At 42.7% G+C, this 72,089-nt stretch overlaps 1 protein-coding gene across 4 annotated transcripts; it reads left to right on the top strand.

Annotated features, from left to right (window-relative positions):
* Positions 1-25,274: 25,274 nt before the first annotated feature.
* Positions 25,275-59,599, top strand: LOC106560637 (basic immunoglobulin-like variable motif-containing protein). Of its 4 annotated transcripts, XM_014123705.3 has the most exons (12): positions 25,385-25,672; positions 27,215-27,813; positions 35,423-35,549; positions 38,584-38,679; positions 38,902-39,006; positions 39,112-39,206; positions 39,519-39,651; positions 40,589-40,672; positions 40,783-40,879; positions 41,707-41,920; positions 47,839-47,922; positions 49,196-59,599. In XM_014123705.3, the coding sequence occupies exons 2-12, from the start codon at positions 27,300-27,302 to the stop codon at positions 49,213-49,215; spliced, it is 1,569 nt and encodes a 522-aa protein (XP_013979180.1). In that variant the 5' UTR covers positions 25,385-25,672; positions 27,215-27,299; the 3' UTR covers positions 49,216-59,599. The 4 variants fall into 4 exon arrangements, with proteins under 4 accessions (XP_013979178.1, XP_013979180.1, XP_013979175.1 ...); XM_014123703.2 differs by lacking the exons at positions 47,839-47,922; positions 49,196-59,599 and having other exon boundaries at positions 25,275-25,385; positions 25,608-25,672; positions 41,707-44,514; XM_014123700.2 differs by lacking the exons at positions 47,839-47,922; positions 49,196-59,599 and having other exon boundaries at positions 41,707-44,514.
* Positions 59,600-72,089: the final 12,490 nt, after the last annotated feature.

Raw genomic sequence — 72,089 nt, 5'->3', positions numbered from 1 at the left:
AGGTTTGTAGGCCTCCTTGCACGCACATGCTTTTTCAGTTCTGCCCACAAATGTTCTATAGGCTTGAGGTCAGGGCTTTGTGATGGCCACTCCAATACCTTGACTTTGTTGTCCTTAAAACATTTTGCCACAACTTTGGAAGTATGCTTGAGGTCATCGTCCATTTGGAAGACCCATTTGCGACCAAGCTTTAACTTCCTGACTGAGATGTCTTGAGATGTTGCTTCAATATATCCACGTAACTTTCCTCCCTCATGATGCCATCTATTTTGTGATGTGCACCAGTCCCTCCTAAAGCAAAGCACCCCCACAACATGATGCTGCTACCCCCATGCTTCACCCCCCATGCTTCACCTGATCTGTGGTGTGGAGACCACTACTGTTAACACATGTACCCGATCTGATCTGTGGTGTGGAGACCACTACTGTTAACAGATCTGATCTGTGGTGTGGAGACCACTACTGTTAACAGATCTGATCTGTGGTGTGGAGACTACTACTGTTAACACGTGTACCTGATCTGATCTGTGGTGTGGAGACCACTACTGTTAACAGATCTGATCTGTGTTGTGGAGACCACTACTGTTAACAGATCTGATCTGTGGTGTGGAGAACACTACTTTTAACAGATCTGATCTGTGGTGTGGAGACCACTACTTTTAACAGATATGATCTGTGTCGTGCCGACCACTACTGTTAACAGATATTATCTGTGTTGTGGAGACCACTACTGTTAACAGATCTGATCTGTGGTGTGGAGATCACTACTGTTAACAGATCTGATCTGTGGTGTGGAGACCTCTACTTTTAACAGATCTGATCTGTGTTGTGGAGACTACTATTGTTAACCGATCTGATCTGTGTTGTGGAGACCACTACTGTTAACAGATCTGATCTGTGGTGTGGAGACCACTACTGTTAACAGATCTGATCTGTGGTGTGGAGACCACTACTGTTCATAGATCTGATCTGTGGTGTGGAGACCACTACTGTTAACAGATCTGATCTGTGGTGTGGAGACCACTACCATTAACAGATCTGATCTGTGGTGTGGAGACCACTACTGTTCACAGTTCTGATCTGTGGTGTGGAGACCACTACCGTTAACAGATCTGATCTGTGTTGTGGTGACCACTACTGTTAACACATGTACCTGATCTGATCTGTGTTGTGGAGACCACTACTGTTCACAGATCTGATCTGTGGTGTGGAGACCACTACCGTTAACAGATCTGATCTGTGGTGTGGAGAACCACTACTGTTATTAACATGTCTACCTGTGGATTAGTGACAGATAGTTTTAGTATTATCTATCCTACGGAGACCACTAAAGCAACTGTACCCACCTGAATGTAGCCTATTGTTTTCTCTCCTCACACTGCGACAGCAGAAGTCATTCCGTTCAAGTTGACATTGGATAATTCCTTTTTTTTTTTTTGAAAATAATTGTAATCCTACGTCATTTGGTTTCTTTCTTCTTTGACCCCCCCCCCCCAACAAAAAAAATCATAATCCCAATTGTAATACAAATAGTAGAGAATTTGTGAGTGACTTTTGGAAGCCCCTTTCTGTGGTATCTTCAGCACCATAGACAGACGGCGCGCGGTAACAGGAGATTATCAACCGTGCTGTCTGCCAGGAGGCGGAGCCACACGGTGCTCAACTTATGAATATTCAACAGGCAAAGAAACTGTATTTTTCTATCAAGGATGCTCTGCCATTTATGTGTCATTTTAAGTCATACGAAAGGTTAAACAAAAAGGGTTAGGGTTTCGTTTCATATTTTTGTTTCCTGTCATCTATTGAGTACAAATAGTGAACAAAAACAATGCACCCAGATCAACGGTGGACTTATTTAATTTCCAAATCATTTCATAAGTTAATACTGAGCATTACAGGCCCTAAAGCTTCATTTAAATGTCAAGATAACATTTCAAGTCGTTTTAATTTGGAGATTTGATTTTGAGAAATCAAAATTCTCACTGATCACCAAATACCAAATTTAAGCTTTATAAAAACAGATTCAAATTAAGTTATTGTCAATGTATGATGTCTGTCACTACATCAACTGAAGAGGCTGATCACACATAAATATATTAATATCCGTGTTAACGTGGTACCTCTCCCCCTACTCATGGTACCTCTCCTCCTGCTCATGGTTCCTCTCCTCCTGCTCATGGTACCTCTCCTCCTACTCATGACACCTCTCCCCCTACTCATGGTACCTCTCCCCTACTCATTGTACCTCTCCTCCTACTCATGGTACCTCTCCTCCTACTCATGGTACCTCTCCCCCTACTCATGATACCTCTCCCCCTACTCATGGTACCTCTCCCCCTACTCATGGTACCTCTCCCCCTACTCATGATACCTCTCCCCCTACTCATGGTACCTCTCCCCCTACTCATGATACCTCTCCTCCTACTCATGGTACCTCTCCCCCTACTCATTGTACCTCTCCCCCTACTCATGGTACCTCTCCTCCTACTCATGGTACCTCTCCCCCTACTCATGGTACCTCTCCTCCTGCTCATGGTACCTCTCCTCCTGCTCATGGTACCTCTCCTTCTGCTCATGGTACCTCTCCTCCTGCTCATGGTACCTCTCCTCCTGCTCATGGTACCTCTCCTCCTGCTCATGGTACCTCTCCTTCTGCTCATGGTACCTCTCCTCCTGCTCATGGTACCTCTCCTCCCGCTCATGGTACCTCTCCTCCCGTTCATGGTACCTCTCCTCCCGCTCATGGTACCTCTCCTCCTACTCATGGTACCTCTCCTCCTGCTCATGGTACCTCTCCTCCTGCTCATGGTACCTCTCCTCCTGCTCATGGTACCTCTCCTCCTGCTCATGGTACCGCTCCTCCTACTCATGGTACCTCTCCTCCTACTCATGATACCTCTCCTCCTACTCATGGTACCTCTCCTCCTACTCATGGTACCTCTCCTCCTACTCATGATACCTCTCCTCCTACTCATGGTACCTCTCCTCCTACTCATGGTACCTCTCCTCCTACTCAGGATACCTCTCCTCCTACTCAGGATACCTCTCCTCCTACTCATGATACCTCTCCTCCTACTCATGATACCTCTCCTCCTACTCATGATACCTCTACTCCTAAAATGTTCGTGTCGAGCCCTGCTCCTAATGCTGCTGCTTGGACCCTGTCACTTAGAGAGGCGTACCAATTACTAACCTCAGAGATGGACTGGAGAGCTCTTCTCCTATCTTTGTAATTGCCGTTTCTGTGATCCTTACTCTAACCCATAGCAAGTCCCGCCCAGTTGACTACTTGTGTATGTCTCACCTAGCTACCTTAAGATGAATGCACTAACTGTAAGTCACTCTGGATAAGACCATCTGCTAAATGACTAAAATGTAAATGTACTTGAAAATAGTGACACCCAATGGTGAATGGTGCTGCCCATGGTAAAACAAAAAAGGTTTTGGGACAATTGTGCCCTCTATCCAACTCTATGTGTAACCTCAGGTAGGTATCATAGTGGTCAGTCCTGAATAGACAGCAAACAGACTTTGTAACATAGACAGTGTAAAAAAAACAGATCAGAATATAGCCTTGGGTTGTTTCCAAAGGAAGTGGGTTGATTCAACAGGTCTACTGTCCAGAGTCTATAGGAGGTGGATTCAACAGGTCTACTGTCCAGAGTCTATAGGGGGTGGGTTCAACAGGTCTACTGTCCAGAGTGTATAGGGGGTGGGTTCAACAGGTCTACTGTCCAGAGTCTATAGGGGGTGGGTTCAACAGGTCTACTGTCCAGAGTCTATAGGGGGTGGGTTCAACAGGTCTACTGTCCAGAGTGTATAGGGGGTGGGTTCAACAGGTCTACTGTCTAGAGTCTATAGGGGGTGGGTTCAACAGGTCTACTGTCCAGAGTCTATAGGGGGTGGGTTCAACAGGTCTACTGTCCAGAGTCTATAGGGGGTGGGTTCAACAGGTCTACTGTCCAGAGTGTATAGGGGGTGGGTTCAACAGGTCTACTGTCTAGAGTCTATAGGGGGTGGGTTCAACAGGTCTACTGTCCAGAGTCTATAGGGGTTGAGTTCAACAGGTCTACTGTCCAGAGTCTATAGGGGGTGGGTTCAACAGGTCTACTGTCTAGAGTCTATAGGAGGTGGGTTCAACAGGTCTACTGTCCAGAGTCTATAGGGGGTGGGTTCAACAGGTCTACTGTCCAGAGTCATGACCGCTGACATGACCACCGCTGACATGACCACTACTGGGAAACCAGGGGAGACTGAAGTACTAACACTAATTTCCTAGTAGAAGGGAAGAGCACACCTCTCTGAACTAATTACTGATTGTCTAGGAGAGGAGAAACCACACCCCCTTCAATACAGCAACTGATTACCATTACAAGTCACAAATTGCCCTGCCCCTTGATCCTGGTTGATGTGTCAGTAATCATCTACAAGTTATGAGCAGGCAGCAGTTCCCACACCAACTAGACTACAGGGAAGACAGGAAGCAGTTCACACACCAACTAGACTACAGGGAAGACAGGAAGCAGTTCACACACCAACTAGACTACAGGGAAGACAGGAAGCAGTTCACACACCAACTAGACTACAGGGAAGACAGGAAGCAGTTCACACACCAACTAGACTACAGGGAAGACAGGAAGTAGTTCACACACCAACTAGACTACAGGGAAGACAGGAAGTAGTTCACACACCAACTAGACTACAGGGAAGACAGGAAGCAGTTCACACACCAACTAGACTACAGGGAAGACAGGAAGCAGTTCACACACCAACTAGGCTACAGGGAAGACAGGAAGTAGTTCACACACCAACTAGACTACAGGGAAGACAGGAAGCAGTTCACACACCAACTAGGCTACAGGGAAGACAGGAAGTAGTTCACACACCAACTAGACTACAGGGAAGACAGGAAGCAGTTCACACACCAACTAGACTACAGGGAAGACAGGAAGTAGTTCACACACCAACTAGACTACAGGGAAGACAGTCAGCAGTTCACACACCAACTAGACTACAGGGAAGACAGGAAGTAGTTCACACACCAACTAGACTACAGGGAAGACAGGAAGTAGTTCACACACCAACTAGACTACAGGGAAGACAGGAAGCAGTTCACACACCAACTAGACTACAGGGAAGACAGGAAGCAGTTCACACACCAACTAGGCTACAGGGAAGACAGGAAGTAGTTCACACACCAACTAGACTACAGGGAAGACAGGAAGCAGTTCACACACCAACTAGGCTACAGGGAAGACAGGAAGTAGTTCACACACCAACTAGACTACAGGGAAGACAGGAAGCAGTTCACACACCAACTAGACTACAGGGAAGACAGGAAGTAGTTCACACACCAACTAGACTACAGGGAAGACAGTCAGCAGTTCACACACCAACTAGACTACAGAGAAGACAGGAAGTAGTTCACGCACCAACTAGGCTACAGGGAAGACAGGAAGCACTTAAAGTAGATGGCCCTAGCTAGCAAAAAGACAGTACTAGACCACAACAGATAAAGGCAAAATTGTGTATGTGTGCCATTCAGAGGGTGAATTGGCAAAACAAAAGATTAAAGTGCCTTTGAATGGGGTATGGTAGTAGGTGCCATGCGAACCGGTGTCCAAGAACTGCAACGCTGCTGGTCTTATACCACAAGTAACAATTCAATGAGTTGAATTCATTAATTCAATGAGTTAACTAAATTACATAATTGCACTTGAGCAGTCGTTCCCAATCACCAGCTGATTACAACTGTGTGTGTGTGTGTGTGTGTGTCTATATAATAGAGGCTTGTGATACTCTGCTTGATTACACTGCTGAGGAGTGATTGGCTTTCCAACCTCTTCACCAATAGAAAGCTTTCCATGTCAGCAGCCAAAGGAGAGCAGAGTAATTATTACACAGCAGTCTATGAACCACTCATTAATCCGAATCCCTACAACAATAACTGCAATCACATTTGAGCAGCTTCATAGTTAATGTCATCACCTAATCCATAAAAAAAAAAAATAATAATAACATTTTGCCATTTTAAAATAAACACACAGTGACACTAATTCCATCGCAATTTTGGGAAAATGGCAGAGGTGGAAAGAGTACTGAAATATATTACTCAAGAAGAATTACAAGTTACTGGTGTAAAAAAAAAAACAACTCAAGTAAAAGTACCTAATTTAAAATGTACATCAGAGTAAAAGTAATTGACTTACTTTAAAAATTAAAAACAATCTTGATAATTAACAGATTTCACTAACATTACCTGAACGTTGTTAACCATGATCTTATTAATGGTTTATGATTGTTTTCTCCCATGAACGTACTGTAGGAACTAAGTCCATTTATTTTATGAGATGCTACAAGGCTACAATCTCAACGCAAAAAAATATACTATTTAATATAAAATTTATATTCGAAAATAAATTAAAGCAATTCATTAATAGAGTACTGAAATATTTTACTCAAGTACAAGTACTGAAAAATACTAGATTCTACTCAAGTAGAAGTACAATTACTGACTTAGAAAAATACTAGATTCTACTGAAGTAGAAGTACAAGTACTGACTTAGAAAAATACTAGATTCTACTCAAGTACAAGTACAATTACTGACTTAGAAAAATATTCAAACAAGTATGAGCACTTGGAAATGTTACTCAATTACAGTAACGAGAGTACAACAGCGAGTCCACAACATCGAGTCCACAACATGGAGGCTGCTAGACACCACACTTCTCACTGTGTAGCGGTTCAGCCTGTTGAAGGAAGGTGTTGTCCCGTGGTAATCTGGTCCTCCAGGAGAGCCAGGTCTTCCTGGTCTACAGGCCAGCTTAGAGAATCCAGAACATGGGTCAGGGAGGCATGATGATCCCCGAAAAACATGGGCTCACCTCCAAACCTCCGGCGGACAAGAGCCAGACAGGCAGGCAGACATTTTCTGTTTACCGTAATCCACCAAAGAATCAGGAATTGGGCAACTCAAGAGTGTATAATCAACAGTCTTTGGGTGCAGAGTTAAAAATACATATTCCAAACCTTATTCCACTAAACAGAACTATTTTAGCCTGGTTGACATCTTTATTGAAAAAGACTGTGATGCTGTCTATCTCCTCCTGTCATAGGCGTCGTAAGGATTGGACCAAAGCGCAGCGGGTAAAGTGCTCATCTTCTTAATTTATTAGAAATAAGACTTAAACAAAAGAAACAAACGACGAAACAGTCCCATAAGGTGCACAGACTATACAGGAAATAACCACCCACAAAACAAAAGTGAAACAAACCTCAACTAAATATGGCCTCCATTTAGAGACAACGACAACCAGCTGACTCTAATTGGAGGTCCTACCAAAAACCCAACATAGAAATAGAAAACTAGATTTAAACATAGAAATAGAAAACATAGAACCTAAACCAAAAACACACAAAACAAACACCCCCTGCCACACCCTGACCAAACTACAATGACAAATAACCCCTTTTACTGGTCAGGACGTGACAGTACCACCCCCCCCCGGGTGCAGAACCCGAATTTATTGAAAAAGATTGTAATGCTGTCTATCACCTCCAGAGTCAACGCTCTCCATACAATACTATGCTGACGTCTGGGGAATAGTCAAAGTACACAGTTATTCTGTTAGGTATTCTGCAAAGCTAGGGATAGTACAGTCATCTGGTATATAATACTGTGGTGGAGGTGGACATACAACGACAGCAGTACTAAACATCTATTTAGCCTGTGACCTTTCATAGGTTACACAGAGAGACTGTGACCTTTCATAGGTTACACAGAGAGACTGTGACCTTTTCATAAATTACACAGAGAGACTGTGACCTTTTCATAGGCTACACAGAGAGACTGTGACCTTTTCATAGGTTACACAGAGCGACTGTGACCTTTCATAGGTTACACAGAGAGACTGTGACCTTTCATAGGTTACACAGAGAGACTGTGACCTTTTCATAAATTACACAGAGAGACTGTGACCTTTTCATAAATTACACAGAGAGACTGTGACCTTTTCATAGGTTACACAGAGAGACTGTGACCTTTACATAAATTACACAGAGAGACTGTGACCTTTTCATAGGTTACACAGAGAGACTGTGACCTTTCATAGGTTACACAGAGAGACTATGACCTTTCATAGGTTACATAGAGAGACTGTGACTTTTCATAGGTTAGCAGAATCTCCTATAGTCTGCTTTTGTTGTCCTCAAGGTTGACTGATCAGAGGACTGACCAGAGGACTGACCAGAGGACTGACCAGAGAATTGATCAGAGGACTGACCAGAGGACTGACCAGAGAATTGATCAGAGGACTGACCAGAGAATTGACCAGAGGACTGACGAGAGAATTCATCAGAGGACTGACCAGAGGACTGACCAGAGAACTGACCAGAGGACTGACCAGAGAATTCATCAGAGGACTGATCAGATGACTGACCAGAGAATTGATCAGAGGACTGACCAGAGGACTGACCAGAGAATTGATCAGAGGACTGATCAGAGGACTGACCAGAGAATTGATCAGAGAATTGATCAGAGGACTGACCAGAGGACTGACCAGAGAATTGATCAGAGGACTGACCAGAGGACTGACCAGAGGACTGACCAGAGAATTGATCAGAGGACTGACCAGAGAATTGATCAGAGGACTGACCAGAGGACTGACCAGAGAATTGACCAGAGGACTGACGAGAGAATTCATCAGAGGACTGACCAGAGGACTGACCTGGTGTGACTGTAAAGTGTTCTGCTACTGATGTGGACCAGGAGAAGAACCTGGGTATGGAAACAAACACATGCATCCAGTAATCACATTACCCATGAACACCTGGAGGTGCGCGTGCTTTTACCTTCTCCTGTTGTGTTCTCAGCAGAACAACAGAAATGAACTCAATGCGTACTCCGGCTGAGTTACCATGGCAGCATCTTTTGTCCTCTCTCCAACCCATTGAGGATAGAGTGGTGTGTTCTCGAACCCACACAATCATCAGCACTCAACATACTCATGTATTGTTTAAAAGCCTTGTTCAGACACACCTCTCGCCTCTGCTTCATTTCTGCCTGAGCTGAATGATAGGCCTGCAGTAGTTTACAATGTACACTATATATATATATATATATATATATATATATATATATATATATATATATATATATATATACTGCGTGCACAATTATTAGGCAAGTGAGTATTCTGATCTTATCATTGTTTCTATTCACATTTTCAAACTCAAAACCATATAAACTTGAATGCTTATTGGATTTAATCATTTTCAGGTGATATGTATTTGTGTAATGAGGGAGGGTGTGGCGAAAGTGAATAACACCTTATATCAAGGTGTGCATAATTATTAGGCAGCCTCATTACCTCAGGTAAAATGGGCCAAAAAAGAGATTTAACTGACACTGAAAAGCCAAAAATGTAAAATGCCTTTCAGACGGATGAGACAGTCTTTAAATAGCTAAACTATTGAGGTGTGACCACTGGACAATCAAACGTTTTGTTGCGAATAGTCAACTGGGGCGCAAAAAAAGCATGGTGAAGAAAAGGCGCAAATTAACTGCAAAAGACTTGAGAAGAATTAAACGTCAGACTACCAGGAACCCATTATCCTCCAGCGCCACCGTATTCCAGAACTGCAACCTACCTGGAGTATTCAGAAGTACAAGGTGTCAAGTGCTCAGAGACATGGCCAAGGTCAAGAAGACTGAAACAAGACCACCACTGATTAAGATTCACAAGTTGAAGCGTCAAGATTGGGCAAAGAAATACCTGAAGACAGATTTTTCAAAGGTTTTATGGACAGATGAAATGAAAGTGACTCTTGATGGACCAAATGGATGGGCACGTGGCTGGATCAGTAATGGACACAGGGCACCACTTTGAGTCAGGTGCCAGCAAGGTGAAGGAGGGGTACTGGTATGGGCTGCTATCATTGAGGATGAGGTAGTTGGACCTTTTCGGGTTGAAGATGGACTGAAACTCAACTCCCAAACCTACTGCCAGTTTCTGGAAGATTCTTTCGTCAAACAGTGGAACAGGAAGAAGTCCTCAGCATTCTAGAAGGCCAGGATCTTTATGCAGGACAATGCTCCATCACATGCATCCAAGTACAACACTGCTTGGCTAGCCAGCAAGGGCCTCAAAGATGCCTGAATAATGACCTGGCCCCCTTCGTCACCTGACTTAAATCCTATTGAGAACTTGTGGGCCCTTCTCAAACGTGAGATTTACAGTGAGGGAAGACAATACACCTCTTTGAACAGCATTTGGGAGGCTGTGGTTGCTGCTTCAGCGAAAATTGATCGTGAACAGATCAAGAAACTGACAGACTCCATGGATGGAAGGCTCATGGCAGTTCTTGAAAATAAGGGTGGCTATATTGGTCACTGAATATTTTTGAAAGGCCAAAAATGTTATATAATTGTCATTTTGTGTTACTTATCTCTTACACTTACTCTAAAAATTGAGAATCAACAAGTGAGTTGAGAGAAATTATTTTTGTAATTTAGTTGCCTAATAATTCTGCACACTAATAGTTGCCTAATAATTGTGCACACATATATTTCCCTGAGTAAGACAAAACTCACTTTTCCTTTGTTAAACATTCAGGTTTGAGGTTCAATAACATTTTGGATTGACTGAGAGCATTGTGTTTGTTCAACAGTAAAATTAATCCCGAGGAATACAATTTGCCTAACAATTGTGCACGCAGTGTGTATATATATATATATATATGTATACATACAGCACTATGTGGACCCACCTTCAAATGAGTGGTTTTCAGTTTTTTCAGCCAAACCCGTTGCTGACAGGTGTATAAAATCTAACACACTGCCATGCAATCTCCATAGACAAACATTGGCAGTAGAATGGCCCGTACTGAAGAGCTCAGTGACTTTCAATATGGCGCCGTCATAGGTTTTCAACAAGTAATTTTGTCAAATTTCTGCCCTGCTAGGAGCAACAACGGTTCAGCAGCAAAGTGGTAGGCCACACAAGCTCACAGAATGGGACCGCTGAGTGCTGATGTACGCGTAGTGCTTAAAAATCGTCTGTCCTTGGGTACAACACACACACACACACACACACACACACACTACTGAGTTCTCAACACAGAAAACAGGAGAGGACAGCCACCGTCGGTCATACTGTATGTAATCAACACAATTACACAGCGTTCAACAAGGGGTCTGCTAATTGAACACAAACACTCACAATAATCAGTACTAGGAGTCCCAACAGTGTATTTATAACCTGGACGTCACTCAGATCATCAGTAAAATCAGTATAGAAGACCACTCCCATTACTGCCAATGATTATTCCCTGATTGGTCAGGTACTGTGTAATCAGTATAGAAGACCACTCTCATTACTGCCAATGATTATTCTCTGATTGGTCAGGTACTGTGTTCTCTTTAAAAACCCTCCTCCGGGGTCTCTCTCCTTGACTCTATAAATCTCTCCCCTTGATATCAAAATTAAAGTTGTGTAAGGTTTCCAGATGAGATTAATAAAGAGTTTCACGGGATCTTAAGCACTTACATATTCGTTAACATATTGTACGAACTGGAATTGGTAACATCGTATAAAGGAGAATAAAGAAGTAGCATATCAAACGATATGGATGACGTTGTCCAACAACGAGCTCAGGAGAGGTGAAGACTGAGTTTAACATGCGTCCTCCGAAACATGCTACTTAACACCCGCCCGCTTAACCCGAAAGCCAGCCGCACCAATGTGTCAGAGGAAACACTGTTCAACTGACGACCGAAGTCAGCTTGCAGGCACCCAGCCCGACACAAGGAGTCGCTAGAGTGCGATGAGCCATGTAAACTCCTGCTGCATCAGGTTCAGGCTGGGTCTAGAGACAGGATGGAGGTCAGGCCCCTGCTGCGTCAGGTTCAGGCTGGGTCTAGAGACAGGATTGAGGTCAGGCCCCTGCTGCATCAGGGTCAGGCTGGGTCTGGAGACAGGATGGAGGTCAGGCCCCTGCTGCATCAGGTTCAGGCTGGGTCTAGAGACAGGATGCTCAGGCCCCTGCTGCCTCAGTTTCAGGCTGGGTCTGGAGACAGGATGGAGGTCAGGCCCCTGCTGCGTCACGTTCAGGCTGGGTCTGGAGACAGGATGGAGGTCAGGCCCCTGCTGCATCAGGTTCAGGCTGGGTCTAGAGACAGGATGGAGGTCAGGCCCCTGCTGCATCAGGTTCAGGCTGGGTCTGGAGACAGGATGGAGGTCAGGCTCCTGCTGCATCAGGTTCAGGCTGGGTCTAGAGACAGGATGGAGGTCAGGCCCCTGCTGCGTCAGGTTCAGGCTGGGTCTAGAGACAGGATGGAGGTCAGGCTCCTGCTGCGTCAGGTTCAGGCTGGGTCTAGAGACAGGATGGAGGTCAGGCACCTGCTGCATCAGGTTCAGGCTGGGTCTAGAGACAGGATGGAGGTCAGGCCCCTGCTGCATCAGGTTCAGGCTGGGTCTAGAGACATGACGGCTTTAACTGGGGTCTCCTGGGGCCCTGGTGGGGCCTGCTGGGCCCTGGTGGGGCCACCCTGGAAAAGCAGTCTGTCCCCCAACACTATGAGATTAACCAATGGATCATTCCTCACAGCCAGATCAATTCAACACTTATGCTTATTATATGCTTATTGGTCATAGAATGGATATAGTTTAGTATGTCAAAAGTTCAACTACATTCGCCAAAATACGAAGCATACAAGCAGTGGACAAAGGTTCGAGGCCAAGATGGCGGCTTGAACAGACGCTTTTTTAACCAAGCTCCGCACCAAACATCCGAAAGATTGTGGAAAAAAAACAAGTTTACAGTCATTACTATTACTGTTTTTATTTGTTCAAGATATAAGAACTGTCCTGTGACTGGAATAAGATCATTTATTTCGGCATGTCCATGCGAAGTCGTTACAAAAAAAGAAAGGAAGAAGCTAGTCGTTCTATTGCTAATCAACAAGAGAGAAAGGTGCTTATAGACACCTGCCATAACTACGCGAATGCTGTTGAAGATGACGAGTTCCCCTCTTTACCGATTACTCCGTGCAAAACCTCCACCCTCCGAAAAACCCAACGTGAACTCTAACATCGTGGCTACCCTCTCCTTACTCATCAACTCCAGCTCTGACGCCATTGAGAAAATGGTTATCGAAGGCTTGAAAAAGACTGTGGAATTTGCATGTGGTGAAATCAAGGATGTGAAAATGAGAGTGGCAAAAGTTGGAAAAAAAGTGTGGAAAAGGTGGAAAAGAATAACAATGTCTACCATAGACGTCTCACTGATCTGGAACAATACACAAGAAGATGGAACCTGAGACTCTACGGCTTGCCAGAGGTGGAGAATGAAGATGTGCGAGGAGAGGCTATCCGCATCTGCCAAGAAGTTATGCCTGCAGAGAAGAACAAAGTTGGTGATACCATCGATGTTGTGCATCGCCTTGGCAAGAAGCAACAGCAAAACGATTCAAGACCAATGGGTATCATCATCCTCTTCACTGCCAGATTCTACAGGGATGCTGTCTGAAAAGCTGCTAGGAAGAACGCCTTCCTTCAGAGCCATGGTCTGCGTTTCGCCGAGCATCTCAGCCCGGAGGACATAGAAAGGAGGAACAAGTTGTGGCTAACGATCAAGAAAGCACGAAATGAGAGAAAGGCTGCTTACTTCGTCGGAGGACAAAGCTTCATCAACGGTTCGGAAATCCATACTCCTCCCTAGAATCTCACCAGAAGGAACAGATTGATGGTTTCAGCCATGGTATTCTCATTTTCCTTGTATTGATTAACGTTACCTAACAAGCATCAGGTGACCTATTTTTCAGAATACTCAGGTACCTCAATGTATTCGTTTGTTCTTGTATGACCAGACCAGAAGGCCTATTTTGTTTACAAACTTACGAAGAATATTTTTTATGTATACAGTAACTAAGATACTGTGTTAAAGGGAATACAGGTCTGCTCTGACTTTACACGGTTCTATTTAACTGGATAATATGGATAATGATCAACTGGATAATATATATAGATTAAATAAACTGGATAATATATGTAAATGAAATAAACTGGATAATATATGTAAATTAAATAAACTGGATAATATATGTAAATTAAATAAACTGGAAAATATATGTAAATTAAATAAACTGTATAATATATGTAAATTAAATAAACTGGATAATATATATATAGATTAAATAAACTGGATAATATATATGGATTACATCAATTGGATAATATATACAGATTAAATCAACTGGATAATATATACAGATTAAATCAACTGGATAATATATATAGATTAAATAAACTGGATAATATATATATATATAGATTAAATAAACTGGATAATATATATAGATTAAATAAACTGGATAATATATATGGATTAAATAAACTGGATATTATATATAGATTAAATAAACTGGATAATATATACAGATTAAATAAACTGGATAATATATACAGATTAAATAAACTGGATAATATATACAGATTAAATCAACTGGATAATATATATATAGATTAAATCAACTGGATAATATATATATAGATTAAATAAACTGGATAATATATAAAGATTAAATAAACTGGATATTATATATAGATTAAATAAACTGAATAATATATATAGATTAAATAAACTGAATAATATATATAGATTAAATAAACTGGATATTATATATAGATTAAATAAACTGGATATTATATATAGATTAAAAGCAGAAGGAGCCTTTATTAGATCTAGGAAAAAAATGTCTTGAGGAGGGAGAACAGAATTCATCCTATTTCTTTAGACTTGAGAAATTTCACTCTACAAATAACACTATCCATAAGTTAAACATTGGTGTTATTACAGATGACCAAAAATGAATCGCTAAATATTGTAGCAATTTTTACAGGAAATTGTTTAGCTCTACGTACTGTGGACTCACTGAATAATGTTCACTCTATCAGTGATATATAATCTAAACAGTGTGATGAACCCATCAAAATTTAAGAGATTATAGAGTCTATCAAACATCCAAAGAACAATAAATCATCAGGTGTTGATGGAATTACTTCAGAATTTTACAAATCATTTTCTGAACAAGTAGCTCCCTTCCTATTTGAAGTCTTTTTAAAAAGAGTATTACAAACAATGTTCTCCCTCCTACAATGAGTCAGGGGTTCATAACACTGATACCTAAGCCTAAAAAAAGAAGTGCTGCTCATTGATAACCGGCGTCCAATTTGTCTTCTTAATAATGACTATAAGATATTAGCCTTACTACTTTCAAAAATAATTAAAGAAGCCCTGGATGCGATCTTTGATGAAACACAGTCTGGCTTTATGAGGAACAGACATATTTCTAACAATGTCAGACTAGTATTAGAAATACTTGACTACTCAGACCTAATAACCGAGGATAGCTTCATATTATTTTTTTATTTTTATAAAGCATTTGACACAGTAGAGCATCAGTTCCTCTTCCACTCCCTTGAGAAATGTGGCTTTGTGGATTTTTGTTCTGTAAGGCTATTAAAACCTGTTTGGGCTAGGCGGCAGTATTGAGAAATTTTGAAAAAAATATGTGCCCATTTTTAACTGCCTCCTACACCAACTCAGAAGCTAGGATATGCATATTATTAACACATTCGGATAGAAAACACTCTGAATTTTCTAAAACAGTTTGAATGGTGTCTGTAAGTATAACAAAACTCATATTGCAGGCAAAAACCTGTGAAAAATAGATAAAACAAAATGTGAATTTTGTGACTGTACTATTTAGTGTCATTGTTTTATAGATACCATAGTGAGAAAGGATTCATTTCGCAACTCCTACGGCTTCCACTAGATGTCAACGATCTTTATAAAGTTGTTTGAAGCGTCTATGATAAACAGAGAGCAAATTAGAATGCTGGGAAGTTGACATGTCGTCACTTAATTTTTTTGCGCCTGCGCATAAATCTGAGAAGCGTGAGTTTGTCATAATTGTTTATCTAGACATAGGATAGGTTGTGTGAAAATATTACTGATGTTTAACGTTAAAAATGGACCAAAAGATTAATGCTAAACAACGTTTGACATGTTTGAACGAACGTAAATAGATTATTTACTAGGTTTTTTTTGCTTTTCGGCGTGATTTTACACCCCCCCCCACCACGTTTTGTGGGAGCATAATGAACGCTAACTACTTGGTGTTATTTGGACATAAATTATGAACTTTGTCAAAAGAAACCACATTTGTTCTGGACCTGGGATTCCTGGCAGTGCCTTCTGATGGAGATAATCAAAGGTAAGGGGATATTTACAATGTTATTATCGATATTAGATGATGCTAACTGTATAGCATAGCTTATTGTTCTTAGCATAGCACCCCGTTTATTGCAAAATGTGATTTCCCAGTAAAGTTATTTTGAGATCTGGCCATTCGGTAGCAATTACGAGATGATAATATATTATTCTTTGAATGACAATATTATAATTTACCAATGTTTTCGAATAGTAATTTTGTTATGTTCACCGGAAGCATTTCAGAGAAGAAAAAAATCTGAATTTCACGCTACTGTAAAATGCTGTTTTTGGATATAAATATGAACTTGATGGAACAAAAAATGCATGTATTGTATAACATAATGTCCTAGGAGTGTCATCTGATGGAGATTGTCACAGGTTGGTGCATAATTTTAGCTGGTTTCTGCTTTTGGTGACGCCTGACCTTGAATTGAAACTGGATGTTTGTACTTTTGTGGCTATGTACTGTCCTAACATAATCTAACTTTATGCTTTTGCCGTAAAGCCTCTTTGAAAATCGAACAATGTGGTTAGATTAAGGAGATGTTTATCTTTTTAATTGTGTAAAATAGTTGATTGTTTGAGAAATTGAAATTATTAGATTTTTGATGTTTTGAATTTCCAGCCTTGTTAGCAATCCCGTCTTGGGGTTCATTGCTAACCTGTAGCCCCAACAGGTTATTAAGACTCTCTATACAAATGGTAACCGCTGTACCAAATTGAAATATGGCACCTCACCTAGATTTGAGTTAAACAGAGGAATTAGGCAAGGTTGTCCTATCTCTCCGTACCGGTTTTTATTAATCACCCAACTTCTTACAAATTCTTTAAATAATAATCCTGCACAAGGTATTCCCATAGCTGGTAAAGAAATTATTATAAGCCAGCTGGCTGACGATACTACACTTTTTCTGAAAGACGCTAACCAAAACCTCATCGATCAATGTGATACAATCCTTTTCCAAAGCATCTGGTCTATATCTTAACATTAATAAATGTGAACTAATGGCTGTCAAAAATTGTGTGGCACCTTCATATTGTGGTATTCCAGTAAAAGAAGAACTTACATATTTGGGCATATCCATTACCAAGGATCAGAAGTCTAGAGGCTTACTACATTTGAACCCTCTTATTAAAAAATCCCAGAAGAAGCTAAATCAATGGCTACAGAGGGACTTATCTTTAAAAGTAAGAGTCCTAATAACCAAGGCTGAAGGTATCTCTAGACTAACATATGGTGCTCTATTTTTATATCTTGATGGTAAAATAAGCAAGGAGATAGACCAGATGCTTTTCAACTTTCTGTGGAGAAACCGTACCCATTACATTAGGAAAACTGTTGTACTGAACACTTATGAGTATGGTGGGCTGAATATTCTGGACTTTACTGCCTTATATCATACTTTTAAGATCAATTGGATAAAACAATTCCTAAGAAGACCCACTTCTATGTGGAATTTAATTAGCAAATAAATTCATTAAAAATCCTACAATGTGATTTTCTGGATTTCTTTTTCTCATTTTGTCTGTCATAGTTGAAGTGTACCTATGATGACAATTACAGGCCTCTCTCATCTTTTTAAGTGGGAGAACTTGCACAATTGGTGGCTGACTAAATACTTTTTTGCCCCAATGTACTTGTTAACAAAATTAAGGAAGTTTCCTTTAAAATTATTCATAAATATTATCCTGCCAACCACTATATGAAGAAGTTTAAGGAAAACATAAACTCAAATTGTACCTTTTGTAATTACCACCCAGAAACAGTGTTGCATCTTTTTTGGCATTTGTATTCATGTAAGGAATCTGTGGTAAGACATCAGTAGAATTGAACACATTTATGAAGATTTTACACTATTGTGGAGAGAAGTACTGCTTGGATTCTTTACCTACGATAGAAATAATCTAAAACAATTTTATGTAATTCATTTCATTATTCTTTTGGCCAAATTTCATATTCACAAATGTAAATTGTCCTTTGTATATTATTCGTATATACTTGTGTTCCCACATGTACTTCTTGTATTGATTTGTTAATAAAAAATAAACATAAAAAAATTGAAATAAAAAAAACATACAAGCTGTGGACACTATTTCCCGGCTTTCAGGGCCCATAATGTAATTCGTGGAAAATATGCAGCTGAAGTCCGACGAAAGCGAATATAAATTCATAGCTGTAACTAATTATGACAAATTTAAGAAAATGTTAAGCAATGTAATAAAGTAATGACTTTTCAAAATAAGTTAGGTTACGCTGTCCTTATGAACCGCATAGCTTATTATTACAGCAGTATGTACCGGTATGTTAGCTAGCTACCTAATGTTAGTTGTCTACTAATACATCGGACTTGCCAGTATATTAACTAAATGCTATCTAACTACCCAACGTTTATTGATTATTCATGAAATTCTTAGCTAAGTGGTATAGTCGTTGTGAGTTCTGAATGGACATTGTTAATTCTGTTGCATTCTAAAAAAAATTGCTCTTGCTATCTACAGTCGTAGCCAAAAGTTTTGAGAATGACACAAATATAAATTTTCACAAAGTCTGCTGCCTCTGTCAGGGCTACTCTAAATAGCAGGAGACCGAGGTACGTGAAAAACACACGTTTAATAAATAAGTCCACAAAATGCCAACACAAGGCAGGGTAAACAACACTCCAAAAACAACAGAAACAAAATAATCCTGGAAGGAGTCGGGACGCAGCCCAGCAACCCTAATGCCCAAAATAACAGTGGCAGAGGACGAACAAGTCCCCAACCTACTAAATAGGACGACATGAAAATAATCCCGCACAAACCCCAACAAAAACAGACAGACTAAATACCCCACTAACGACCCCACTAACAACCCCACTAACGACCTAACACAAAGACAGACATAACCAAATGACACAGAAACAGAGATCAGTGGCAGCGAGTAGGCCGGCGACGATGACCGCCAAGCGCCGCCCGACCGGGGAGAGGCGGCACCTTCTGTGGACGTTGTGACAGCCTCAGTGTCTTTAGATATTTTTGTTAGATGTTACTATGAAATACTGAAGTATAATTACAAGCATTTCAAAAGTGTCAAAGGCTTTTGTTGTCAATTACATGAAGTTAATGCAAAGAGTCAATATTTGCAGTGTTGACCCTTCTTTTTCAAGACCTCTACAATCTGCCCTGGCATGCTGTCAATTAACTTCTGGGCCACATCCTGACTGATGGCTGCCCATTCTTGCATAATCAATGCTTGGAGTTTGTCAGAATTTGTGGTTTTGTTTGTCCACCCGCCTCTTTAGGATTGACCACAAGTTCTCAATGGGATTAAGGTCTGGGGAGTTTCCTGGCCATGGACCCAAAATATCGATGTTTTGTTCCCCGAGCCACTTAGTTATCACTTTTGCCTTATGGCAAGGTGCTCCATCATGCTGGAAAAGGCATTGTTCGTCACCAAACTGTTCCTGGATGGTTGGGAGAAGTTGCTCTTGGAGGATGTGTTGGTACCATTCTTTATTCATGGCTGTGTTCTTAGTGTTGGGTTATATTTTCTTAAACTAGTTGTGGTGCATAACTTATGAATACTAATGCTAAACATAAGAGGTTTATATTTTATTAACATAGATTGAGCAACATATAATAGACATGACTAACTGGAGGGTTGCTGGCTAGTAGTGTAGGCTGAGTAGACTCGTGACACACACACACAATGCCTGGTTGTGGGGCCTCTCAAGGACAGGTGTATGTGAGGAACTGATAGAGGGGAGAATGGCTGTGGCATAAGAACAGACACTGTCCTTGAGTGTCTGACACTCGGGTACACACACGAAGATAAGCTAGAAGACAACTGGGACCAGCCTGCACGCCAACGATAGGCTGGAGTAAGTCTAAACCACACCCAATTCTCTACTATGACAGGCCCTCAGGGAGAGGGAACTAAGTCTGTCAAGAAGTATTTAAAGAAAAACTTGTGATGTCATTCCAGTTCTCTGTCTGCCCTGCGTGGTGTTTCAGTGAGCCCGTATATACGAACATCATATTTACCATTCAAGTGTTTACATTAATTAAAGTACAAAGAAATCGGAAGGTACTCTGTGCTGACTATTTTTGTTCTGATACCAGATTCGAATTGACGCGACCCAACATTAGGCAAAATTGTGAGTGAGCCCACTCCCATGGCTGAGAAGCAACCCCACACATGAATGGTCTCAGGATGCCTTACTGTTGGCATGACACAGGACTGATGGTAGCGCTCACCTTTTCTTCTCCAGACAAGCTTTATTCCGGATGCCAGTTGTGGCCAAAAGGTTTTGAGAATGACACAAATATTAATTTTCACAGTCTGCTGCCTCAGTTTGTATTGTAATGACCTGACTAGATCATAAAGGAACAATTGTTCAGACTGAGGCTTGAGTTTACGAATTGACAGTTTATTAACCCAACTTCGCACAGTCTACTGTTTGGCTGTAGCCCATGCCAAAATAAATGAAAGATACCCCACAAACCAACCGTGACCTTCTCTTGTGAAGGCCAGACATAAGAGAGAGAGAACAATGGCTAAACCTGGTCTTAACTTCCAGTGCTCCATCCCCCTGCCCAACCCCCCTCCACGCCACTCCACCAACCACCAGGCTGCCCGGCATCCGAACATTCCAGGCATTCCCGTGATTGGCAGATAGCAGGTTGATTGGCATGTCGGACCCCGCGAACACTGGTAAGTACAACACAACCCACTAATAGCCTAACACATAGATAGTAATTTGTTATGCTAACAAGCTAGCAAGAGGTTGCGTAGCAACAGTATCAACTTCCGGTAAACAGGCGAAGCGCTAGTACGCTAAAACAGATAGGATACCAATACTAAAATGAACTCAGAGTATATTAGTATGGGTATTCAAACACAGCATTTATCCTTGGTCCCTAACTGGCCGCCACACCCAGCATATGGGTCAAATGCTTGTCAAAAAAAAATAAAAAAATACTTCAAATAATTATTTTTACATGTCAAATAACACGATTCTATGTTGTGTGTGTGTGCAAGCCAAAGAGCCACCACTACGATAGCACTGTCAAAAGATGTACAAAATAAACAAGCGCCCACACCGGCCACAATGTGTTGACAATACCACGTTGGTAATAACGCATTATTTGTTCGACCGAATGGGAAAACGTCTGTGTGAGCATTTTAAATAAGATCCGGATCAAAACTGTTTGGGAAATGTGTTTGATACAGATGTTATTAGCAACCTCTGGGGTAGCTAGTTAGATTTAGCTTGGTACCTAGCTAGCAGCAATACAACCAGCCTGAAAGCAATGACCAATAGAAACTGTCGGGTTGCGTCAATTCGAAGCTGGTGTCAGAACAAAGAGAAACTCTGGTCTCTAGTACTGTTTCACAGCTGTTTATTAAGCTAAGTAAATAGTGATAAATGCAATGTTCGTATATACGGGCTCACTGTAACACCTCGCAGGGCAGACAGAGAACTGAGTGACACATCCTTTGCTTTTCATTAAATACTCTGACAGAGATAGTTCCCGCTCACTGCTGGCCTGTCAGAGGGAGGATGAGTGTGGTTTAAACTTACTCATCCTATCGTTGGCGTGCAGGCTGGTCCCAGCCTCTAGACGCATCTTTGTTGCCAAGCATAGTTGTCTTCTAGCTTATCTTCATGTGTGTACCCGAGAGTCAGACACCCAAGGACAGTGCCTGTTCTTGTGCCACAGCCATTCTCCCCTCTATCAGTTCCTTACATACACCTGTCCTTGAGCGGCCCCACGACCAGGCAGTGTGTGTGTGTGTGTCACGAGTCTACTCAGCCTACACTACTAGCCAGCAACCCTCCAGTTAGTCATGTCTATTATATGTCGCTCAATCTATGTTAATACAATATTAACCTCTTATGTTTAGCATTAGTAATCATAAGTTATGCACCACAACTAATTTTATTATATAGGTTTAAATAGTTGTATTATATTGGTTATGCAAACAAATAATTGGTTAAACCCTAACAAAACTGCAGTCATTTTCAGTATTTTTTTTGCAATGATTTAGGAATCCATGTGAGTAAGTACTAGCTAGGTAGCCACTTGTTGTTGCCCTATTGAAATCGAACTTCAATTCATGAAAAATAACTAGCTAGCCAGCTACTTAACCCTGTTGACCAAAACTAACATTATAATAAACCAGCTGGCTTCATCTGGATATGGATGGATTATCCACAATAGTGGAATTTGCAGTTTGCCTTCAAAAGTGACACAGAAGGTTACACAATTGGTGGAATCATGCCGTATTTAGACTAGATAATATTTAACAAGGTAAGAGGGCTGGAATTTATGGAGCAATAAAATAGTGTATCAGTCTGCTCGGTAACACCCACAGAACGCAAATATGAGAGTCGTAGCTCTCATTGTGGGACTTTGACTGTAGGAAAGTCCTCAGAGTTATCAGACTCCAAAACGTACACTTAGTATTGTTTTTTTCCTCTGGAATAGTGTTCAATACACATAGTAGGTACAATAACAGGTACAATAAATGTGGCTCAATTCACAGTGGTTTCAGAGTCCTGCTGTCACATCTGTCGTCATGGAGAGAAGTGGACCAAGGTGCAGCGGAGTTAGTGTTCATAATTTTAATTCAAAAACGATCACTGGAACACTACAAAAACAAGAAAATACCGACAGCTAAACAGTACTGACAGCATATCACACTGAACAGAAACAATTACCCACAACCCCAAAGAAAAACACACACTACTATATAGGACTCCCAATCAAAGGCAACTCAACACACCTGCCTTCAATTGGGAGTCCAATCCCAATTAACTAACACATAACACAAAACTTCTGCCACGTCCTGACCAAAACTAATACAATTACGCCCTCTGCTGGTCAGGATGTGACAGTACCCCCCTCGAGGTGTAGACCCCGGAATGCACCTTAAAAAGGAAAACACAAAAAAATCCCCAATACCCCAACAAAACCAATAAACAATACCCCCTAAACAATAAGGGAGGGAAGGGAGGGTGGCTGCCGTCAACGACGGCACTGTGCTACACCCTCCCTCCCCAACCCACCTATCCTGGAGGTGGCTCAGGTGCGGGACGTGGACCTCTCTCCACCTTCGGCGTCGCCCACTTCGGTGGCGCCGATAGCTGCGCCGGGCAGACGGACCACTCGGGCTGACCCTGGCAGACGGACCACTTGGGCTGGGCCGGAGGACAGGCAGGCCACTCGGGCTGGGCCGGAGGACAGGCGGGCCACTCGGGCTGGGCCGGAGGACAGGCGGGCCACTCGGGCTGGGCCGGAGGACAGGAGGGCCACTCTGGCAGACCCGGGCAGTCGGGCCACTCTGGCAGACCCGGGCAGTCGGGCCACTCTGGCAGACCCGGGCAGTCGGGCCACTCTGGCAGCTCCTGACTGGCGAGGCTGGGCTGACGCACTAGACGCCTGATGTGTGGGGCTGGTACTGGACGTGCCAGCCTGGAGACACGCACCTCCATGCTAGTGCGTATAGCGGGAAACACTGGACTGTAGAGGCGCACTGGCGGTCTTGAGCGCAGGGTTGGCATCACCCTTCAGGCATCGATGCTTACTTCGCCCTGGCACATGCGGGGCGCTGGTACTGTGCCTACCGGCCTGAAAATCCCAGGCCTCACCACAGCCCCAACCCCAAAGCACGGGACCTGTCCAGTCTGTCTCTGCCCTACAAGGGTACGGGGAGCTGGCCTGGGGCTCCAATCTTGCCCCGCAAAACTGCTCTTGTGCCCCCCCCAAAAAAATTATTGGGGCTGCCTCTCGAATTTACTTAACTCTTCCATAGCCCTGGAAACGCTCATCCTCATCTCCGCCCACGTCCATCCTTCTTCCTCGTTCCTCTGCTGCTTGGTCCTTTGGTGGTGGGTAATTCTTTCTGTTCAGTGTGATATGCTGTCAGTACTGTTTAGCTGTCGGTATTTTCTTGTTTTTGTAGTGTTCCAGTGATCGTTTTTGAATTAAAATTATGAACACTAACTCCGCTGCACCTTGGTCCACTTCTCTCCATGACGACAGATGTGACACCTGCAATAAGAGCTACGAAGCTAATGTTCTGTGGGTGTCGCTGGGTAGACTGATACCCCATGTCATTGATCCACCATCCATAGGTAAGGCTGTACAGTGAAATAAGTATGCCCTCGATGCAATTCTAAACTCTAATATATCCACAGTGTGATTTCAACTGATTTTTTTGGTTAAATTAACAAACTATTGTCTTTTGTTGAATTTATATAACAACATTCCAACCTCGTTTAGCATGATCTATTCCATTAAGGCATGATTCCACTATTCGTATTCATTTGTAACACTTTCAATTAGACATAAAAGGGGGCGCACAATTGGTCCAGCGTCGTACGGGTTAGGGTTTGACCGGGGGTAGGTCGTTATTGTAAATACTAATTTGTTCTTAACTGACTTGCCTAGTCAAATAAAGGTTCAATAGAATATATACATTTTTTTTTTTTTTTAACAATTTTTTTTGAAGGCGAACAGCAAATTCCACTATTTAGGCTAATTCTTATTGTGGCTAGCTTCACAAAGGTGGGGTCTGACCATTAATCAAATGTAGAACTGTTTTATGAATAAGGGGTATTTTAGATGATGACACCGAGCTAGATAGTTAGCTAGCTAACTATAGCTACTGAAACAGATCATGTCGTTTTGCTATGTTTCTGGGGAAGAACATTGTTTGTGTCCCATCAACTAGCTAGCCTTTTTGTTTTATAACCACCACCGTCCATAGCTTGGGAAAGTGTGTCTGCGGTCGTGCGGCAGAGCGAGACAAAACTTTACCGGTATCATCATAACACACGTATCAATGAATCGTTGTGACATATGAAATACAAGTGATAGTGTGAAATCAATGTGTAATAATTACATAAACAATGAATGGTCATATTCAGGTCCTGGTTGGTCAACAAGCTTTATTTGACGCTTCAAATAGTGTTAAAACGGCGTTCCGTACCAGCGAGGTAAATCAAGTGCACCCCACCACCACAGACGACTTCTGATTGGTTAAAGAAACCCGGATGGCTGGATAGGGGTTGATGACCCTTCGTGAACGCCGAATATTTTGTGTATATGATGAACAAATAGGGTCAGTAATGTTAAATCTCTATAAGGAACGATTTTTAACTTCCAATTTAAAAAATAAATGAATAATTATATAGCAAAGCGTTAATTTAGAACTGTCTGTGAGAAAATCTTGTGGAAGATTACGGTTGAGCACCCCTAGTTACGTAATGGGTTAGCTTATCATTACTGTACAGCGGAAGGAGGAGGACGTCAATATACAACATCGTATTTATTATCCCAACAGGAGAAATACATACTATGTGGTTACCGAGCTAACTACCAAGTTAAAAATCCACGACACAATGCAAGGTATGTGTACCAACATTTTACAGGTTTATTGCGTGTATATTTTAGAGTATCCGATGCTACTGCATGTTTTGCTGCCATCTTCTGAGATGACAGGTGGTGATGGTTATGGCAGTCTAGCCTAGTGGGCGCAAAATAAATAAATATTCTTATCTTTGGCTCTATGATTGAACGGCCGGGTAATGTAAAAACATTTACATTTACACCACTCCTAAGTGTGTTTTGTAGTCAATGTCCAATACATTATCCTTATCAAGTGTTCATGCTACTGTAGATCAGGTTGTGGTTGAATTAATATCACGGCTTGCCCTAAAGTTAGCCAAAAGGCTGGCAGATGACGATATTGTTGTCGTTTCATCTTACCATTCATTCAATGGGAACGCACCTATCACTCCTGAACCGGGTTGTACATAAAACATTTTCCATTGAGGCTGCAAAGGTGTCGTTTTTCTCCTTAACTAGATTTAATGGTGATAAGGCGTAAAAAATAAAAAACTTTTGTGATATCCAATTGGTAGTTAAGATCTTGTCTCATCGCTGCAACTCTCCAACGGGCTCGGGAGTGGCGAAGGACGCGTCATGCGTCCTCCGAAACATCATCCGCTGAGCCACACTGCTTCTTAACCAGGAAGACAGGCGCACCAATGTGTCGGAGGAAACACTGTTCAACTGATGACGGAAGTCAGCTTGCACGTTCCTGGCCCGCCACAAGGAATCGCTAGAGCGCGATGAGCCAAGGAAAGCCCCCCCGGCAAACCCTCCCCTAACCCAGACGACGCTGGGCCAATTGTGCGCCACCCTATGGGACTCCCGGTCACGGCCGGCTGTGACACAGCCTGGGGTCGAACTCCAGGTTGTAGTGAAGCCTAAACACTGACATGTAGTGGCTTAGACCGCTGCGCCACTCAGGAGACCCCATACTTTCTTTATGAAGAACCAGTTTCCACCACCATGCTAGAGTAGCTAATGTTAGTCCCGGATGTTGCATATCACATTTAGCCAATCAGGTTGTAGCAGTCTGTTTTTTTTTTTCACCCATGGTCTGATTGGCTGAACACGATACGCAACATCAGGAAGTAGCACTAGCCACTTTAGCATGGTGGTGGAAAATAGTGTTTCATAAAAAACTATGCAAATTCCCCGGTTTTTTTTTTTCTTTTTTTTCCCTCAACCTTCTCGCCATTCAATTGAGTTAAGGAGGAAAATTACACATTTACAGCCTGAATGGAGAATGTTTAATGTACAAACCAGTCCATGGGGGATACGAGTGCATAGCCAGCTGCATAGCCAGCTGCATAGCCAGCTGCATAGCCAGCCGCATAGCCAGCCGCATAGCCAGCTGCATAGATTCCATCTGGACGGTAAGATTAAATTACTCAACATCGCCATCTGCCAGCCTTTGGGATACCTTAAACTCTATGTTAGCTACTGACTATGAATTACCTTTCAACATTTTACCTTTATAGGCCAAAAAAACACAATTCCTGGTTGATATCTTTTAACCCAATTTGTAGTTTTAATAAATATTTGTAATCCTTTCTGCAGCATAGATGACAACCCACCCCTCTAAACAGACCAACCACTTCAACTTTAAACAATTCTCTCATCCAACATCCCAGTCGTCTCTTCAATGCCTAACAGTGGGGATAGTTCAGGACCTAATGTATCTGGGAGTCAGCCAGGCGACCAGGCTACGCCCTTGTCCCAGCGACCCCCACCCCCTGACAGAGAGGATGACCAACGCGGCCTGCTGACCACTCACACCCGGGACTCCCTGAGGACCCGGAGAGCCTCCAGCGCTGAGCTCCAGCTCCCATGGACCTGTCCTGTCACTCACTCCAGAGAGAAGTTCTACACGGTCTGCTCAGACTACGCCCTCCTCAACCAGGCTACCTCTCTCTACCGGCTCCCCAGTACCCCCAGAGAGGTGGCCCACAGCAAGCAGGATGGCAGCGGGGCCCCATTAGTGAAGTCCAATACTGTGGACCTGTCTCAGGGTCAGGGGCAGCATGCAGGTGTAGAGGAGGCATCAGACGAAGACTTTGATATGGAGGGGGTGTCCTGCAGCAACACCAAGCCTATCCTGGCTTGGGAGATTGATACCACTAACTTTGACGCTGTGCTAACTCGAAAGCCCAGGACAAGTAAGCAAGATCAATAACCTAAATCATATACAGTGTAAAACAGGGGTTCTGCTTGCTTTTGGAGACATCATTTACAGTATGTTTTAGTCTCATGGATATGCTATGAGTTACTTTAGTATTATTCTCATGCTGATTCATCTGTTACTAAGCAGTATGTGCCAGTAACTGGTGTTCAGACCATCTGTTGTTGGTACAGTGGGTATAGGAAGTATTCACCCCCCTTGGATTTCTTCACATTTTATTGTGTTACAAAGTGGGATTAAACTGTCATTTTGTTGTCAGTGAGCTACACAAAATACTCTGCAATGTCAAAGTAGAAGTAAAATCCTAACATTATTTTAAGATGAATGAAAAATAAAATATTAATATACCTTAATTAGGTAAGTATTCACCCCCCTGAGTAAATACATGTTAGAAACACCTTTGGCAGGGATTACATCTGTGAGTGTTCTTTGGTAAGTCTCTTAAGAGCTTTGCACACCTGGATTGTGCAATATTTACCCAGTATTCTTTTCAAAATACTTCAAGCTCTGTCAAGGTGTTGGGGATCATGACTAGAAAGCAATGTTCAAGTCTTGCCATAGATTTCAAGGAGATTTAAGTCAAAACTGTAACTAGGCCACTCAGGAACATTCACTGTCTTGGTAAGCAACTCCAGTGTAGATTTGGCCTTGTGTTGTAGGTTATTGACCTGCTGAAAGGTGAATTCCTCTCCCATTGTCTGATGTAAAGCATACTGAAGCAGATTTTCCTCTAGGATTTTGTATTTGCTTAGCTCCATCCCATTTATTTTTATCCTGAAAAACACCCCAGTCTTTGCCAATGTCAAGCATACCCATACCATGATGCAGCCAACATCATGCTTGAAAATAAGGAGGCATTTACTCAGTGACATATTGGAATTGCCCCAAACGTTAGGCTTTACATTTACTTTAGGCTTTGCAAAGTGTATTCCTTCGTTTTTTTGTTTGTTGTTGCAGTATTACTTTAGTGCCTTGTTTCATACAGGATGCATGTCTTGGAATATTTTTATTCTGCTTTTCACTCATTTAGGTCGTTCATTATGGAAGACACAATAATGTTGCTGATCCACTCTCAGTTTTCTCCTATCGCAACTTCGTAGCAGTTTAAAAATCACCAGTGGCCTCATTGTGACATCACTGAGCAGTTTCCTTCCTGTTCTGTAGCTGGGTTCAGAAGGACGGCCATCTTTGATGTGTCTGTGTGGTTAAATACATCATCCACAGCATAATTATTAACTTGACCATACGTTAAAAAGATATTCAATATCAGATTTTTGTTATTGTTACTCATCTACCAATCGCCGCCGCCCTTTATGAGGCTTTTGGAAAAAAAAGCTCCCTGGTCTTTGTAGTTGAATCTGTGCTTGAAATTCAATACCTGACTGATGGACATTACAGATGTTGTATGTATGGGGGACAGAAGAAGGGGTTTGTCATAAAAAAATCATATCAACCCCTTGTTATTTCACACAGAGTGAGTCCATGTAACTTATTATGCGATTTGTTAAGCCAAATTGTACTCCTGAACTGATTTTAGGCTTTCCTAAATGAAGAGGGTGAATACTTATGCAACAAACAACTTTTAGTTATTACATTTTTATTAATTTGTAAACATTTCTAGAATAAAATTTTTACTTTGGCATTATGGAGTATTTTATGTAGTAGATTAATGACAACAACAACAAAAAATCACAATTAAATCTATTTCATTCCCACTTTGTAACACAGCAATATTAGAAAAAATCCAAGCGGGGTGAATACTTATGATTAGGGTTGCAAAATTCCAAGAACTTTCAATAAATTCCCTGTTTTACCCGAAATCCCAGTTTGAATATTCCCGGAAACAGGAGGGAATAAGAAGTAGATCTGTAATCCTCCAACCAGGAATTCTGGAAAACCAGGAAATTTGAATGTTCCCCAGAATTTTTCAACCCTACTTATGATAGTCTTTTTCAACACAGGCAGTGAAACCACAGATAGGCATTTGATTACTTTTTTTTTTAAGGATCCGACGGCTAGTCTTACTGGGGTCCGACAAATAATGAACAAGACAATACATCTATCAGTTACACATACATGTCAGTACAAACACTCAACCAGTAGGCCACATGTCAGTACAAACACTCAACCAGTAGGTTACATGTCAGTACATACACTCAACCAGTAGGTCACATGTCAGAACAAACACTCAACCAGTAGGTCACATGTCAGAACAAACACTCAACCAGTAGGTTACATGTCAGTACATGCACTCAACCAGTAGGTCACATGTCAGTACAAACACTCAACCAGTAGGTCACATGTCAGTACAAACACTCAACCAGTAGGTCACATGTCAGTACATACACTCAACCAGTAGGTCACGTCAGTACAAACACTCAACCAGTAGGTTACATGTCAGTACATACACTCAACCAGTAGGTCACATGTCAGAATAAACACTCAACCAGTAGGTCACATGTCAGTACAAACACTCAACCAGTAGGTCACATTTCAGTACAAACACTCAACCAGTAGGTGACATGTCAGTACATACACTCAACCAGTAGGTCACATGTCAGTACATACACTCAACCAGTAGGTCACATGTCACTACATAAACACTCAACCAGTAGGTCACATGTCACTACATAAACACTCAACCAGTAGGTCACATGTCACTACATAAACACTCAACCAGTAGGTCACATGTCAGTACAAACACTCAACCAGTTGGTCACATGTCAGTACAAACACTCAACCAGTTGGTCACATGTCAGTACATAAACACTCAACCAGTAGGTCACATGTCAGTACATAAACACTCAACCAGTAGGTCACATGTCAGTACATAAACACACAACCAGTAGGTCAAATGGTGGGAAGCGTTGGGCCGTGAGGTGTTGCTTTATTTGTTGTTTGAAACCAGGTTTGCTGTTCACTTGCATTATATAAGATGGAAGGGTTGTTCCATGTACTCATGGCTCTGTATAATACTGTACGTTTCCTTGAATTTGTTCTGCTCCTGGGGACTGTGAAAAGACCCCTGGTGGCATGTCTGGTGGGGTAAGTGTGTGTGTGTCAGTGCTGTGTGTAAGTTGACTATGCAAACAAGTTGGAATTTCCAAAACATTAATGTTTCTTATAAAAACAAGAAGCGATGCAGTCAGTCTTTCCTCAACTCTCAGCCTAGAGAGACTGGCATGGTTAGTATTTATATCAGCCCTCTGATTACAAAGAGCAAAACGTGCCACTCTGTTCTGGGCCAGCTGCAGCTTAATTAGGTCCTTTTTTGCAGCACTTGACCATATGACTGGACGATAATCAAGGTCTGATAAAACTCAAGCCTGCAGGACTTGCTTTGTGGAGTGTGGTGTCAAAAAAGCAGAGCATCTCTTTATTATGGCCAGACCTCTCCCCATCTTTACAACCATTGAATCAATATGTTTTGACCTCGACAGTTTACAATCTAAGGTAACGCCAAGTAATTTAGTCTCCTCAACTTGTTCAACAGTCAGATTTAGCTCAGGTCTAGAATTTGGGTAATGATTTGTACCAAATACAATGCCCTTAGTTTTAGAGATGTTCAGGACCAGTTTATTACTGGCTACCCATTCTAAAACTGACTGCAACTCTTTGTTTAGGGTTGCAATGATTTCACTAGCTGTGGTTGGTGACGCGTACAGGGTTGAATCATCAGCATACATGGACACAGAGGCTTTTTATAATGCCAGTGGCAGGTCATTGGTAAAAATAGAAAAGAGTAGAGGGCCTAGAGATTTTGTAACATCATCCACGTAGGAGTCACAGCAACATATTTTGTATGATCTCTTATACACTATTTTAGGCCCAGCTTTTGGAACTTTGTCTTTCCTGGATATAGCCAATATATTGTGATCACTGCATCCAATGGGTACGGATATAGCTTTAGAACAAAGTTCTACAGTATTAGTAAAAATGTGATCAATACATGTGGATGATCTTGTCCCTGTAGTGTTTGTAAACACCCTTGGTAGGTTGATTAATGACCAGATTACAAGCACTGGTTACAGTGAGAAGCTTCCTCTTGAGCGGACAGCTTGATGAAAACCAGTCAATAATCCAGTCACCCAGAAAACAGACGTCTGTTAACATCACATACGCTGTCAAACATTTCACACATGTTATCTAGATACTGACTGTTAGCTCTTGGTGGCCTATAGCAACACCGTTAAAGAATAGGCTTTAGGTGAGGCAGGTGAACCTGTGACCACAACACTTAAATAACACTTGACATGGGATCTTCTCTATGGCTCTGAATATATATATATATTATTTTTTTGAGCAGTGTATATATCTGAAATATATATATATATATATATATATATATATATATATATTTCAGATATATACACTGCTCAAAAAAATAAAGGGAACACTAAAATAACACATCCTAGATCTGAATGAATGAAATAATCTTATTAAATACTTTTTTCTTTACATAGTTGAATGTGCTGACAACAAAATCACACAAAAATAAACAATGGAAATCCAATTTATCAACCCATGGAGGTCTGGATTTGGAGTCACAGTCAAAATTAAAGTGGAAAACCACACTACAGGCTGATCCAACTTTGATGTAATGTCCTTAAAACAAGTCAAAATGAGGCTCAGTAGTATGTGTGGCCTCCACGTGCCTGTATGACCTCCCTACAACGCCTGGGCATGCTCCTGATGAGGTGGCGGATGGTCTCCTGAGGGATCTCCTCCCAGACCTGGACTAAAGCATCCGCCAACTCCTGGACAGTCTGTGGTGCAACGTGGCGTTGGTGGATGGAGCGAGACATGATGTCCCAGATGTGCTCAATTGAATTCAGGTCTGGGGAACGGGCGGGCCAGTCCATAGCATCAATGCCTTCCTCTTGCAGGAACTGCTGACACACTCCAGCCACATGAGGTCTAGCATTGTCTTGCATTAGGAGGAACCCAGGGCCAACCGCACCAGCATATGGTCTCACAAGGGGTCTGAGGATCTCATCTCGGTACCTAATGGCAGTCAGGCTACCTCTGGCGAGCACATGGAGGTAGCCCCCCAAAGAAATGCCACCCCACACCATGACTGACCCACCGCCAAACCGGTCATGCTGGAGGATGTTGCAGGCAGCAGAACGTTCTCCACGGCGTCTCCAGACTCTGTCACGTCTGTCACATGTGCTCAGTGTGAACCTGCTTTCATCTGTGAAGAGCACAGGGCGCCAGGGTTGAATTTGCCAATCTTGGTGTTCTCTGGCAAATGCCAAACGTCCTGCACGGTGTTGGGCTGTAAGCACAACCCCCACCTGTGGACGTCGGGCCCTCATACCACCCTCATGGAGTCTGTTTCTGACCGTTTGAGCACACACATGCACATTTGTGGCCTGCTGGAGGTCATTTTGCAGGGCTCTGGCAGTGCTCCTCCTTGCACAAAGGCGGAGGTAGCGGTCCTGCTGCTGGGTTGTTGCCCTCCTACGGCCTCCTCCACATCTCCTGATGTACTGGCCTGTCTCCTGGTAGCGCCTCCATGCTCTGGACACTACGCTGACAGACACAGCAAACCTTCTTGCCACAGCTCGCATTGATGTGCCATCCTGGATGAGCTGCACTACCTGAGCCACTTGTGTGTGTTGTAGACTCCGTCTCATGCTACCACTAGAGTGAAAGCACCGCCAGCATTCAAAAGTGACCAAAACATCAGCCAGGAAGCATAGGAACTGAGAAGTGGTCTATGGTCACCACCTGCAGAACCACTCCTTTATTGGGGGTGTCTTGCTAATTGCCTATAATTTCAACCTGTTGTCTATTCCATTTGCACAACAGCATGTGAAATGTATTGTCAATCAGTGTTGCTTCCTAACTGGACAGTTTGATTTCACAGAAGTGTGATTGACTTGGAGTTACATTGTGTTGTTTAAGTGTTCCCTTTATTTTTTTGAGCAGTATATATATATATATATATAGAGCAATACCTCCCCATAAGCGTTTCTGTCTCTTCTACTGCTCTATCATCAAATGAATTATGTAAATTAGTTTTAAAAAATGGCTAATTAATAAATGTTATCTGAATTTAGCAAGTTATTGATTTCATGAACCTTATTTCTAAGGCTACATATAATATGGTCTATTTTCAGCCCTTTCCTGTGTAGCTTATCAGAGATAGACATAATATGGAAAAGAACAAACAAAACAAGAACCAAAAAAAATAACATTATTCAGCAGTCCGTCAATCAGTTGGTGTGTTTAAGTGTGTGTGTGTGTGTGTGTGTGTGCTGCGTGGTTTACGCTACGAACCCACAGGCTTTTTGGGAGGGAGGGTGGACAATGAGCCTGTCATAGCGGATGTAAGCAATGTCCCTACGCGCTCTGGCAGATTTCATGTCTGGGATCAGTTCTTTCCTCTTCTGGTGCACAGCTTCAGGATAGTTCTCGTTGATGAAGATGTACGTTCCTTTCAAGTTCTTGGCTCTTTCCAGGACAGCTACCTTTTCCTAGAAACTCTGTAACTTGTCCGCTATCGGCCTGGGCCTGTCACCTGGGCCGGTGGTGGGCTTTGCAGTACTGTGAGCGCCCTCCACCTCAATCTTCCTATGGTCAGCTTTCAGTTTCTTTAGTGATAATTTCCCGCACTTTGTTCTCAGACTCCGTCCTGGTCTCATGTGGAGAGTCCACAACAATGTTGTTTCCGCCTTGATTGTCCCTCGAGAATCTGATTTCGCCGTTAGATTGTCCATACTTTTATTAATTGACTCCACCAGTATTTGGAAACAACGCTTGAAGCTATTTTTGTTGTTGTTGTTGTAACAACTGCTTGTAGAAGTATTTTTGTTCGTTTAAAAGATTCTTCACCTGTGATAGAGAGACACCACTGTCCAGAGTGCTAGTAAGACGGGCAGAGACACCACAGACAGGCAGAGACGCCACGTAAAGAACTGGTGTGCTGTAGGGAGAGGGTGAATGAGGGGACATGTTTATTTCACAGTGACTACAAGAGAGAATACTTATCATAGTGACAAGATTATCCTGCTGAGTTTTATTGTTGTTGAAAGAAATGGAACATTTAAGTACTGTATTGTTCTCAGAAACAATTCAAATTTTTAAGAACTCAACGACAAAGGAAAGCATTAGTACACCACACTGCTTCATTACGTTCGGACCTAGCACCGATGAGCGCTTGACAGGTGCAGCCTACTCTTTGTTTCTGTCTGTATGAGCGCTTGACAGATATAGCCTACTTTTTGTTTCTGTCTGTGTGAGCGCTTGACAGATATATAGCCTACTTTTTGTTTCTGTCTGTGTGAGCGCTTGACAGATATATAGCCTACTTTTTGTTTCTGTCTGTGTGAGCGCTTGACAGATATAGCCTACTCTTTGTTTCTGTCTGTGTGAGCGCTTGACAGATATATAGCCTACTTTTTGTTTCTGTCTGTGTGAGCGCTTGACAGATATAGCCTACTCTTTGTTTCTGTCTGTGTGAACGCTTGACAGATATAGCCTACTCTTTGTTCCTGTCTGTATGAGCGCTTGACAGATATAGCCTACTCTTTGTTTCTGTCTGTATGAGCGGTTGCTTTAAATTTGTGTCCTATTTTCAGGCAACGTAAAGAGGGTCGGTACTAAGAAGATGAAGCCTTCAGGGGCCAGTAGGAACCTGCAGGACATTCCTCTCCACGCCTCGCAGGACGAGATCAAACAGAGAAAAGTCCTGGACCTCAGGAGATGGTAATATAGCACACATCTCATTATACTGTATTAACCACACAGCTCATTATACTGTATTAACTACTATCGAGGTAGAACACAGCTCATTATACTGTATTAACCACACAGCTCATTATACCGTATTAACTACTACCGAGGTAACACACAGCTCATTATACTGTATTAACTACTACCGAGGTAACACACAGCTCATTATACTGTATTAACTACTACCGAGGTAGCACACAGCTCATTATACTGTATTAACTACTACCGAGGTAGCAGACAGCTCATTATACTGTATTAACTACTACCGAGGTAACACACAGCTCATTATACTGTATTAACTACTACCGAGGTAACACACAGCTCATTATACTGTATTAACTACTACCGAGGTAACACACAGCTCATTATACTGTATTAACTACTACCGAGGTAACACACAGCTCATTATACTGTATTAACTACTACCGAGGTAACACACAGCTCATTATACTGTATTAACTACTACCGAGGTAACACACAGCTCATTATACTGTATTAACTACTACCGAGGTAACACACAGCTCATTATACTGTATTAACTACTACCGAGGTAACACACAGCTCATTATACTGTATTAACTACTACCGAGGTAACACACAGCTCATTATACTATATTAACTACTACCGAGGTAACACACAGCTCATTATACTGTATTAACTACTACCGAGGTAACACACAGCTCATTATACTGTATTAACTACTACCGAGGTAACACACAGCTCATTATACTGTATTAACTACTACTGAGGTAGCACACAGCTCATTATACTGTATTAACTACTACCGAGGTAGCACACAGCTCATTATACTGTATTAACTACTACCGAGGTAGCACACAGCTCATTATACTGTATTAACTACTACCGAGGTAGAACACAGCTCATTATACTGTATTAACTACTACCGAGGTAGCACACAGCTCATTATACTGTATTAACTACTACCGAGGTAACACACAGCACATTATACTGTATTAACTACTACCGAGGTAACACACAGCTCATTATACTGTATTAACTACTACCGAGGTAACACACAGCTCATTATACTGTATTAACTACTATCGAGGTAGCACACAGCTCATTATACTGTATTATAAACTGGGTGGTCCCTGCCCTGAATGCTGATTGGCTGACAGCCATTGTATATCAGCCCGTATACCACCGGTATGACAAAACATTATTTTTTTTACTGCTCTAATTACGTTGGTAACCAGTTTGTAATAGCAATAAGGGTTTGTGATATATGACCAATATATCACGGCTAAGGGCTGTGTCCAGGTACTCCGCGATGCGTCGTGCCTAAGAACATCCCTTAGCCGTGGTATATTTGCCATATACCACGCCCCCTCCGTGCTTTATTGCTTAACTATATACTTTATATACATAGTCTTAGCAAGCTCTTTGGCAGCAAGCTAATATCTTTTTTGCTGTAATATTTAGCAACCTAGCTAGCTATTTTAGCCAACGTTAGCCTAGCTAGCTAGTATCAAGTGTAGGAGATACAAAAATGGCCGTAAAAAAACACCTCTAGACCTATCACAGAGCTAGTTATACTGGATTAACTACTGATAGACCTATCACAGAGCTAGTTATACTGTTAACTACTGATAGACCTATCACAGAGCTAGTTATACTGTATTAACTACTGATAGACCTATCACAGAGCTAGTTATACTGGATTAACTACTGATAGACCTATCACAGAGCTAGTTATACTGGATTAACTACTGATAGACCTATCACAGAGCTAATTATACTGGATTAACTACTGATAGACCTATCACAGAGCTAGTTATACTGGATTAACTACTGATAGACCTATCACAGAGCTAGTTATACTGGATTAACTACTGATAGACCTATCACAGAGCTAGTTATACTGGATTAACTACTGATAGACCTATCACAGAGCTAGTTATACTGGATTAACTACTGATAGACCTATCACAGAGCTAGTTATACTGGATTAACTACTGATAGACCTATCACAGAGCTAGTTATACTGGATTAACTACTGATAGACCTATCACAGAGCTAGTTATACTGTATTAACTACTGATAGACCTATCACAGAGCTAGTTATACTGGATTAACTACTGATGGACCTATCACAGAGCTAGTTATACTGGATTAACTACTGATAGACCTATCACAGAGCTAGTTATACTGGATTAACTACTGATAGAACTATCACAGAGCTAGTTATACTGGATTAACTACTGATAGACCTATCACAGAGCTAGTTTTACTGGATTAACTACTGATACACCTATCACAGAGCTAGTTATACTGTATTAACTACTGAGACCTATCACAGAGCTAGTTATACTGTATTAACTACTGATATGATGACAGTGGTTTGCATCCCAAATGGCACCCTATTTCATATGTAGTGCACTGCTACCCGTAGGGCTCTGGTTAAAACAAGTGCACTATATAGGGAATGTGGTGCCATTTCGGACAGAGACAGAAACTACTGCAAGTGGAGGAGGCATTCATTAGTTTCATGCTTTTCTCCCTCTCTCTCTCTCTCTCTCTGATCTCTCTCTCTGATCTCTCTCTCCCTCTCTCTCTCCCTCCCTCTCTCTTTCTCTCCCTCTCTTTCTCTCCCTCTCTCTCTCTTTCTCTCTCTCCCTCTCTCTCTTTCTCTCTCCCTCTCTCTCTCTCGCTCTCTCTGATCTCTCTCGCTCTCTCTCTGATCTCTCTCGCTCTCTCTCTGATCTCTCTCGCTCGCTCTCTGATCTCTCTCCCTCCCTCTCTCCCTCCCTCTCTCTCTCTCCCCCTCTTTCTCTCTCTCTCTCTTTCTGTCTCCCTCTCTCTCTCTTTCTCTCCCTCTGATCTCTCCCCCTCCCTCTCCCTCTTTCTCCCTCCCTCTCTCTCTCTCCCCCTCTTTCTCTCCCTCTCTCTCTCTTTCTCTCCCTCCCTCTCTCTCTCCCTCTCTCTCTCTTTCTCTCCCTCTCTGATCTCTCTCCCTCTCTCTCTCCCCCTCCCTCTGTTCTCTAGGTACTGCATCAGCCGCCCCCAGTACAAGACGTCATGTGGGATATCTTCATTAGTTTCCTGCTGGAACTTTCTGTACAGCACACTAGGAGCAGGGAGGTAGGCAATTTATCGATGTCTGTAGCTCTGTACATGTAGCAATGGGATCATCGCTCGTTGGAGGAACAGACTCCATCTTTTATACTTGTTATTTAGGTAATACAACAGATCTGCACACACCAAGACAAATGTTTCCACCACATTATAGCATGTAGTACATTTTCATTTGCCAGAAATAAAGAGGAATAACAGCTATTTGATTTGTTTTGTGTGTATTTTTAGTCTCCCACCCATGTCCCAGGAAGGGGCTCTTCAGATCCTAGGCTTCCAGCCTCCTTTTGAGGAGATCAAGTTTGGTCCCTTTACAGGCAATGCTACTCTGATGAGGTACAGTACTCAGAAAAATACTTTTTGAGTTTTGACATTAGAAACAAGGTGCACAGCAAATGGCTACAGATTTTTTTTGTAATTTTTAAAAATCTTTGTGAACAGATGGTTCAGGCAAATAAATGACAACTTCCGTGTCCGAGGATGTTCCTATATTCTGTACAAACCCCACGGGAAACACAAGACGGCAGGAGAGACTGGTGAGTTTGTCTACTCTTCTCTCTATTCTACCCTATCTACTAACAAACTGGCTATGATGTAACAAGCTGGCCTCAGCTTGGAAATACAAAAGAGTAAAGTGTGTTCAAATGTCAGTCAATCCAGCAATTATGTCTTGGGGCTGGCCTTGACTTTAGTTCGTCATCCAGTTTGTCTGTTATATAAAGAAATAGCTTTGTTTGACAATGAAACTGAATAGATGAAAAAGCATACAGTAGTACAGACTGTCTGCATGATTCTGTTTTTTTAAAATGGAGCATATTTGAATTGAGTATTTGTTCTCCCTGTTCCAGCTGACGGGGCGTTGTTGAAGTTGACCCAGGGGTTAAGAGATGACACCATGGCCTACATTTACCACTGTCAGAACCACTACTTCTGTCCTGTGGGCTTCGAGGCCACACCTTTCAAAGCAGCCAAGGCCTACAGGTACATCTCTCTCTCATATCCCTGTGTGCATTTACTTTCTAGCAGGTCATCGATTACTAATAATTTTATCTTGCTGTCAACCACGTAACTCCCGCTGTCATCCACGTAACTCCCGCTGTCATCCACGTAACTCCCGCTGTCATCCACGTAACTCCCGCTGTCATCCACTTACCTCCCGCTGTCATCCACTTACCTCCCGCTGTCGTCCACTTACCTCCCGCTGTCGTCCACGTAACTCCCGCTGTCGTCCACCTACCTCTCGCTGTCATCCACCTACCTCCCGCTGTCATCCACTTACCTCCCGCTGTCGTCCACTTACCTCCCGCTGTCGTCCACTTACCTCCCGCTGTCGTCCACTTACCTCCCGCTGTCGTCCACGTAACCCCCGCTGTCGTCCACGTAACCCCCGCTGTCGTCCACGTAACCCCCGCTGTCGTCCACGTAACCCCCGCTGTCGTCCACGTAACCCCCGCTGTCGTCCACGTAACTCCCGCTGTCGTCCACGTAACTCCCGCTGTCGTCCACGTAACTCCCGCTGTCGTCCAGGTAACCCCCGCTGTCGTCCACGTAACCCCCGCTGTCGTCCACGTAACTCCCGCTGTCGTCCACGTAACTCCCGCTGTCGTCCACGTAACTCCCGCTGTCGTCCACGTAACTCCCGCTGTCGTCCACGTAACTCCCGCTGTCGTCCACGTAACCCCCGCTGTCGTCCACGTAACCCCCGCTGTCGTCCACGTAACCCCCGCTGTCGTCCACGTAACCCCCGCTGTCGTCCACGTAACCCCCGCTGTCGTCCACGTAACCCCCGCTGTCGTCCACGTAACCCCCGCTGTCGTCCACGTAACCCCCGCTGTCGTCCACGTAACCCCCGCTGTCAACCACGTAACTCTTGCTGTCGTCCACGTACCTTGTTAACTTGTTCTTGTTTCCTTCTAAGGGGTACATTACCAACTAATGAAATGGAACACTGGATTCTGATTGGTGAACCAAGCAGGAAACACCCTGCTATTCACTGTAAAAAGTATGATTCTTTCTGACTTTTATAATTATATACAGTATTTTTTTGTTCTTGTACCATGTTGTCTTCTTAGTTGATTACTTTTTCACTTCTGTAACTTGGGTTGTTTTTAGGTGGGCTGATATTGTTACAGATCTCAACACACAAAATCCAGAATACCTTGATATTCGTCACACGGAGAGGGGAATTCAGTGCCGCAAAACCAAAAAGGTTTTCATTTTAATTTCAGTTTTATAGTTATGTTAGTTGTTAGGGTACCAGTTATGCTAACAATGGGATGAGGATGAGTTAGAGCCCTGCACGGGCATGAATTTTAAGCCCTACCCATGCCCGTGACATTCAGGCCCTACCCTGCCCAGGCCTGATTGCTTTTGCCAAATTTAAGGCCCTGCCCGAAACCAGAAATCAGAAATAGCTTCCTCTGTAAGTAAATCCATTAGTTGCTCCTCTGTCTGTCACTCGCTTCCTGCGCCGCTGCTCACTCTGCATGCACTCTGCTCATGGTGGCTCTGAGTCTGTGAGTGACCATCGCAACGGCTACGCTTGGGCTGCTCTACTCAGTGACGAGACATGAGAGAGCTGTTTAGTTACTTTTCATCACTCTAAACTCAAACAAACTCAAGGAATTGTATTATTATTATTATTATTATTATTATTATTATTATTATTAGCTGTGAAATAATCTCTCCTGTCTTCTATTTAGTTGAAGCACATCTGGCACCATGTTATAATCTTAGTCAGATATGTCTGTACTGCAGAGCACGAGCAAATGACACAGCTTCAAACTGCTAGTGATACCCAAGCCCTGCCGTACCATACTTTTTGAGGAAAGATTTAACAGGCTCTACCCTAACCCAATGTATAATGTCCGGGGCCCATTGGGCTCAGGTCAGGTAGCAGAGCTCTGGTATTAGTACAGTATTTCTGACGTGAACCTCTCCTCTTCTCAGTTTTTATAGTTATGTTAAAATTAAAAAGAAGGTACCATTCATGGGTTTCTACCGCATTTCTGACATGAACCTCTTCTCTCCTGGCAGGTGGGAGGGAATCTTCACTGCATCATGGCCTTTCAGAGGGTCAACTGGCAGAAGCTAGGCCCCTGGGCCCTCAACCTGGAGAACCTGAGGCATGACCTCCACCACCAGGGGTCTGAGAGGGCCCAGGGGGGCTTAGCAGAGGTCCAGGAGGACAGGGAGAAGACCTCAGGAAAACACCAGGCTTTGGCCCGGCTAGGCCGCTCCAACAGCACAGGTACCAGTAACCAGAAGGACGTAGCTTGGAAACACCTGTCTAACACCACAGAGTATAGACACAGGAGCTCACCTGAGAGCGACGTCGAAGAAGATACCACAGATGACTGAGACTCAATGAGAAAGGCTGTGAAGTCAGTGCTGCTAAAATATACTGGTTAGTATATCAAACGTTCTCATAGTTTTTCACCCAGAAAAAAAGAGAGACAAAGTGTTATTTTACCCCATCTAGCATCATCCAGATTCCATCAAGGATTTTGCTTGATTATTGTAATGAAAAATTAATATAACATACAAGTTGATACACTTTTAGTGTGAAAGCTACGTTTTAATCATCTAGCAATGTATAAAGGACTGCTGCTATTAATCAGAATGTCTGATATCGTTGCATTTAAAAGCCATTTTAAGAAATAGGAGAATAATAATAAAAATCTATTCATTATGCACTTTAAAGTGAGTGTGTTAGTTTGCGAATGTGACTGAAATCCAGTGACTACTGTAAGCCAAGTTTTTCTCAACTCCGCGACGCACATCACGTCAATGGAGTTGAGCGGAGACAACTGTGGGCGGACTGCACCTCCAACTACAACGAGTCGCTGTCAGTCGATAAACCCTTACCTTGTACCTATGTTTGTCCTCTGTAGCTGCCTTTCTTAATTCCTTACCTTGTACCTATGTTTGTCCTCTGTAGCTGCCTTTCTTAATTCCTTACCTTGTACCTATGTTTGTTCTCTGTAGCCGCCTTTCTTAATTTCTTACCTTGTACCTATGTTTGTCCTCTAGCTGCATTTCTTAATTCCTTACCTTGTACCTATGTTTGTTCTCTGTAGCTGCCTTTTTAAATTTCTTACCTTGTACCTATGTTTGTCCTCTGTAGCTGCCTTTTTTAATTCCTTACCTTGTACCTATGTTTGTCCTCTCTAGCTGCCTTTTCTTAAACCCCTACTGTGTACCTATGTTTGTCCTCTGTAGCTGTTTGTATCTGCGTGCCTTTCTTTGTTTGCTGATATCCATACTTTTTAATAAAACCTTTATCCAATACAACCACAGACTGTTTCCTTGTATCGACTGACAGCGACTCCGTCCACAGTTGTCGCAAACAAACTCCACCGAGATGTACATATGGTAGAGTTGAGAAACCCAGCTACAGTAAAACTAACTACAGAAACAACCATGGTAGACTTCAGAAACCCAGCTACAGGAAAACTAACTGCAGAAACAACCATGGTAGAGTTGAGAAACCCAGCTACAGTAAAACTAACTGCAGAAACAACGATGTACATATGGTAGACTTCAGAAACCCAGCTACAGGAAAACTAACTACAGAAACAACCATGGTAGAGTTGAGAAACCCAGCTACAGGAAAACTAACTGTAGAAACAACGATGTACATATGGTAGAGTTGAGAAACCCAGCTACAGGAAAACTAACTACAGAAACAACCATGGTAGACTTCAGAAACCCAGCTACAGGAAAACTAACTACAGAAACAACCATGGTAGAGTTGAGAAACCCAGCTACAGGAAAACTAACTGTAGAAACAACCATGGTAGACTTCAGAAACCCAGCTACAGGAAAACTAACTGCAGAAACAACCATGGTAGAGTTGAGAGACCCAGCTACAGGAAAACTAACTGTAGAAACAACCATGGTAGACTTCAGAAACCCAGCTACAGGAAAACTAACTGCAGAAACAACCATGGTAGAGTTGAGAAACCCAGCTACAGTAAAACTAACTGCAGAAACAACCATGGTAGAGTTGAGAAACCCAGCTACAGGAAAACTAACTGCAGAAACAACCATGGTAGACTTCAGAAACCCAGCTACAGGAAAACTAACTACAGAAACAACCATGGTAGAGTTCAGAAACCCAGCTACAGGAAAACTAACTGTAGAAACAAATATGGTAGACTTCAGAAACCCAGCTACAGGAAAACTAACTGCAGAAACAACGATGTACATATGGTAGAGTTGAGAAACCCAGCTACAGTAAAACTAACTGTAGAAACAACGATGTACATATGGTAGACTTGAGAAACCCAGCTACAGGAAAACTAACTGTAGAAACAACCATGGTAGAGTTGAGAAACCCAGCTACAGTAAAACTAACTGTAGAAACAACGATGTACATATGGTAGAGTTGAGAAACCCAGCTACAGGAAAACTAACTACAGAAACAACCATGGTAGACTTCAGAAACCCAGCTACAGGAAAACTACCTACAGAAACATGCATCGAACAGTACAGTGGGTACAGTTGACATTGTGATGTCCTGTGAAACTATGTTAAGTGTAGACGTACTTTTCCCCAAAGAAAATACCTGAGAAATCAAGTCAAAGGATTCTAATCACCTACCAAGATGTAGAGATTTATCTTTGTGTTGTTATTGATGTCCAACGTGAGAGACAAAGGATAAGGAGTGCATGATTGCTTCCATGTTGTGTCTAAAGGCACAGTTCATTCTCTTGCTTACATCTCACAGATCTGTGGTTTCGTGTGTAGACTTATCCCAACACTACTGTAAAATGTATCATTATTTATTCATGTGAGTTAGATTTACTCCTTTTTTTCTTAATAAATAACAATTTATATCAACGCCTATCAAAAAGTGTCATAATTTTACAAATAATGAGTCCACAGTATGAGTCATAATACCCATAAAACCTAGAGGACAAACAAGGAAATGTTTCCCCCCCCCACCATTTATTTTTCACATAGGGGATTTTAGAAACACTTAAAATAAGGGCTGTGTTTCGTGTAGGCGTACCCTGGGAATCGAACCCACAACCCTGGCGTTGCACACACCATGCTGGCGTTGCAAACACCATGCTCTACCAACTGAGCCACAGGGAAGACCCAAAACACAGCCCTTATTTTAACACAGCCCTTATTTTAACACAGCCCTTATTTTAACACAACGCTTTTGTTTCGTGTACGCTTACCCTGGCGTGATGTTTTGATAACCATGTAAATGTTAATTGTTTCTGAAATTCTCTATGAGAAAAATGTAATGGTGGAAAAACGATCGGGAACCATTTCCCTGTTTGACCGCAAGGTTTTATGGGTATTAGGACACCTCCACTGTGGGGCTCTATTACATGATATTAATGTGGGCTTACAATAACAAGAGTAATAAGAGCTCATACTGAAGATCGCCTTCTCAAAGTCAACAAGACGCGTGACCGTATTTTAACTTACTCTGAGGCATCAGACCCAGGCATATTTCCATGGATCTGTCTCCTGTTGAACCACAATTTATAATAATAGGGTTTGTTCTTAGATGTGCCAACTCAGACAAATGTATTAGAGCATAACATTGACGTTGGGGACTCAGCCCCAATCAAACAAGATGCCTATCGAGTGAATCCTGAAAAGAGAAAGAAACTCCGCAGTGAGGTGGAGTTCATGCTTGAACATGGCATTACACAACATGGCAACAGTCCGATTTTTGGAAACTATGCCGTTACTAAGTCGGACTCGTACCCCTTTCCCAGGGTCGACAATTGTGTTGGCACTGCTCAGTATGTTATCAAATTTAATCTGCTGATTTAAAGAGTGTGCAAAGCTGTCATCAAGGCAAAGAGTGGCTACTTTGAAGAATCTAAAATATATATTTTTATTTGTTTAACACTTTTTTGTTTACTACGTGATTACATTTGTTATTTCATAGTTTGGATTTCTTCACTATTATTCTACAATGTAGTAAACATAAAGAAAAACCCTTGAATGAGTAGGTCCAAACTTTTGACTGGTACTGTAGGTTAGCATAATTAAGAGCCATAGTGCTTAGCTAGCATAATAATTAGCATAATTAGCAGCCATAGTGCTAAGCTAGCATAATAATTAGCATAACTAAGCATAATTAGCAGCCATAGTGCTTTCTCTCTGAAGAGAAAATAGTTGGAGGTTAGTACCAGTTCAGCCAAGTCCACAATACATATTGGTGCTGGGTTGAGCATTAGGGGGCCGCTCATTGAGGTAGAACATGAGGGCTTCTAGGCTGTCCTGGTGGGGGATGTTAGTATATAGACTGGTGACATCAAAATAAAGTCGCACACTCCATGTCGCACACTCCCATGTCCCACACCCCATGTATAAACTCCCAGCAATTTAATGGGTATTTACCAACGTTTACCTTCTTCAGGGTGGGGAACGCACAGTGATGCCGAAACGTTTGGTAAATACCCATTAAATTGCTGGGAGTTTATACATGGAGTGTGCGACATGGAGTGTGCGACTTTCTTTATTTTTATAGTTTATTCGCCGTTACTCAAGCACCTCCACACAAACTTTTTTTCTGGGTGTGCGCCAGCTCATGTTTTTTAGTATATAGACTGGTGTTAGGTATGCGTAACTGGCTGTAAGGGAGTCAGGCGCAGGAGAGCAGAATTTGGGTAGCAACCGGAGCCTTTTATTTCGGCGAACAAAACACACACAGGCACTAAGAACACTAAACACAATACGGGTTGACATAACCCAGCGCAACCAATCTAACGAAACAACAAACAATTCCACACACAGACATGGGGGGGGGTTAAATACACGTCAAATAATGAGGGAATGTAAACCAGGTGTGTGGGAAAACAAAACAAGACAAAACAAATGGAAAAATTGAATGGTGGATCGGCGATGGCTAGAAGACCGGTGACGTCGACCACCGAACGCCGCCCGAACAGGGAGAGGAACCGACTTCAGGGAAGTCGTGACAACTGGTAACATCAAAAGTATACAGAATAGAATTTTCAGGTTTTATGGTCCACAGAGTTCAAAAGATTAATAAAATCAATAGTTTTAGTATACGTGGGGAGGGAGATCGCCCAGAGTTTCACAAAATGGTCTACAAAGGCAGGGGCGGAAATTCCGGGGGGGACACGACCCCCCCATCCTGGGAAAAATATGTGTGTCCCCCAATATATCACTGAAACATAACTATGTAATTTAAATAATATTAATAATACGCAATGAAAGCAATTGTGCTGATTATAGACACTTAATAGCGCATTTTTAAGTTTCAAAAGATTGCAACCCCCCCACCCTTTGCCTCACAATGGTTTGATCCACTGCCAGTTCCTTAGCTTGCTAGGTAACAGAGAGGTCGTATCTACTGTCTGAAAGGCACTCAATGCACGTAACTGACGTGAGGTTAATCCAGTCAATCGCGCACACACACTAGCTGAATATGCAGAGCTAGCGCGCAAATATTAACTATTAAGCTAGCTAGTACCTATTCCATTTATGTGGCGTCGTCAAAGATGGAATCAGCATGCAGATGATGTAAGTTGGTGCTTCAAAGTCCCTGTGATAAGGTTAGCGATAAACTGAAATCCAAACTGAACAGAACTACACTCTCTTCTACCATTGTCTTAAATATATTTAATGGTCTCGTTGCAAAAGCTAAATTGTCGCAAGTTAACTTTTATTTATTTATTTTATTTCACCTTTATTTAACCCGGGTAGCAAAGATTATCGCAAACACCACTGAAAACTGAATTGGTGCTCGCTAGCTTTGCAAATTCAGCTATTGTTGGAAGCCAGCCAATATGAAACAAACTATTAAAATTACAAAAGGTTGCAGCATATGTTGTGTAAATGGTGAACTCATACAGCTGTCAACTCTTGTCATTTTAATCCGTTTCACATTTGCTAGCTACCTTTTAGATCGAAGCCCAAATAGAATGATTGAAGATGATAGAAGTCCATCTCCTACTGTAAATAACCTACACACTGTGTGTGTAGCCAGCCAGCCAGGCAGGTAGAAACATGGCAGAAAAATAAAAGACGGACATCAGAGTATTTTTCAATACACCAAAACGCATAGTAAGAACCCTAAGTAGCCTAATATCTCAAAGACTAGTTGATAAAATGTTCATAAGAAAGAAATGAAATTCTAATGGAAATGTTTCACAATGATGTCATTAGGCAGAGCAGGCAACAGATGGCACACAGACAGCAGAGTTGGGGACAGATATGCAGGGACAGACTGGCAGAGACAGGGAGTCTCAGGTAAGTTTGTTGAGTCTTTGTTTGGCAACATTATGAAAGGTTCTCAATTTTTTTGACTTGTAAAATAGGAACATAATTGGAAAATGCCATGGATACCCCCACTCTCAACTTAAACTGGTGACTGAACTAAGATTTGTTAAAGGCAATGGTATTGCTGTTGTGATTAGTTGTGTAGTTTTGGGTACCGGTAGTTAGGAGTACGGCAAACACCTTATTTCTTTGGTTCCTCAATATACATTTACCTTATTACAATGTAGGCTATGTGTTACAGCACTACTTTTGGTGTCCCCCTCAGGAATTGCTCTTGAGAAAATTTCATGTAATTCTCCCCTCCAAAGTTGATATCAGATTTTCGCCCCTGTACAAAGGGAGATATATTCTCTGTCAGAGATCCGTTACTTCTCACAATGGGCCTGCTTGGTATAGGTGGTGTCATGTCCTTGTGAATTTAGGGTAGAGCGTATATGACAGGTGTGGTTGGGCGGTCAACTTTCATATACTCATATTCTGTCTTTTGTAATTTCCCCTTTCATTCAAAAATTGTAGCCAATTTATCATAGATCAGAGACTTTAATTGTATTAGTAGGGTCCTTTGGGAGTCTTTTGTAAAAATTCATCATCACTAAGTTGTCTCTGAATTTCCTTTTTATAGTCTGCTGCATTTAGTAATCCATGTTGCCCCTCCTTTGTCATTAGTTTTTATAATGATACTGGAGTCATTTTTCAGTTCTATAAGAAATTCTTTCTCTGCTTTGGACATATTGTGGAATACCTTGTATACTTTTTTATTAGCCAGGAGATTATGTACATCTTTCTCAACTAGGCGGCAATATGTTTCAAGAGAGGGATTTATTCTGGGTGGTAGAAATGTGCTTTTCCTCTTTAAAATATGTATTTTCCCTTGTCATGTCCTCAGTCCGAGAGTCAGGTTCATTATCATTCAGGTTATCAATGGTGAAAAACATTAGCACTATTTCCTGTCTGGTTACTAATATCGATCAATAGATTAACATTGGCAGGTGCATAGGGAGCAACCCCATTATAAAAAAAAACTACATTTAATCTCAAACTGCAGGAAAACTTTTGAAAGTCTATAACTGTATCAAATTCATTGGCCTGTGATGTTGGGACAAATGATAGCCCCTTACCTAGGGCAGATGAACATGTATCAGATATAGACCTGTTGGACAAGTTAATTACTGTGTCTTTCTCCGTGTATGTGTCTGCTGGGCTATTAACAAAGCTGTCACCCTGTCCGTCCCTCTGTCCACAGGTGAGTCTGTTGGACTATAGAACTCTAGAGCAACACATTAACAAAGCTGTCACCCTGTCCGTCCCTCTGTCCACAGGTGAGTCTGTTGGACTATAGAACTCAAGAGCAACACATATACAAAGCTGTCACCCTGTTGTCAGCTATCTGCAGACTTTCTTTGGCCATATTATTTGGGGAATGACCAAATTCAATAAAGTTTTGTATAAACAAGTCATTATTATTTTTTTATTTTAAGATTATACAAAACAACTTTTTCACAGCATGTTTGTCATGTTGGTCATTTTTACTAGCTTCTGTCTGTGATAACTTACACATCCAAACAAATACACTTAGTCTAAAATAAATACAAGTCTAATGCCCAGAGTGAATATATTTGTATTCATGTATGTCATACAGGTGTCTCAACTAAAACATATATCACAGACAAGGTTAAAGAATGGCACAAAGTAAATACAAGTCAGTGATTGCATCCGTAGTAGTTTGTATGAATTGAAGTGGTTACATACAATGAATGTTGACAGAATGGCTGTGAGACAGACTGTTGCTGTACTCTCAGGTAAGGCCCTTGCTTCTGGATACATGTTGACAGAATGGCTGTGAGACAGAGAGACTGTTGCTGTACTCTCAGGTAAGGCCCTTGCTTCTGTATACATTTTGACAGAATGGCTGTGAGACAGAGAGACTGTTGCTGTACTCTCAGGTAAGGCCCTTGCTTCTGTATACATTTTGACAGAATGGCTGTGAGACAGACTGTTGCTGTACTCTCAGGTAAGGACCTTGCTTCTGTATACATTTTGACAGAATGGCTGTGAGACAGAGACTGTTGCTGTACTCTCAGGTAAGGCCCTTGTTTCTGGATACATGTTGACAGAATGGCTGTGAGACAGAGACTGTTGCTGTACTCTCAGGTAAGGACCTTGCTTCTGGAACCCCTGAAGACAATTTTTTTTAAATCAACTTTATCAATCAGATGGATAGCTTAGCAAATACAGCTATTTGTTTTCCCCTCGCATGTAAAGATGCCTGATACAGCTTGCCAGTAGCTAGTAAAGTAGCATGAACTAGTAAGAAACCAGCTAGAAATGACAAGTTAATGCCTTTCACCAAAACATGTACAGTGCATCCGGGAAAGTATTCAGACCTCTTGACTTTTTCCACATTTTTGTTAGGTAACAGCCTTATTCTAAAATGGATTTAATAGTTTTTCCCCCCTTCTCAATCAATATACACACAATACCCTATATTGTGTGTGATGAGGGAAAAATAATTTACAACATTTTAGAATTAAGTTGTAACGTAACAAAATGTGGAAAAAGGGAAGGGGTCTGAATACTTTCCGATTGCACTGTACATGTATAAAAGAGGCAATTACATTCAAGCAGATCATTTGTTTTATTCAAGGACTTCAGGCCAAGGAGTAATAGCTATTTGTTCGTAGAACCTGCGTCTTCACCAGAGTCTTCTGCCTCGTTCACAAAAAACTGGACTCTCGGAAGAAAAAAAATCTATTTGAATGGTCGTTCACATCGGAATCCGAACTCGGGCAGAGCTTGAGTTTCAGAGCTCCGACCTGTAGATCACTGACGTCATGACGTCGTAATATTCCGCGTTCCCAGTTGTTTGAAACGCGGCATTAACCAGCTACAAAAAAAGACACTTCCGGTTGTAGCTGTACTCCAGTCTAGTCACAACTAGAGAGGAAGAGGAGGAAGACAGAGAGGAACCAACTCGGCGGAAAATATGTCTCCGTCCAGCAGGTGGCGTTTTTTTCCTTGTTTCGCCTTCCCAGGCAAGGAGTTTTTGTAATGGAGGTCCATGAGAAAGTGTCGAATTTGGTCAACAACAAAACAATTAATGTCTCATTTTTGCTACGTGAGGTTTATTTGATCTAATAGAAGGTTCGTAATGCTTAAGTTGTAACGAGAGTGTACTGATTTAAGAAAAAAACACTTTATATTGGTTGTTTCGAGATGACTGCATATTCATCACATGAGGCTAGTAAGCATATTATCTTACTAACTGCTTTGCTTTATCTTGGCCAGGTCGCAGTTGTAAATGAGAACTTGTTCTCAACTTGCCTACCTGGTTAAATAAAGGTGAAATCAAAAATAAAACATTTAAAAAAAATCTCTATCCTTTGAATACAGGCGGGTGACCTCAACTACCCTCATTGAATATTCAAATAAGGATTACAATAATGAGAATAATGAGATGTATCCAACAATTCAAAGAAAGGAAAAGGCTGAAGCTAGATTGCCCGCTATGTTGCTTTGTGGACTTCCATTGTTAGGGCGGAGATAAATGTATCTTGTCAGTATATCAATATATCTATATATATATTTCTACTTTACACACTCGTCTACTGTCAAATCTACCATTAGCGAAGTGAACTGCTATAGACTGACATTCACTCTTGACTCTCAATTGTGTGGTTGAGGAAGATACAGACGGGGTGTAATTTGGTTGTTATTGTGACATCCAACAACCTAGAGAAAGTAGCTTAGTCAGTTGACATAGTTGGCTAGCTACGTTAGACTAAATTGCTTGATATCATTGGTTCCCCTACCGACAGATGGTGTGTTTCCCCCACAATGCGCTTGCCCAGGATGTATGATGGTCAGAAATAAAAAAGAGTGGAGGCATGTTTGTTTTATTAATTAGATTGTCTATTTCTAACTAAAGTCGAACAATATTCATCCTCTATAACCACCATGAAGGCATCTGTGAGGAGAGGATGGTTTCAGGGCAATTCCATGTTAACAGAATGATGCAGATTACAGATTTTTCACTTTTTAAAATGTATGCCAAACCAAAAAATTATCATTGCAAAGTTAAATCAACCATTCAACTCTGTTCACAAGGATGACTTTTAACATACATTTTAAAGTGAAACATCTGAGTCTCAGCAGCATTCTGTTACCATGGAATTTTGTCTTTCATATTATTTTCCATGGCTGGCCTCATCCTTCCATGTCCAACTGGGAGATCAGTACAGTAAGTACGACACAGTTTGAGATAAACTGAATTAAAATTAGGCTTGCCTGTGTGATAACGCACTGACTGTATCAAATACAACAGGTGTGTTTAGTGTGAAATCCTTACTAACGAGCTCTTCCCAACAATGCAGTTAAACAAAATAAATAATAATAAGACATTACTAAAATACACAGAAATCTAGATATATACAGGGAGTACCAGATCAATGTGCTGAGGTATGAGCTATATACAGTTGAAGTTGGAAGTTTACTTACACCTTAGCCAAATACATTTAAACTCAGTTTTTCACAATTCCTGACATTTAATCCTAGTAAAAATTCCCTGTTTTAGGTCAGTTAGGATCACCACTTTATTTTAAGAATGTGAAATGTCAGAATAATAGTAGAGAGAATGATTTATTTCAGCTTTTATTTCTTTCATTACATTCCCAGTGGGTCAGAAGTTTACATACACTCAAGTAGTATTTGGTAGCATTGCCTTTAAATTGTTTAACTTGGGTCAAACGTTTCGGGTAGCCTTCCACAAGCTTCGCATAATAAGTTGGGTGAATTTTGGCCCATTCCTCCTGACAGAGCTGGTGTAACTGAGTCAGGTTTGTAGACCTCCTTGCTCGCACACGCTTTTTCAGTTCTACCCACAAATTTTCTATAGGATTGAGATCAGGGCTTTCTGATGGCCACTCCAATATCTTGACTTTGTTGTCCGTAAGCCATTTTGCCACAACTTTGGAAGTATGCTTTGGGTCATTGTCCATTTGGAAGACCGATTTGTGACCAAGCTTTAACTTCCTGACTAATGTCTTGAGATGCTGCTTCAATATATCCACAGAATTTTCCTCCCTCATAATGCCATCTATTTTGTGAAGTGCACCAGTCTCTCCTGCAGCAAAGCACCCCCACAACATGATGCTGCCACCCCCGTGCTTCACGGTTGGGATGGTGTTCTTCGGCTTGCAAGCCTCCCCCTTTTCTTCCAAAAATAACGATGGTCATTATGGCCAAACAGTTCTATTTTTGTTTCATCAGACCAGAGGACATTTCTCCAAGAAGTATGATCTTTGTCCCCATGTGCAGTTGCAAACTGTAGACTGGCTTTTTTTGGCGGTGGCTTCTTCCTTGCTGAGCGGCCTTTCAGGTTATGTTGATATAGGACTTGTTTTACTGTGGATATAGATACTTTTGTACCTGTTTCCTCCAGCATCTTCACAAGGTCCTTTGCTGTTGTTCTGGGATTGATTTGCACTTTTCGCACCAAAGCACGTTCATCTCTAGGAGACAGAACGTATCTCCTTCCTGAGCGGTATGACGGCTGCGTGGTCCCATGGTGTTTATACTTGCGTACTATTGTTTGTACAGATGAACGTGGTACCAACAGGCATTTTGAAATTGCTCCCAAGGATGAACCAGACTTGTGGAGGTCTACAATTCTTTTTCTGCGGTCTTGGCTGATTTCTTTTGATTTTCCCATGATGTCAAGCAAAGGCACTGAGTTTGAAGGTGAGGCCTTGAAATACATCCACAGGTACACCTCCAATTGACTCAAATTATGTCAATTAGCCTATCAGAAGGTTCTAAAGCCATGACATCATTTTCTGTAATTTTCCAAGCTGTTTAAAGGCACAGTCAACTTAGTGTATGTAAACTTCAGAACCACTGGAATTGTGATACAGTGAATTATAAGTGAAATAATCTGTCTGTAAACAATTGTTGGAAAAATGACTTGTGTCATGCTCAAAGTAGATGTCCTAACCGACTTGCCAAAACTATAGTTTGTTAACAAGACATTTGTGGACTGGTTGAAAAACGAGTTTTAATGACTCCAACCTAAGTGTATGTAAACTTCTGACTTCAACTGTATGTACATGAAGGCAGGGTAAAGTGACTAGGCATCAGGATAGATAATAATAAGGTATTTGATGTAGATATGTAGATGAAGGCAGGGTAATGACGTGTTCTTCAGGTTTGGGTTGGCGCCCCCCCTTGGGTTGTGCCGTGGCGGAGATCTTTGTGGGCTATACTCGGCCTTGTCTTAGGACGGTAAGTTGGTGGTTGGAGACATCCCTCTAGTAGTGTGGGGGCTGTGCTTTGGCAAAGTGGGTGGGGTTATATCCTGCCTGTTTGGCACTGTCCTGGGGTTTCATCGGATGGGGCCACAGTGTCTCCTGATCCCTCCTGTCTCAGCCTCCAGTATTTATGCTGCAGTAGTTTATGTGTCGGGGGGCTAGGGTCAGTCTGTTACATCTGGAGTATTTCTCTTGTCTTATCCGGTGTCCTGTGTGAATTTAAATATGCTCTCTCTAATTCTCTCTTTCTTTCTTTCTTTCTTTCTCTCGGAGGACCTGAGCCCTAGGACCATGCCTCAGGACTACCTGGCATGATGACTCCTTGCTGTCCCCAGTCCACCTGGCCGTGCTGCTGCTCCAGTTTCAACTGTTCTGCCTGCAGCTATGGAACCCTGACCTGTTCACCGGACGTGCTTGTCGCACCCTCGACAACTACTATGATTATTATTATTTGACCATGCTGGTCATTTATGAACATTTTAACATCTTGACCATGTTCTGTTATAATATCCACCCGGCACAGCCAGAAGAGGACTAGCCACCCCTCATAGCCTGGTTCCTCTCTAGGTTTCTTCCTAGGTTTTTGGCCTTTCTAGGGAGTTTTTCCTAGGGAGTTTTTCCTAGCCACCGTGCTTCTTTCACATGCATTGCTTGCTGTTTGGGGTTTTAGGCTGGGTTTCTGTACAGCACTTTGAGATATCAGCTGATGTACGAAGGGCTATATAAATAAATTTGATTTGATTTGATTAATGTGTGTGAGTGGTGTGTGTGAGTGGACAAAACATTAAGAGCACCTTCAGAATATTGAGTTGCCCTCAGACTAGCCTCAATTTGTCAGGGGATGGACTCTACAAGGTGTTCAATCAATAAATCAAATGTATTTATAAAGCCCTTCATACATCAGCTGATGTCACAAAGTGCTGTACAGTAACCTAAAACCCCAAACAGCAAACAATGCAGGTGTAGAAGCAAAATGTTTTAATTGTTCCACAAGGATAGTGGCCCATGTTGACTCCACTGCTTCCCACAGTTGTGTCAAGTTGGCTGGATGTCCTTTGGGTGGTGGATCATTTTTGATACACACGGGAAACTGTTGAGAGTGAATCCCAGCAGCGTTGCAGTTCTTGACACAGTCCCCTTTTTTCTTTTATTTTCTACGTAGTGGCGCAGCCAGTCCACAAGGTGGCGCAGTGCCCCTCTTACATTCTTTGTGGAGCTCTGTGCCTGATATAGAGGTCATGGATGGCAGGGAGCTCGGTCCCAATGATTTACTGTTCCTTCCGCACGGCACCACCCTCTTTGCGATCGAGGGTGGTAACAGTTGCCATACCAAGTGTTGATGCAGCCAGTCAAGATTCTTTCAATGGTGCAGCTGTAGAAACTTTTTGAGGATCTGAGGGCCCATGCCAAATGGAGGGGGGAAAGAGGCACTGTTGTGCTCTCTTCACGACTGCGGAGGTGTGGACCATGTTAAGTCCTTAGCGTTGCCAAGGAAAGTGAAGCTCTCCACTACAACTCGTCAATGTGGATGGGGGCGTGCTCTCCCCGTTTCCTGTAGTCCACTCCTTGGTCTTACTGATGTTGAGGGAGAGGTTGTCCTGGCACCACAGGCCATGTCTCCTGCCTCGCTGTAGGCTGTCTCATCGCCGTTGGTGATCAGGTCTACCACCGTCGTGCCGTCAGGAACTTGATGATGGTGTTGGAGTCGTGCGTTGCCACGAAGTCGTGGGTGAACGGGGAGTATGAGAGGGTGTATGCCAGGATGATTGTAGACTAGCTCAGAAGCACGTTGACACACTAATGAATATGCTCACAGTGGCCCAGATTCACAAAGTGTCTCGGAGTACTGAGCTGGCCCAGATTCACAAAGTGTCTCGGAGTAGGAGTACTGAGCTGGCCCAGATTCACAAAGCGTCTCGGAGTAGGAGTACTGAGCTGGTCCAGATTCACAAAGTGTCTCGGAGTAGGAGTACTGAGCTGGCCCATATTCACAAAGCGTCTCGGAGTAGGAGTACTGAGCTGGCCCAGATTCACAAAGTGTCTCGGAGTACTGAGCTGGCCCATATTCACAAAGTGTCTCGGAGTACTGAGTTGGCCCAGATTCACAAAGTGTCTCGGAGTACTGAGCTGGCCCATATTCACAAAGTGTCTCGGAGTACTGAGCTGGCCCAGATTCACAAAGTGTCTCAGAGTACTGAGCTGGCCCATATTCACAAAGCGTCTCGGAGTAGGAGTACTGAGCTGGCCCAGATTCACAAAGTGTCTCGGAGTACTGAGCTGGCCCATATTCACAAAGCGTCTCGGAGTAGGAGTACTGAGCTGGCCCATATTCACAAAGTGTCTCGGAGTAGGACTACTGAGCTGGCCCAGATTCACAAAGTGTCTCGGAGTACTGAGCTGGCCCATATTCACAAAGTGTCTCGGAGTACTGAGCTGGCCCATATTCACAAAGCGTCTCGGAGTAGGAGTACTGAGCTGGCCCATATTCACAAAGTGTCTTGGAGTAGGAGTACTGAGCTGGCCCAGATTCACAAAGCGTCTCAGAGTACTGAGCTGGCCCAGATTCACAAAGTGTCTCGGAGTACTGAGCTGGCCCAGATTCACAAAGTGTCTCAGAGTACTGAGCTGGCCCATATTCACAAAGCGTCTCGGAGTAGGAGTACTGAGCTGGCCCAGATTCACAAAGTGTCTCGGAGTACTGAGCTGGCCCATATTCACAAAGCGTCTCGGAGTAGGAGTACTGAGCTGGCCCATATTCACAAAGTGTCTCGGAGTAGGACTACTGAGCTGGCCCAGATTCACAAAGTGTCTCGGAGTACTGAGCTGGCCCATATTCACAAAGTGTCTCGGAGTACTGAGCTGGCCCATATTCACAAAGCGTCTCGGAGTAGGAGTACTGAGCTGGCCCATATTCACAAAGTGTCTTGGAGTAGGAGTACTGAGCTGGCCCAGATTCACAAAGCGTCTCGGAGTAGGAGTACTGAGCTGGCCCATATTCACAAAGTGTCTTGGAGTAGGAGTACTGAGCTGGCCCAGATTCACAAAGCGTCTCGGAGTAGGATTACTGAGCTGGCCCATATTCACAAAGTGTCTCAGAGTACTGAGCTGGCCCATATTCACAAAGTGTCTTGGAGTAGGAGTACTGAGCTGGCCCAGATTCACAAAGTGTCTCGGAGTAGGAGTACTGAGCTGGCCCAGATTCACAAAGTGTCTCGGAGTAGGAGTACTGAGCTGGCCCAGATTCACAGTGTCTCGGAGTAGGAGTACTGAGCTGGCCCAGATTCACAAAGAGTCTCTGAGTACTGAGCTGGCCCATATTCACAAAGTGTCTCGGAGTAGGAGTACTTAGCTGGCCCAGATTCACAAAGTGTCTCAGAGTACTGAGCTGGCCCAGATTCACAAAGTGTCTCGGAGTACTGAGCTGGCCCAGATTCACAAAGCGTCTCGGAGTACTGAGCTGGCCCAGATTCACAAAGCGTCTCGGAGTACTGAGCTGGCCCAGATTCACAAAGTGTCTCGGAGTACTGAGCTGGCCCAGATTCACAAAGTGTCTCGGAGTACTGAGCTGGCCCAGATTCACAAAGCGTCTCGGAGTACTGAGCTGGCCCAGATTCACAAAGTGTCTCGGAGTAGGAGTACTGAGCTGCGATCAAGTTGGCATTTTAGCTTATAATGAGACGCTTTGTGACCTCAGACCAATATCATTTTCTAAAACAAGTTTATTTGCTCCACTGCCATGATATAAGCAGCATTTTGTATTACTTGACTGTGTAACAATTGTTGCCTATTGCCTCACTGTACGTGATTCATTATGTGAGGAATATTGATCTGCTTTAGTTTAGTGCAGGCAGCAACAGGAGATGTTTCCATTTATAGTACTGTGGGACAGCAGGTGTCTGAGATGAAGGCCCTGCTCTGCGTGGCTGCCGACCACATGGATCTAGTGATCAGAACTTGGCCTGGCTAGCACAGCTGTTTAGTTTTAGTTCAGTGATTCAGTTTGGAGAGGACACACAGGCCTACAAAATCCATACATTCTGTAAAGTCATTGATCCTGTCAATTCAATAGCTCTAGTTATGATTAATTAGTCAGTGATGATTCACTGTTTTGAACACAAAGGCTATCTTCAGTGTTATGTTAGCAGGTACTTTGACCCAATCTGAAGGAAATTACAGATTTTAATCGAATGCCTTGAACTGTGTAACCTGTGGGCCATAAAGCAGATTACATTCACTACACTAGCATCTCATATTTATGATCCCAACAAATGGAACATTTTTATCAAATCCAGTCCTGTGACTTCTGCCATATTTTTACTCCCTCTGCCATAACTTCATTTGTCTCCCTCTGCCATAGTAAAACCAAGGATAGATAGATTGTGTCCTTGGATAAACTCTCCCCTGTGTGAGGCATGGATTATTTATTTTTTTTCTACCCCCAATCTCGAAATCTTGTCTCATCGCTGCAACTCCCCAACGTCTCGGTAGGTGAAGGTTGAGTCATGTGTCCTCCGAAACCGCGCTTCTTAACACCCGCCCGCTTAACCAGGAAGCCAGCCGCACCAATATGTCGGAGGAAACACCGTTCAACTGACGACTGAGGCAGCCTGAAGGTGCCCAGCCCGCCACAAGGAGTCACTAGAGCGCTATGAACCAAGTCAAGCCCCCCTGGCCAAACCCTCCCCTAACCCGGACGACACTGGGCCAACTGTGCGCTGCCCTATGGGACTCCCGATCACGGCCGGTTGTGATACAGCCCGGGATCAAACCCGGGTCTGTAGTGGCGCCTCTAGCACTGCGATGCAGTGCCTTAGACCGCTGCGCCACTCGGGAGTCCAGAGGAACGGATTCTTGATCTACCTAATGTTTGAAAGCGATTCGATGTTCCAAACATATTGTTCATCATGTCTGCTGCAGAGGGACAAGATAGAGCAATGAGAAAGCACAGTTTGATCAGTCATGGAAATGAATGATGAAAACATGTTGTCTCAGCAGCTAAAAACAAGATGGAGAACAAGGTAGAGTGAGAAAAATCGGAGCTTTGGCAGAGTCACAGCCGACCAGCACTAGCTCATGTATTCATAGTCACTTTAACCATATCTACATGTACATACTACCTCAATCAGCCTGACTAACCGGTGTCTGTATGTAGCCTCGCTACTTTTATAGCCTCACTACAGTATATAGCCTGTCTTTTTACTGTTGTTTTATTTCTTTACTTACCTATTGTTCACCTAATACCTTTTTGCACTATTGGTTAGAGCCTGTCAGTAAGCATTTCACTGTAAGGTCTACACCTGTTTGTATTCGGCGCACGTGACAAATAAACTTTGATTTGATGTTAATTACCTTTTTTTTTTCAGAGAGAGAATCGATACTTGATGTCAAAAAATGGATATATCCGTCACAAATAATATATACTGTATCAATTTCCCACATCACTAGATATTACCTGCACTTCCTATTCAGCCTTCAAATGTCATAGCTTAGCAGCTTTCCAAATGCAAGGGTTGATATTACTTTGGTGTATAGTGACAGAGATGATGGCTTCCAGACTGTGTTTGTAAAGAGGACCTTTTTTTTTTTTTTGGCAGCTGAGCTCTGTCACCACCATGCTGATGATGGCAAGGGTAAAAATAGCCTCCCCAACTCTATTTGTCCTCTCAAGACAAAAACAAGACTAACAATGATGGCTAAACACTGAATGTACGAAAGACAAATACTGTATAGTGGACCATCTTGAATAATTGAACATTGTCGTGATAGACCTTCATTTGTAATTCTTCAAGCTAAACAGATTTAATGATCTATAAGCATGGCCTAAAATTAACGTTTTGGTTCCCCCCGACCACTCTCTTAATAAATTATGAATAGATCCACCATTGAGCACAACAACAACACTTGTTACAGAATATTTTACAAAGAAATAATAGTCATAATAATGACTATTAGTCATTTAACCAAAAGATCGCAGACGAGACCAAAAAAATGTTTCAACATCCCCTTTTTTTTTTTTTTAAGGGTGGGAGATTACCGTGGTAACGCTCTTCGGACCGATACGCCGGAAGGGAGAGGAAATATGGCGGAAGTGGATGAGTTCAAATCAAGCAGCGCCTCAAGTAAAGTTGGCGAAGACGACGAATGTTCTGAATGGACAACAGTAGTATCGAATACAGAAAGGAAATTGTGTAAAATTGGAGTGGAGGATATGTGTAATGAATGCTAATGAATCACTTGTTGGGATTTGTTTGTTGAGTAAAGATGCATATCTGGGAGACCCGTTTGAGGTGTCAAATGGAGAAGTATGCACTGGGAAAAGTAGAGTCTGTCAGAGTGACCAGGAGTGGTCTTTTATTTTTGATTCATTGTATTTCTGAAGAACTGAGAAAGATTGCAATGGGCCTCAAAAGAATCCGTACAACAGAAGTTTTATGTTTTGAACTTCAGCGGGGTAGAGACACCCGTCAAAGGAGTCATTCTCAAGGGTGACGACGGATGTTCAGGTTGAATCCCTGAAAATATTTCCTGGTGTGGTTGGTGTCTGGCGTCTGACCCGCTGGGTGACCGGAGGAAAAGAAGAAAGTCTGTCGGTCCTGTTTGTTTGTTGATAAAGAACAAATAACTGCACATGTGAAGCTTAGTTATGTAAGATACACTGTAAGAGTTTATGTCCCCAAACCACTGCAGTGTAAGAACTGTAAAGGATTTGGTCGTGTTTCAAGTGTGTGCAGACGGACAGAGCATAATGAAGAACGGTGTGTAGAAGGACGACAGTGTTGTAATTGTGGTGGGGATCATGATCCCAGAGTTCCTGGAGTGCCCTGTAAGGGTGAAGGACATTGAGGTGACAAATGTTAGAGCGGTCAATTGAATCTCCTAGGCGGAGGTGATTTTAAAAGAATTGAGAAAAGAAGTGATGCAAGTGAAGATATGGTAGTACCACAGCCTCTAGTAAATGTTTGCTGTCAGTCAAAAGATACCCTGTGTGTTAAAAAGGTGGATTTTGTGGCGTTCATTGCCACAGTTGTAAACTGTACGGAACAAGTCTCAAAGAAATCTAAGAAACTGGAGATTATTGTGTCTTTGCGGACAGAAAAGTTTTTTTTAGGGACTTAAGGATTTTACATCTTGCAAGACTTACAATGGGTACTGGCGCCTGAAGACCCGCCAGGTTTACCTTGAGCCCGTAGGGATCAGATTTGCTTGATTTAGTTTTGTTATTACATTTTTTTTGCTTGGTCGTTTTTTGGGGGTATTTTGTTCCATTTTTGGGTTTCTATCCCGCACAGTATGTGGCGGAATACTCATTAAATTGTGCGATCGCCAATATACCATAGAAGAAGGTAACGCGACTCGAGTCATGTTTTTTTGCTTGAGTCTGACTAGTAGCTGCATTGTCTTCTTTCACTCAGCTCTTCAGATGCTTACAGCCCCCAGCCAGGCAGTGTTGCAGCGCGTAGTAGGATAGGCTATAGGATTGGTAGTTCTTTGACTTTGTGCGATTTCATTTACCAGCTATGAAACAAAACAACAGAAATACTTTGAAAACATCTACTGTAGCATTTATTTTACTATAAATGTGATCATACTTAACTTTTTATTCACAAATGCGAGTGAAATGCCCTGACGATCCGCAACGTGGTTGGTAAAATAGACATCTTTACCCACCAATTCCAAAATCTACCCGCATTTGACAGGTGTTAATTTTAGGCCCTGTCTATAAGGTCAGTTGAGTGTCCTCCTGCACAGTTGTACCATAAACTGTTTACCTATGTTAGTGTCCTGTACCCTAAACCCTTGTACCCTGTGTTAGATCACTGTCTTGTTTCTCTCAGGAGGAGCTGTTTTCCTTCCTGGCAGAGTGATATGACTCAAGTATTGCTCTCCTGAGTCGTTATCAGCTGCTGTTCTACCAGAAAGATGGCTCTGTGGAGATGTTAAGCATTAGGCAAGATAATCACATGACCCATGGGAGTAGGCAGGCCAGGGGCTGAATGTGGGGAGGATACTGATACAAGAGGATGTTTTGACAATTGTGAGCACCAAAAGTGTCTTTTGGCCTTTTCTACTTGCCCTTTTTTTCAATCTCGACTACATATTGTCCTCTAAATTGTCCTCTAAATATTTCCTGTCTGAGCTTCAGCCGTGTACGATTTATAAACTGTGTAAAGTGTACTCTGAAGTTACTTTAAAGAGTAACCGAAGGAAAACTTCTCTGGTGGAAAACGGCCTGTGACATCGACATTAGTCACATTTATTCTAATGTCAAAATTTACTACAAACTGTAAATAGGATAATTTTCAGTCTCATCCAAAATTTTGATTTGCAAGATTATTTGGAAAACATGGTATGTCACAGAATGAAGGGTACCGTAACAGTTTTCCTTGGCTTGGGTTTGTTTCAATCTTGCCTACAGTTGACAGCATCCAAGTAATCATCAATTCTGAGCACAGCTGCACGCGACCAGATCGTAATGCCCATGGTCAATTTGGTTTGACATTCAATATCCCTTCGGGGATAGTTGGGGACCATCAGTAAATTACAAAATGTACAGGCGGACAATATTTTTTACATGTCAATAGTTCCAAATTTCAATGACTTAACCTCAAACCAACTATAAATAGTAGAAATTAATATACAATTATTGATAACATTTAAGAACTCAAATATGTGCAACGTAAAACGTGACAATATTTTTATATTGTGTAATTTATTGACGGTCCCTAACTAGCTCCAGTGCTAGGCTCTCCAAGGTAAAACCAACTGTGCCACGGTCGCACTCCGGCCGGCTGAAGCTAATTGGTGAAAGAAGTTGACTAGCTAATCTAGGCTACTTTCAGACAAGACCTGGTTAGACTGTTTCAAGTCATCTAGAGGGGTGAGTGACTGTATACTGTTTTGCCATGTTCACACACACACACACACACACACACACACACACACACACACACACACACACACACACACACACACACACACACACACGAGACACCTCCAAGACCCAAATCTCATTCTGTCGCATTTCCTAATAAGGGGAATTGAAACAGAGGCTAAATCGGGAAGTTCAGCCCCCCTTTAAATACATAAAAGTGAATAGTAACATAAAAAAAGTAGCCTTTTTTTCTGACAATGTAGCAGGGTCCAGGGAACAAACCAGGGTATCACGTCCAGATACATGTAAACGCACCGAAGTTGTCCCTTCAACTTGATGTTGATAGGCGTTTACATGTTGCAACACTGATGCTGAAGGGACAACGTTTACATGTAACATACAAAGTGCATGTCCGTCTTGTTTACAAGATATCCCCATTTTGATAGATTCCTCTGAGAAAACTAGTGGCTCAATAATGTCTCTGTATTTTTCCTCAGTGAATGCTCAGGTCTTGTGTTACTTTTTTTGGGGGGGGGGGGGGGGGGGGAATTTGCTAGAAATGTGGGTTTTGTTTTCTTTCCAGTTTGATGTGAAAAAACCAGCGCACCTTCTTGAGGAGGACCAAATGCCATGACCTTCACCAGGAGGACCTCTTTCTGGGGGGAACTGTGTGAATGTGTTCTCCCACCAGCTCAATCTAATTGTATATGGGGGACCAGTATACAGGAAACAAGCTCGGCAGCAAGAAAGACAGGTATGTGTGGTTCAATGCTTCCCATCTAAAAGGCTGAGAAAGATAGCATGCTGTTTAACTTTCCATCTATTTTGTGTGTGTGTGTGTGTGTGTGTGTGTGTGTGTGTGTGTGTGTGTGTGTGTGTGTGTGTGTGTGTGTGTGTGTGTGTGTGTGTGTGTGTGTGTTCTCTCTGCTCCTCTGATAGATGGACGGACCATGAGAACACATTGATTTGACCTCTAACCTGCTCACCCAGGGGCTGCAGTGGTCATGAGACAGAGAGATCATTCATATGCACTGTACAGTTCAGTTTGGACGTTCGTGTTTCTACTGCTGATTGACACAGAAGTGAATATATGCTTTCTTCAATGTCTTTAAATCAAGTTATACGTCTCAAAGATCCATTCAAATTACAGGGATTTTTCGGGAAATTATTTAGACCCCTTGACTTTTCCAACATTTTGTTAACGTTACAGACTTATTCTAAAATGGATTAAATAAAACATTCCGTCTACACACAATATCCTATAATGACAAAGCAAAAACAGGTTTTGAAATTTCTGCAAACGCATAAAAAAAACCACATACCTTATTTACATAAATATTCTGACCCTTTGCTATGAGACTTGAAATTAAGCTCAGGTGCATCCTGTTTCCATTGATTATCGTTAAGATGTTTCTACAACTTGATTGGAGTCCACCTGTGGTAAATTCAATTGATTGGACATGATTTGGAAAGGCACAAACCTGTCTATATAAGGTTCCACAGTTGACAGTGCATGTCGGAACAAAAACCAAGCCATGAGGTCGAAGGAATTGTCTGTAGGGCTCTGAGACAGGATTTTGTCGAGGCACAGATCTGGGGAAGGGTACCAAAAAATGTCTGCAGCATTGAAGTTCCCAAAGAACAGAGTGGCCTCCATCATTCTTAAATGGAAGAAGTTTGGAACCACCAAGACTCTTCCTAGAGCTGGCCGCCCGGCCAAACTGAGAAATCGGGGGAGAAGGGCCTTGGTGAGGGAGGTGACCAAGAACCCGATGGTCAATCAGATGGGAGAACCTTCCAGAAGGACAACCATCTCTGCAGCACTCCACCAATCAGGCCTTTCTGGTAGAGTGGCCAGACAGAAGCCACTCCTCAGTAAAAGGCATGTGATAGCCAGCTTGGAGTTTGCCAAAAAGCACCTAAAGGACTCTCAGACCATGAGGAACAAGATTCTCTGGTCTGATGAAATAGAACTATTTGGCCTGTATGCCAAGCGTCACGTATATAGGAAACCTGGCACCATCCCTACGGTGAAGCATGGTGGTGGCAGCAAAGTACAGAGATCCTTGATGAAAACCCTGCTCGGGACCTCAGACTGGGGTGACGGTTCACCTTCCAACAGGACAACGACCCTAAGCACACAGCCAAGACAATACAGGAGTGGCTTTAGGACAAGTCTCTGAATGTCCTTGAGTGGCCCAGCCAGAGCCTGGACTTGAAACCGATTGATCAACTCTGGAGAAAACTGAAAATAGCTGTGGAGCGACGCTCCCCATCTAACCTGACAAAGCTTGAGAGGATCTGCAGAGAAGAATGGGAGAAACTCCCCAAATACAGGTGTGCCAAGCTTGTATCATCATACCCAAGAAGACTCAAGGCTGTAATCACTGCCAAAGGTGCTTCAACAAAGTACTAAGTATAGGGTCTGAATACTTATGCTAAATAGGGCTGCTAGAATCCTGACCAGAACCAAAAAATATGATCATATTACTCCAGTGCTAGCCTCCCTACACTGGCTTCCTGTTAAGGCAAGGGCTGATTTCAAGGTTTTACTGCTAACCTACAAAGCATTACATGGGCTTGCTCCTACCTATCTTTCCGATTTGGTCCTGCCGTACATACCTACACGTACGTTACGGTCACAAGACGCGGGCCTCCTAATTGTTCCTAGAATTTCTAAGCAAACAGCTGGAGGCAGGGCTTTCTCCTATAGAGCTCAATTTTTATGGAATAGTCTGCCTACCCATGTGAGAGACGCAGACTCAGTCTCAACCTTTAAGTCTTTACTGAAGACACATCTCTTCAGTAGGTCCTATGATTAAGTGTAGTCTGGCCCAGGGGTGTGAAGGTGAACGGAAAGGCTGGAGCAACGAACCGCCCTTGCTGTCTCTGCCTGGCCTTTTTCCCCTCTCTCCACTGGGATTCTCTGCCTCTACCCCTATTACGGGGGCTGAGTCACTGGCTTGCTGGTGTTCTTCCATGCCGTCCCTGGGAGGGGTGCGTCACTTGAGTGGGTTGAGTCACTGACGTGGTCTTCCTGTCTGGGTTGGCGCCCCCCCTTGGGCTGTGCCGTGGCGGAGATCTTTGTGGGCTATACTCGGCCTTGTTCCGGGATGGTATGTTGGTGGTTGGAGATATCCCTCCAGTGGTGTGGAGGCTGTGCTTTGGCAAAGTGGGTGGGGTTATATCCTACCTGTTTGGCCCTGTCCGGGGGTTTCATCGGATGGGGCCACAGTGTCTCCTGACCCCTCCTGTCTCAGCCTCCAGTATTTATGCTGCAGTAGTTTATGTTTCGGGGGGCTAGTGTCAGTCTGTCACATCTGGAGTATTTCTCTTGTCTTTTCCGGTGTCCTGTGTGAATTTAAATATGCTCTCTCTAATTCTCTCTTTCTCTCTTTCTTTCTTTCTCTCTCTCGGAGGACCTGAGCCCTAGGACCATGCCTCAGGACTACCTGGCATGATGACTCCTTGCTGTCCCCAGTCCACCTGGTCGTGCTGCTGCTCCAGTTCCAACTGTTCTACCTGCAGCTATGGAACCCTGACCTGTTCACCGGACGTGCTACCTGTCCCAGACCTGCTGTCCCAGACCTGCTGGAACCCTGACCTATTCACCGGACGTGCTACCTGTCCCAGACCTGCTGTTTTCAACTCTCTAGAGACAGCAGGAGTGGTAGAGATACTCTCAAAGATCGGCTATGAAAAAGCCAACTGACACTTACTCTTGTGTTACTGACTTGTTGCACCCTCGACAACTACTATGATTATTATTATTTGACCGGCCACCCCTCATAGCCTGGTTCCTCTCTAGGTTTCTTCCTAGGTTTTGGTCTTTCTAGGGAGTTTTTCATAGCCACCGTGCTTCTACACCTGCATTGCTTGCTGTTTGGGGTTTTAGGCTGGGTTTCTGTACAGCACTTTGAGATATCAGCTGATGTAAGAAGGGCTATATAAATACATTTGATTTGATGTAAATATGTGTGTATATGTATACATATATAGGGAACACTAAAATAACACATCCTAGATCTGAATGAATGAAATCATCTTATTAAATACTTTTTTTCTTTACATAGTTGAATGTGCTGACAACAAAATCACACAAAAATAATCAATGGAAATCCAATTTATCAACCCATGGCGGTCTGGATTTGGAGTCACACTCAAAATTAAAGTGGAAAACCACACTTCAGGCTGATCCAACTTTGATGTAATGTCCTTAAAACAAGTCAAAATGAGGCTCAGTAGTGTGTGTGGCCTCCACGTGCCTGTATGACCTCCCTACAATGCCTGGGCATGCTCCTGATGAGGTGGCGGATGGTCTCCTGAGGGATCTCCTCCCAGACCTGGACTAAAGCATCCGCCAACTCCTGGACAGTCTGTGGTGCAACGTGGCATTGGTGGATGGAGCGAGACATGATGTCCCAGATGTGCTCAATTGGATTCAGGTCTGGGGAACGGGCGGGCCAGTCCATAGCATCAATGCCTTCCTCTTGCAGGAACTGCTGACACACTCCAGCCACATGAGGTCTAGCATTGTCTTGCATTAGGAGGAACCCAGGGCCAACCGCACCAGCATATGGTCTCACAAGGGGTCTGAGGATCTCATCTCGGTGCCTAATGGCAGTCAGACTACCTCTGGCAAGCACATGGAGGGCTGTGCGGCCCCCCAAAGAAATGCCACCCCACACCATGACTGACCCACCGCCAAACCGGTCATGCTGGAGGATGTTGCAGGCAGCAGAATGTTCTCCACGGCGTCTCCAGACTCTGTCACGTCTGTCACATGTGCTCAGTGTGAACCTGCTTCATCTGTGAAGAGCACAGGGCACCAGTGGCGAATTTGCCAATCTTGGTGTTCTCTGGCAAATGCCAAACGTCCTGCACGGTGTTGGGCTGTAAGCACAACCCCCACCTGTGGACATCGGGCCCTCATACCACCCTCATGGAGTCTGTTTCTGACCGTTTGAGCAGACACATGCACATTTGTGGCCTGCTGGAGGTCATTTTGCAGGGCTCTGGCAATGCTCCTCCTGCTCCTCCTTGCACAAAGGCGGAGGTAGCGGTCCTGCTGCTGGGTTGTTGCCCTCCTACGGCCTCCTCCACGTCTCCTGATGTACTGGCCTGTCTCCTGGTAGCGCCTCCATGCTCTGAACACTACGCTGACAGACACAGCAAACCTTCTTGCCACAGCTCGCATTGATGTGCCATCCTGAATGAGCTGCACTACATGAGCGACTTGTGTGGGTTGTAGACTCCGTCTCATGCTACCACTAGAGTGAAAGCACCGCCAGCATTCAAAAGTGACCAAAACATCAGCCAGGAAGCATAACAACTGAGAAGTGGTCTGTGGTCACCACCTGCAGAACCACTCCTTTATTGGGGGTGTCTTGCTAATTGCCTATAATTTCCACCTGTTGTCTATTCCATTCGCACAACAGCATGTGAAATTTATTGTCAATCAGTGTTGCTTCCTAAGTGGACAGTTTGATTTCACAGAAGTGTGATTGACTTGGAGTTACATTGTGTTGTTTAAGTGTTCCCTTTATTTTTTTGAGCAGTATATATATATATATATTATATATATAATATATTATAATATATATATATAATATATATATATATATTATATATAAAAAATCTAAAGTTACAAAAATGTCTAAAAACCTGTTTTTGCTTTGTCATTATGGGGTATTGTGTGTAGATTGATGAGGGAGAAAAACAATGTAATACATTATAGAATAAGGTTGTAATGAAACAAAATGTGGAAAAGTCAAGGGGTCTGAATACTTTCTGAATGCACTGTATAATCAGAATCATTGTATTCAGTTAGTCAGTCACCTGTTGAGGTAAATCTCACATCTTCAAATGCTGAATATCTCCTTCATAGCTTAAATCCTCAAGTCTTTTGAGGCACCCTTGTGTCAATCTAAGTATCATTAAAAAAAAATCCCCATCAAAATCCGTCAGTTTAAGCTAGAGATATCTCAATCCACCCCATCCGCCTGTCGGCCTTCCGCATCTGCGGTGAGAGGTGGCCGAGCTACGGCTGTGTTTGTCAGACCATAAGACATCCCCGAAAATCTTTATTCTCACAAAAACGTCTGAAGGTAACCCATACTAATAAATGGAAGTTTGGAGGTAGTTTTGTGCCAACAAAAATAAAGGGTTAAATATGTAAAAAAAAAGAATAATAATAATAATATTTCCTGTGCTTTCTTATATCTCCTAGATATATAGAACACACAATTCAAAACCTTATCATACATTTTTTTGACTTGTCTTTTTTTTTACATTTAGTAGTAAAGGCCAAATTCAATATTTTATCAAATCATTTTTGTATATTTATTTTTGATTCCTAAAATATTACATTTAATAGCAAAATGATCCATGTTAGCTTAGTAGAACCCCCCCTCCAACGGCTTAGACTGTTAATATGGGTGAGAGGAGATCATCTGTTGCTTTGTGCAGGGCTGCTTAGACTGAAATACTCACCACTATAGCTATTCATTCTGCTTTCAACCAGCCGTCTGTCATCATGACACCGTTTCGCTATGACATTCAGAGCTGCTTCCTGCTAGGATTGTATTGTGTGTCTATTCCTGGTTCTGTATAGTATTGTCCAATGAGCCTTTAATGAATCCTGCAGGGCCTGCTGCTGAATATTCATAGCCGTGTGTGTCGCAGGAAATGTCACCCTATTCCATTTCTAGTGCACTACTTTTGACCAGGGCCCTGTTCAGAAGTAAGGCACGATAAAGGGAATAGGGTACCATTTTGGAGACGGACACAGTGTTTTTCATAGTGTTGTCTCTGTCTCATTGGAATGACTCACACTTCTATAGCTTCACATGCCTTTCTCTGCTCCGTTGTACTCTGTGATGAATACCAAACACCCTCAGCCCACAGTATTAGTCTCACCCACTACACTAACACTCTGTCGTTCTCTCTGTCTTTCTGGTCTCTCTTTCACTTTCTGTCTCTCATTGTCATACGTAAGGCTGTGTTAGTGATTTATTATAACCACCATTGTATGACGCTGTATGGGAAAAGGCAACAGATTGTAATTCATCGGTGTCAATACTAGAGACATATACAGTGGTGTCTGTAATTATTACATTCATTGATAAAGATGAGAAATACTGTATAAAAATGGTCAGATGACATGAAAATAGTGGGTTTGGCCTTTGAAAGAACAATGCAAATGTCGAAAAAAAAAAAAAAAAAGCTAATCCTACGATAAAATATGATGGTGATCTTTGATGTTATGGGCAGTCCTTGACTTGGGCAGGAGCTCACCGAAGCTTAGTACCAGCACCTTGACATGTTCTGTTTGTGCTTCTGTTCCTCTTTTATAGAATATTAGCTCTAAACTATTGTAGGTATAAACATTACCGGCGCCAAGATAAAGTGACTAAGGGGGGACAGTTTAAATCGTAAAACATTTTTGGGTTCCTGCATTGGAATTATTGCATTCTGCTTATAAACTCAGCAAAAAAAGAAATGTCCCCTTTTCAGGACCCTGTCTTTCAAAGATAATTCGTAATAATAACTCCACAGATCTTCATTGTAAAGGGTTTAAACACTGTTTCCCATGCTTGTTCAATGAACCATAAACAATTAATGAACATGCACCTGTGGAACGGTCGTTAAGACACTAACAGCTTACAGACGGTAGGCAATTAAGGTCACTGTTATGAAATCTGAGGACACTAAAGAGGCCTTTCTACTGACTCTGAAAAACACCAAAAGAAAGATGCCCAGGGTCCCTGCTCATCTGTGTGAACGAGCGTTAGGCATGCTGCAAGTAGGCATGAGGACTGCAGATGTGGCCAGGGCAATAAATTGCTATGTCCATACTGTGAGACACCTAAGACAGCGCTACAGGGAGACAGGATGGACAGCCGATCGTCCTCGCAGTGGCAGACCACGTGTAACAACACCTGCACAGGATCAGTACATCCGAACATCACACCTACGGGACAACAATTGCCCGAGTTACACCAGGAACACACAATCCCTCCATCAGTGCTCAGACTGTCCGCAATAGGCTGAGAGAGGCTGGACTGTCGGCTTGTAGGCCTGTTGTAAGGCAGACACCAACGTTGCCTATGGGCACAAACCCACCGTCGCTGGACCAGACAGGACTGGCAAAACGTGCTCTTCACTGACGAGTCGCGGTTTTGTCTCACCAGGGATGATGGTCGGATTTGCGTTTATTGTCAAAAGAATGAGCATTACACTGAGGCCTGTACTCTGGAGCGGGATCGATTTGGAGGTGGAGGGTCCGTCATGGTCTGGGGCGGTGTGTCACAGCATCATCAGACTGAGCTTATTTTCATTGCAGGCCATCTCATCGCTGTGCGTTACAGGGAAGACATCCTCCTCCCGCAGTCTGGTACCCTTCCTGCAGGCTCATCCTGACATGACTCTCCAGCATGACAATGCCACCAGCCATACTGCTCTTTCTGTGCATGATTTCCTGCAAGACAGGAATGTCAGTGTTCTGCCATGGCCAGCGAAGAGCCCGGATCTCAATTCCATTGAGCACGTCTGAGACCTGTTGAATTGGAGGGTGAGGGCTAGGGCCATTCCCCCCAGAAATGTCCGGGAACTTGCAGGTGCCTTGGTGGAAGAGTGAGGTAACATTTCACAGCAAGAACTGGCACATCTGGTGCAGTCCATGAGGAGGAGATGCACTGCAGTACTTAATGCAGCTGGTGGACACACCAGATACTGACTGTTACTTTTGATTTTGACCCCCCCCCCTTTGTTCAGGGACACATTATTCCATTTCTGTTAGCCACATGTCTGTTGGACTTGTTCAGTTTATGTCTCAGTTGTTGAATCTTGTTATGTTCATACAAATATTTACACACGTTAAGTTTGCTGAAAATAAACGCAGTTGACAGTGAGAGGACGTTTTCTTTTTTTGCTGAGTTTATATACACACATTAATTACACTA

This window comes from Salmo salar, chromosome 10, assembly GCF_965601325.2.
Source record: "Salmo salar chromosome 10, fSalSal1, whole genome shotgun sequence".
NCBI classification, from domain to species: domain Eukaryota; kingdom Metazoa; phylum Chordata; class Actinopteri; order Salmoniformes; family Salmonidae; genus Salmo; species Salmo salar.
The sequence above is the reverse complement of the archived record's forward strand: the minus strand, read 5'-3'. Positions and strand labels throughout refer to the sequence as shown.

Excerpts from the sequence above, each read along its gene's own strand:
- LOC106560637 (XM_014123703.2), top strand. The coding sequence starts at position 27,300 with ATGCCTAACAGTGGGGATAGTTCAGGACCTAATGTATCTGGGAGTCAG. Across the intron at positions 40,673-40,782 it reads CCTGCTATTCACTGTAAAAA|GTGGGCTGATATTGTTACAG; the intron begins GTATGATTCTTT and ends GGTTGTTTTTAG. Across the intron at positions 40,880-41,706 it reads AGTGCCGCAAAACCAAAAAG|GTGGGAGGGAATCTTCACTG; the intron begins GTTTTCATTTTA and ends CTCTCCTGGCAG.